Source organism: Hyaena hyaena, unplaced genomic scaffold, assembly GCF_003009895.1.
Source record: "Hyaena hyaena isolate Hyena2069 unplaced genomic scaffold, ASM300989v1 scaffold_15, whole genome shotgun sequence".
NCBI lineage: Eukaryota > Metazoa > Chordata > Mammalia > Carnivora > Hyaenidae > Hyaena > Hyaena hyaena.
The window spans coordinates 6,013,238-6,085,326 of NW_024080647.1; the positions used below are offsets into that span (position 1 = coordinate 6,013,238).

General features: G+C 41.0%; 2 protein-coding genes and 1 long non-coding RNA gene across 4 annotated transcripts; 1 reads left to right on the forward strand and 2 right to left on the reverse strand.

Moving 5' to 3' along the window:
- Positions 1-11,105: 11,105 nt before the first annotated feature.
- Positions 11,106-25,814, reverse strand: LOC120222113. The gene is made up of 4 exons (XR_005525967.1): positions 25,443-25,814; positions 21,183-21,347; positions 11,722-11,854; positions 11,106-11,392 (listed from the first exon to the last, which is right to left on the reverse strand). It is a non-coding gene; the product is annotated as an uncharacterized LOC120222113 (long non-coding RNA).
- A 136-nt stretch (positions 25,815-25,950) lies between these two features.
- On the forward strand, positions 25,951-29,521 carry RPS27L (ribosomal protein S27 like). The gene is made up of 4 exons (XM_039218621.1): positions 25,951-26,058; positions 26,927-27,035; positions 27,953-28,063; positions 29,304-29,521. The coding sequence occupies exons 1-4, from the start codon at positions 26,053-26,055 to the stop codon at positions 29,330-29,332; spliced, it is 255 nt and encodes an 84-aa protein (XP_039074552.1). The 5' UTR covers positions 25,951-26,052; the 3' UTR covers positions 29,333-29,521.
- An 11,109-nt stretch (positions 29,522-40,630) lies between these two features.
- Positions 40,631-56,232, reverse strand: LACTB (lactamase beta). Of its 2 annotated transcripts, XM_039218586.1 has the most exons (6): positions 55,830-56,232; positions 55,318-55,384; positions 52,903-53,093; positions 52,262-52,613; positions 50,638-50,803; positions 40,631-41,417 (listed from the first exon to the last, which is right to left on the reverse strand). In XM_039218586.1, the coding sequence occupies exons 1-6, from the start codon at positions 56,190-56,192 to the stop codon at positions 40,886-40,888; spliced, it is 1,671 nt and encodes a 556-aa protein (XP_039074517.1). In that variant the 5' UTR covers positions 56,193-56,232; the 3' UTR covers positions 40,631-40,885. The 2 variants fall into 2 exon arrangements, with proteins under 2 accessions (XP_039074517.1, XP_039074528.1); XM_039218597.1 differs by lacking the exon at positions 40,631-41,417 and having other exon boundaries at positions 50,658-50,799.
- Positions 56,233-72,089: the final 15,857 nt, after the last annotated feature.

Consider the following 72,089-nt stretch of genomic DNA (forward strand, 5'->3'; position numbering starts at 1 on the left):
TTTTCTGTATGAATAAGAACATACTGATGTAGTATAGAAGTTAAGTTCAGAAAAGAAGTTGGGTCCCTGGGTGGCTCAGTTAGGAAAGCATCTGACTCTTGATTCTGGCTCAGGTCATGATCTCACATTGGTGAGATCAAGTTCTGTGCTAGGCATGGAACCTGCTTAAGATTCTCTGTCTCTGTCCTCCTTTGCCCCTCTCCTGCCTGCTCTCTAGGTCTCTAAAGAAAAAAAGAAGGAAAAAAAAGTTAGAGTTAGGAATTTTAAAGTCCCTAAATTTCCTTAGGGGAATTTTGTTAATTGATGGGAATTAAAAAAAAAATTCTGTATTATTTTCACTTCCCCGGTTTTTCTCTATGACCAAGTATATAATATTGGGACTTTCTAGGTGGTAAGTCTGTGCATCACTGTTGAACCATTCACAAATTTTGATATGTGGACTCTATTTCAAGAAGAATCCAAATTTTTCTCTTTATGAATTATTAATTTTTAAATATGTGCAACAATGTTACTTAGAGATGTGGTGGTAGGCACAGCACTATCATACCAAGGGGCACCTGGGTGGTTCAGTCAGTTAAGCATCCGACTTTGGCTCAGGTCATGATCTCACAGTTTGTGGGTTCAAGCCCCATGTCGGACTCTGTGCTGACAGCTCATAAGCCTGGAGCCTGCTTTGGATTCTGCATCTCCCTTTCTCTCTTTGCCCTTCCCCTGCTCACACTCTGACTCTCTCTCTCAAAAATAAATAAGCATTAAAAAAAATTTTTTTTAATCAAGGTACTTTGCTCAAAGGACTCGACAATAAGTGTATTTCTAGAGCTGAGAGTACCACATGTAACTGGTCACTGATTGCCACCTTGCTTGCTTTCTCCCAGTGGCACTGGTGGACCCCCTTCTAAAAACCCATGCTACTATGCTCTGAGGAAAGCACCTCAGTATTTTTTGCCAGTTGCCCAAATCCATCTTTGAAATGCTACATCACTGCAGACACTAGGAAGACCAGCATATTCAATCTGATTCTGTAAATATTTACTGAAAACTTTGATAAGGTTAACATGTACGTGGCAACTTGACTTACAGAAATCTAGATGTCCAAGGAATTTTCTCTGTGGTTTTTGTCAGGCCGACACTCTTTCTTCCTGCTTTTGGTAAGTGCTCCTCCCCCACCGATGGCCGTAAATCATGGTACTCTACTCCTCCAGCCAAAGGGGTGGACATAAGACTGAGCTGGGTCAACCTGAGTTCTTCCCTGTGAATCTTCTGATGACGTGCGGCAATGATACTGAAGGGCGATCTGAATGGTGGGCGGTCTGTGTGAGCTCCAGGCTGGTTTGGATCAGAGCTTTAGATCATTTTCCTGTATTCTCTTGTTGCTGCCCTCCTCTACGTGTTCACTTTGTCCTTGGGCTGGCTCTCCTCAGGACTGCCGTGTTGCACAATTCCAGGGGCATTATGCAAATCTCACACTCTATTCATTTGGAGGATCAAAGGCTCCTAAGAATCTACACATATTCTTGAGGGTCTGTGTGTTCTCTAGGCAAATTTTCAAATTAATTCAAGCATTCTTTAACTGTTTTGAATTGCTCTAAGCACTTGCGCGTAAGAAGAGTTACCTTTCATAACTGCCTCCATGAAACTAAATTTGGCTGAGACCCCTACTTGGCAAGGGCTGACAAAACTGGTATCTATCATTATTGGGGCTTTTCTTCCTCTTAACAATATCCTATACAAATCCAGGAGCTTGCATGGTCCTGAAACATGAGGGGCAAAGCAGCATCTGATCATCTGTGTGCACCCAGCTTGCTGACGCTTCTGTCCAAGCACTCTTGGGTTCTGGTCCTCTGCCATCTGTTGAGCACAGCTGTCCCGGTGGGCTACAAAGATGTCCTTCATGGTGATTATTTTCACTGACTGATGACTCAGCCATTGAATAAGTTCTCTCTCTGTTATCTAATAGTTTGTGTACTTCTTTGTCCTCTCCCTTACAACTTGAGCTCTCTGAGGAAAAGGACATTTCTAATTTCTCACTGTATACCCCAGTAGGTACTCAATTAAGTTGTCAAAATAAATGAATGAACATCTGATTATCATGCCAGTTTTCTAGTTTTTTTAAACAGCTGGTTCACCTTCAGTTTATTATTTGCTATAAGACTTGAGTATTTTTGGCATCACAAATACTCTTCAGGCTGTACTTTATATGTTATTCGTTCATATTATAAGTATAATGTTCATTGTTGTGTTTAAGAAATCAGTGTGATTGTATCTTACTTCTCTAGCTTGTCAAGATCATTTTGAATGATAATCTCTCAAGAATACCAATTCCTCTTACCACCTGTGTGTCATCCAAAAACATGCTATTTGTTTAGTGATATCCCAGTGGGATAATTCTATAATTATCTTCATCAGAGAGACAAACTGTACCCTTTCCACCCACTGATGTTTCCTGAGCAATCATGGGGCAAATAATGTCCATTCAAACAAATATCCATTAAGCTCACTCTATGAAACCAGCTCAGCAAGGCCACTTGGAGAATACAAAGGGTTCTATCAAGTGGTCCTTGCCCTCAGTTTGCTTCCCAACTAATTGAGGGGAGAATCCACCAGTGATTAGTTCAATAATAAATGGGAGATAGGTATTTGGCTGTATATACTTCATTTATCTTGATGGGTCAGGTGTTCATTCTGATTGGTTGGCTTTTAATTTGGATTGGTCAGGCCTCCATTTTGATTGGCTGGGTGTCCATTTTGATTATTTGGGCACACATTCTGATTGGTCAGGCTTCTAGGCTGATTGATCAAATGCTCTTGCCAGACAGATGGTTAAATATTTTGCATATCTCGACCAGATGCAAAAGTTAAATAAAAATGATATAATACAAAAAAATTGCTGCATGAAATTACAGTATCTGCTTGATTAACAAATTTCTATAAACCTAGCTTCTCAGAAAAGAGTCAGTAGGTATATAACTAAGGTGTAGAGGGATGAGAAGATATTCTGCATCTTTCAGGCCTGGGTTAATGAACATGATTCAATGGGAGGCCATCTATAGCACAGGCCCTTAGAATATGGGCAAGGACCACAGCCAACGCCCAGATGAAGGCAAAACTCCTTTCTTGGGTGTCAGGAGTGAATACCTAATCATTTAGAATGCAGAAGAAGCCACCCAAGTTGCAACAATTCTGAGTGGCTCCGTTTCTGGGCAGTGTCCAGCCCACAGAAAAGGGAGGTCAAGCTTAGCCTGCAGAGAGAGTTGGGATCAATATTTTACTCTACTAAAGGGTGGACTGGAAGGAATCCATTCCACTAACTTTTATATATGTCTTCTTCTGATAATAAAGTTTCTGACAAAATATTTTACAAAGAAAATGATAAAAGATTCTAGTAAAATTCATTCCTTTCAGTTACCTAGACATTGCTATGTAAGATTTTGTGTCAAATAAGGCATATGCACAAAATACTATGCATTTTGGGTAGGGTTTCTTGTGAGCTTGGGTGATTAAAGAAAGCCTTGTGGGAGCAACTTTAAAATGGACTTTGATCCAATGGCAAAGTCAAGGTATGCTGAAACTCACAATCAGCATCACAACAAGTATTGAGATGCTTATGGCAGTAAATAATAGAACACTAGATGGCTTGAATAAGAAAAAATATTTAATCACATACTAAAACAATCAGATATAAAACTAATGACAGGCGAGTAATCCAGCAGCTCAAATGACATGCCTGGGACCTGGCTTTACTCTCTGTCATTTTCTCAGCAATGCTTTCTCAGAGTAACACTTATTTCAACAGGCCAGCCCAGTGCGGTTGCAAAATATCTTCCTGAAACTCCTGAGACTCCTTGCTTCCAGATTCAAGAAAGCAGAATGTAGAGGGTCCTCTTCCTCAAAAGTTTAAATGAATACCCTAAAATTGGGTTCCATGGGACTGGACTGCCCTTCCATGAATCAATCCCTAGAGTCTAAGAGTTTGGCCTAGACTAACTGGGGTGGGGCTGAGTGTAGGGTAAAGCTCAACTTAAATCATGGGGTTCTGCTAGAAACAGAAAAGAGAGGGAGACAAGGCTACAGAAGCAACAAATGAATACTACCACCTGTTTCAGTGTCAAGTGCATACTGATATTTGTATTGAGTACCTCTAAGTTGGAATTTCTCCAGAAGTCATGGAGCTGAATCCAGGAAAATTCTGACTTGTTCTCTCAAACAAATGGATTGATGTTGAACTGGCAAGAAGAGGCAAGACGGAAATAACTGTTTGCTTAAGGAGGGGATGGGTGGTCCAAAGCTAGAATTAACATAGGCACTTATACACCTGGCCCCTTTCTACCCCACTTCAGCAAGCAGCTAAGGTAAAACACTTCAGCAGCCTTGAACTTTCTAAGTTCTGGGGTTTTGTGATAGAAAGAGTGGACTAAGCATCAGGTGACTGAGGTTCTGTTCCCAGCTCTGCCACTAACTAACTCTGTGACCTTAAACAAGGACAACAACGTTTCTGTGTCTCAGTTTCCTCATCTGTAAAATGAGGGGAGTTTGTTTAGATGATCCCTTTTTGTCTATAGAATCATTTGGCTCTTAAATCCAAACCCCTATAACAGGTGACCCAAGACCTGCCTTGGGGATTCTGGTTTTATAGACATTGGTCTCCCAGAGGAACCAAACACCCTATTGAATCAAGAGGATTTATCAACAGCCCAAGGCCTGGAGGGTCTCTTGGAGGCCACGCAGGGAGTGGTGCTGGGAAAGGAGCCCAAGACACCTAGTTCCTTGTTGCAAATAGCATTCAATTCACCCTATGACTCAGTTATCGTACTTCTCTCTTTCCAAGGAGTGCAAAGTTTCAGTCCTCTCTGTGATGACAACAGCAATTTATGAGGTTGCCAATCTAGAAGGTTAAGAGAAAAATGAGATTCTGCTTTGTATTTTGAGCCATATCCAGTCATATCCTGCTTCCAATTCCTATTTAATATGGATAAGCACTTCCCGAATAACCTTAAACATAGACTTCCCCCCACTAACTTAACTGCAGCAAGGCTTATAAATGGAGTTAATCAGGGTGCATGGTGAATGTTCCAGAACCTATGGTAAAACACCCTATCTTCCTTTAAACTCCTTGCCTATCACTCTCCAGACAGAACTTCAGCAGTTAGTATGAAATCAAGTAGAACTCTTTGATTACTCATTTTTAAGACTTACAATTATAAGTGACGGTGATAACATAATAGGATGCTAAAGAAAGGCTGAAGAGGTGATTCTTTGGGGCCAGAGTGAATATTCAGATTAAGAAAAACTGCTAATGAACTCCCAATCACATAGTAATTTCCCACGTATTGCTTTCTGAAACTCAAGTAGCTATATGGCCTAATTAGGCCTGTTTGGGAGATTATCACAACATCTTATTTCTGCCATGAATGGCATCATTCAGCATTTAATATTCATTGAGGCTTTTATGAAACAGAGAGGTTTCCATATGTCTCTAAAGCAAAACATTTGTGTTTGCCATCTGCTACTCAGGAGTAGTTTTTGTAGGAAAAGAATGCAAATTGCTCGGTTCTTTAATTACTTTGGGGTTAGGCTGTACTATAGCTGGGACTGTGGGACAGCCAATTCACTTCAAGGAGCATACGGTTGTTTACTTAGCCACCAAACTTACAGAGATCTTTACAAGCAAATGGCATGAAAAGAAATTGAAGCCTAAAACTATCTTTGTCCTTTAAACTCAAGGCAAAGTCCCTTGTGAAGTGATGTGTGAGACTTTTCTAAGTTGGCATGAAGGAGACACTATCTAGGGACACTGGACTTTGAGGTCAGTATAGCAAGCATCAGTTCTCTTTTCTTAATCCTGACACCAAAGGAATATATGACTCAATACTTAAAAAAAAAAAAAAATCAAAGGATCTCCATGAACTCAGTATTTTAAAAAAAGGAATTTACTCTTAGTCACACAGGAGATAATTACTTGGGCTGTGGACTCTATGCTGTTCATTTTGCCTTTCCCTCCCTCTCATTAGTTTCTTGAATTGTGGGTAATTCTCTGCTCAGTAACACCTTCCTAGCCAATGGATACGCACCATTAGTTTTCCTTAATCAGGAGTAACTTCAACTAAGAATTTACCCTGAAGCGGAAACTCTGGAGCTTAGAGAAAATCTGTAGATTTCAATTACTGATGCTCTTTGGAGCCCTCTCAGTACATTTCATTCACTGGGGTTACTGGAATATAGAATGTAAGAAACTGACAAAGTAAATGGATCTGGTTTGGCCACTGACTAGCTATGAGATCCTAACCTCACAGACCTCTGTTTTCTAAGACTATTTTCTGCTTTAAGATGCTATAGAACCAAAGAGTATAGAGATCGTTTTTCATTTCCAAAGTTTGTATCTCAGAATACTAAGTGAATCAGTGGATGAAACTAGAAGAATGGGTTTCACCGCCAAACCCTTTTGACAAATTCTGCTATCACGGTGCTCTGATGATATGGCTTCTCAGGACACTTAATATGCTGACGTGCTTTGTGACTATTCATAGTGTGGTGCTGAGTGCAGCTTTCCCCACACTTGTGCTCCGAGCCACCTTTTTGACGGAGCATCTTATGGGACCTGTATTCAGTAGATATATGTCGGGAAAGTGATTAAATCTAAACCGTTGGTTTTAGATATGAAGATTGAATTGTACAGTCCTGCTGTCATGATGAGTATCAGCATGTTTACAGGAAGCTGTTGGGAAGGGAGGCAACATCCATTTATCAGAGTTCCTGACAAACTGGACTGAGAACATCTGTCCCTATTCAGGGTTCCCCTGAGTACCGGGGCAGGGCTCCCTCATGTTGCCTCTGTCACAATCACACCCACAGAAAGATTAGCCAAGGGGCGTGGGGTGCTGTCATGGCTGCTTCCTCCTTACATGGAGCAGTTGACTTGCTCCCCAAGTCCTGGGGGAGAGACATTGTACTGAACTGAAATGAAAATCACCTTATGTGCAGAAGGAAGTTTACCCAGCATTCTGAAAGTACAAAAACCAGATTCTTAAATGAACATTCTGGAGGTTGAGTTTTTCAGGAAAAAAATAGCTAATGCCAGGGCAACTGGGTGGCTCACTCAGTTAAGCATTTGACTCTTGATTTCAGCTCAGGTCATGATCTCACGGTCTGTGAGTTCAAGCCCCAAGTCGAGCTCCATTTTGACAGCGTGGAGCCTGCTTGGGATTCTCTCTCTTTCGCTTTCTCTCTATCTCTCCATCTCTGTCCTTTACCTGCTTGGGCTCTCTATCTCTAAATAAATAAACTTCAAAAAAAATTTTTTTAAAGGCTGATTCCAAGTAATTAAGCTAACATTTGTGGTTTTTTTCTTTTCTATTATTCTGTATTTTGAGTCAGTGATAGGATATGTTAAAGGTCACATCATACCCAGGCTAATTTTCTACAGTGACATCTAAAGTTCTGTAAAATGGTCTGTATTATAAAATGTTTTTGAAGATAGATTATTTACATTTCTTGAGAGCATGAATTATATTTATATTGTGTCCCTAATGACTAACACAGGGCTTGGCATACATTAGGCACAGAGTGAGAAATATGTCTGCATTCATCAGTAAATTATAATCTGATGATTAGACTTTAATAATGGTAATAATACATTAATGGTACTAATGACATCCTATCTTTTCCAAAATGTCAAAGATAAATTCCTTGACCTGGTTAAGGTTTAAAAGCAGAAGCTAGTTAACAGTCCTTATTTATAATCTTCTATTTTCATAAACAGTTGTATTGTGATGCGGTATTTCTTCCAGGGAATAGTAAGCGGGGTCACTTCTGTGTTTGACTTTTAAACACACACACATAGACTTAGACCTGGAATGAGTCCGTAGATACTGAGTCCTATCTTCCAGTCATTGTAGGATTCCCCTGTCAGCCACGTGGCCTGTTATCCCCAGAGATAACACACATAATAATATGTATGGCTCTGAAGGGCCTACGGAGTCATCAAAGGATTAAGTCATGTGGGTAAATTACAGTTTTTCTGTCTTTTTATTCACTTAATAAAAACTTTTTTTTTTTTAAGCACCTACAATATATAAAGGAACTCACTAGGTACTGTAAAGGGAGTAAAGAAACTGAGACAGACCATCCCACAAGAAGCCTGTGGTCTTGCAGGAGAGGTAGGACACACACATAAGTAATTACAATGCTGGGTAAAATTATAACATGCTGGTAATGTGCTGTTGTGTTAATTTAGAGTTCTTTCAAAATTAGTTTATTTTTCTTTTAAAATGGGTAAGCAGATTCCCCTGTGAATTAGAATGCCCCGTCTGCTGACTATTCTGGATAAACAGCATCTGTGACATCAGGTTTTATTAGCAGTGATCTCCATTGTCTGAGAGCCATGCTTCTTGTTAGGTAGCAGGACAGGGCCTTCCCAACAAGGTCTTATTGACCAGCACTAAGTCCCTTACTTTGGACATGTAATTCACTTGAACTGGATGGGTGAGGAGGATGAATCACGATGACAGGAAGGTGGGTACTTTGGGCAGCAACACAGTAACACATTGGTCAAGCTGTCAAGTGACATCCAGAAATGGGGTCAACAAAGGCACACAAATTATCCTTGGCTTGCAGAATGGCTCCATCTGATAGAGAGTGGATCTGTAGGGGCAGAAGTGACCACTACCTGATGGTGTGAATTGACTCTTTGTTTTTTTCTGATTTGAGCTGTATTTTTATCTCCATTTTGAGAGAGAAAAAAAAAGTAAGGAATTTATTTATATCCCCAACATTCCAAGATCATTATGGAAACAGGTCTTTCATACATTAGGAATGATGTTGTCAGAGAAAGTTGGTCTAAAGCCTTTGTCTGAGCCAAGAATCCAGAATTCAATACTATAATCATTTATTTTAGTTTTAAGTTTTATTTATATATTTTGAGAGAGAGAACACACACATGAGTGGGAGAGATGCAAGAGAGAGAGAGAGAGGGAGAGAGAGAGAATCCCAAGCAGGCTCCATGCTGTCAGTGCAGAGCCCAAAGTGGGGCTCAACCTCACAAACTATGAGATCGTGAACGTGAGCCGAGATGGAGAGTGGGACACTTAACCAACTGAGCCACTGAGGAGTCCCAATACTGCCATCTTTTAAATATACACAACAACAAAATAACATCAAAGTACACACCTTATGGGGCGCCTGGGTGGCTTAGTCGGTTAAGCATCCGACTTTCGCTTAGGTCATAATCTCGTGGTTCGTGGGTTCGAGCCCTCCGTCGGGCTCTGTGCTGACTGCCAGCTCAGAGCCTGGAGCCTGTTTCAAAGTCTGTGACTCACTCTCTCTCTGACCCTCCCCTGCTCATGCTGTCTCTCTGTCTCTCTCCTAGAAATAAATAAAAAACATTAAAAAATTTTTAAAAAAAAGTACACACCTTGTACATTTCCTTATTTACATCTTTTGCCTTGAAAATTGATGATTAAAAATACTTTTCATGTATGGACATGATTTTTTTAAAAAATTAAATGTTGTAAATCATTAAATGAAATGGAGAGATGAGTTAACAAGGAAGCTCATAATTTTAACTTTTTTGTATGTCAGACCAGGACTGGGATCATGATTCTGATTCAGAGGGGCATTATGAGGACAGAGGGATTGGTTTCGTCCCCTAGCTCCTTGCAAGTCTGGCTGATGAAAGAGCAGGGAAGCACATCACCAGGGTCCCAGGGAGTCATGCATCTCTTCCTCCCTCCACTTGGTCCATTTTGCAGAGGTAACAAAAGGGTCATCTATGCTAGGATCACCACCTAGAGCTTTGGTATTAGCTTTTTATGGGAGCTCAACCTCTCCAGTAAAATATTTAATTATGGAGTCTATTCATTTGATTTCTGGCCCTTATATCTACCAGAGACCATGCCCACTTCCCAGAGTAAGTTATCTGTGGGATGCAAACAGTCAAAACACTTGAAGCAGCTCATGCCTTTGTGTTTTATAGTTGAGGTAGCAATTACTTATAGGATCAAGATTTGGGCAGACTCCAGTATTAACTCACATTTTTGACTTATTATTTGGCCAGATAGCATTTGCTCTTAAGTCTTAGCAAGCAGGCCCCCTTCCCAGGGGCCCACTCTTTAGACAACCCTACCCTTGCCCTCATCTGGTTACTATTCCAAATAGGGCAGGGAATCCATAGGCCAGGGGTGTATTCACTCAGAGCCATGCTCCCCTTTTAGAATACACTTCAGGTACCCACACCCCAGAATTCTCTATTGAAGAGTGGTATGGACCTGCTTGCAGGAATGATATGGAGCTCTTCCCCTGATCTATCCTCCTGAGGGCATACTGTTTCATTGGTGCAGTGCCACAGGCATAAGCAATGGCCAAAAGGGGGTGCTAACATGGCCAGAGCTTGAACACAGGGTCTGGGATCCCTCATTGCATGTGTATGATGCCTTTCATGATACTACAGGCCCTGTCTGGAGGGGTGGGAGGGGGGTAGAGGGCATCGATCTAGGCCAGGACTGCTCTCCCTGAACCACCACATTCTGGTGTGGAGCTCTGTGGAGCCAAAATATTCTAAATTTCATACCAAATTTTTTAGGTCATTATAAATGTTTATTTGTTAAGGTAGGAAACTTGTTATCTTCACCTATAGTTGTTAAATATTTAGCCACAAGATATGTGAGCCTCTGTTTGCACTCTTTTCTGTTTTTGTTGTTTGTTGTAGCTATCGTTTGTTTTCACTTTTTTGCACACCAAGCCCCACAAATTACAGGACTAGGCCCATTCTTGGAATAGGCTTGATTTTGAGTTTGTTTAAAATCTTAATATATGGGTGCCTGGGTGGCTCAGTCGATTGAGCGTCTGATTTCAGCTCAGGTCATGATCTCATAGTTGGTGAGTTCGAGTCCCACGTTTGGCTCTGGGCTGACAGCTTGGAACCCGGACCCTGCTTCAGATTCTGTGTCTCCCTCTCTCTTCCCTCCCCTGCTCGTACTCTGTCTCTGTCTCTCAAAATTACAAAAACAATAAAAAAATTTTTTAATAAAAAATAAAAATACTTAAAATCTGAATACAAAGGATCTGGTAACAGAGGGCTGAAATGTGGGTGGTGGGTGGGTAGCTTTGTCACAGGTCAGAGGCAGCATGCTCATAAGCAATGTTCCAACTATGTCCCAATGTCCTGGCTCTGCTCCCTGGCCTGATAGGGGAAATCATGTGTGTGTGCACGTTTAACATCCACTGAGAATCAGAAGAATATGACTTGGCTGTTTTCAAATAACTCAAGCCCCACACTGCTGCTCTGCTCTAGATTGCTGCCGTTTCCCTGCCAAGCCGCTCTTCCCAGTTGACTTCCTTAAGCTGCTTGGAGTTAAGAGCTGGGCACCGTGAAGGCCTCTTCCAGGCGAAAAAGAATGAGCTAGAAAAAAAGAATTGGGCCAAGCTTCCTTGATTCAATCACTTCACTTTGGCAAATCCCTAAGCCTTTCTATCTGTTTTGTCGGAGGTCAAATGAGTAGACTAATTCGGTCCTACCTCTGAGGGCACTGAGTAGCAGGGTTACTTAATGATGACCATGATGGGCTTTGCAATGTAAAGTCATACATAAAAGAAAGGGGCACTACAGCTATTTTTTCCCAAGTCTGGAGTGCATCCTGCTATCCAATGACACAGTTAAGCTTCTAAGTACTGATCACAGACTGCTGCAGACTTCAGGAGTGTGGAAAAGCACAGCTGGACTCACATTACCTGAAGCAGAAAGCAGGGTTGGTAATGGGGGTAGAGCTCTGGGGCAAGTAATCAGTGCCCATCACAGATTCTTGGATGGCAGGCAGCACTAATGTCCGCTGGGTCCAGCCGGTGGCAGATGATGGACTGGTCTCTGCAAGCAAAGTACAAAAAACAGGTGTATCCATTTATTCCTGGGACCATTCTGGAAAGGTTGTATTTTTTTTGTTTTTTTTTTCATTCTGGAAAGATTCTTGAGCTATCAAGCATCACATTGAGTAGAGAGCTCTTCCCAAAGATCTCCTTTGCACTTCATCCTATTGTCCCTGGCTCAGTTTGCTGGCTGACAACTCAGAGTAGAGGTGTTTTCTTTCTTTCTTTCTTTCTTTTTTAAATGTTTTATTTATTTCTGAGAGAGAGAAAGACAGCGCGAGCAGGGGAGGGTCAGAGAGAGAGGGAGATACAGAATCCGAAACAGGCTCCAGGCTCTGAGCTAGCTGTCAGCACAGAGCCTGATGTGGGGCTTGAACCCATGAACCATGAGATCATGACCTGAGCCGAAGTCGGACGCTTAACCAACTGAGCCACCCAGGCGCCCCTAGAGGTGTTTTCTTCAGGGACACAGTTTACTGAAAATATGCAACAAGGATCAAGCCTGTTGAGGATGTATTTCTTCCTTTAAGGTCATATGTCTTATTTACAGGGGTCATATTCCATGGTTCACTTAAACACACGGCTACATGATGGACCAGAAGTCATACTGGCCTTGCTAAGCACTGCACTTTGGAACGGTTGATTACTTTGGCTAACACGGGATTTCTGTGTCTCTTACACTATTCACCTAACAACATTCATATGCAACAAATCCTAACTTTTACATAGTGAGTGAACATGATTGTCCTTCTCTTAATGTCTACAAGACTATATGTTTCTAGGATGGCATATCATATGTTGTAATTATGTTTATACAGTCTCTTCCTTATTATTAGATAACCTGAAGCTCCTTGAAAACCCCAAAAGGGTCTTAATCATTATTACATTGCCCATTACATCAGTAAAGGAGGCACAAAAATACGCTTAATCAAATACATTGAAAATTAAAAGACCTAACGAGTGATGAAATTATAGAAAGGCCTAATGTTCATAAGGAACTTTCTTTCTTTCTAGGGAGCTTCATTTTCAAATAATTTTTAAAAATATCTTGTTGGAATCTCTAAGTATATTATATTGGTTAAGATCAAAATTCTGCTTCAGCCAGACCTAGGCTTATATCTTAGTTCTGCAAATTACCATTTATGAGTTCTTGGGAATGGTACTTAACAAGCTCTGTGCCTTAGTTTCCTCATCTGTGACATGGGGATAACAACTCATAGAGATGGTGTAAAGATTAAATGAGCTTAGCACCAGGCCTGACACAAAAGAAGCAAGAAATAAGCACTCAGATGGTATCACTGTCATCACCATTAGGGATTGTAGGGGAATAGTCTTGGTTGCTCTCAGAGCCTCAGAGTACAGCCTCCAGATTTAACAGCCTACCCCACCGTTCCCTTAATACTGACTTTTATAAATGTGAAACAGGAAACCACTTAGGTTAGAAATTCCAAGTTCTCTGCCTCTGGCCCCTGATTTCAGATTTTGCTCTTTAGATACTTGAAGTATGAGTAAGATAGTTCTCATTCAGACATAATGTAAGGGCTGTTTAAAAGGCACTTTGTAGGATGTAAAACATGTTGCTAGGCAATGTGGACCCTCGGAAGTGGGTTCGGTTCCAATGTACTTGGTAAGTGTCTAGTTTAAGATGGCGTCTCTCCTCAACATGTGGTCCCTAGATTTGATTCTTCTACATGAACCAAAAAAGTTGTTGTATACATTCATCGTCAGCATGCTGAAGACTGTGGAGAAGGTATTTTCAGTTAACAAGTATGTCTAGTGAACACTCGATCTTTCAGGGAAAAGACAGAACAACATTGAGGCAGCCAGAGGGGAGGATTTAGACCATCAGCTGCCTTGCCAAAGGCAGTAGTGACAATGTTTGGGGGGCTCAGTCACCTTACGGGGTCTCTGTCCAGCCCATGCCTCCTTTTCTGAGCTTCCCCGACTTTCTTTTACAGGCATGGGCCCCAGGAGTCACTATCACTGCAAGTGCTCACAGGCTGTTGGGAGTACACGCTCCTGACTCAAGTGGAGACAACCGGGGCATCTGCAATTGGGACACAGGCCTTCTGGTCAGTCACTATTGGCCCCAGAACTAGGACAGCATAAAACAAGGGGCTGGCATGGCCATTGTCATGACGTGCCCTGAGAGGCAGAAAAGAGGAATGGAGGGAGAGGAGGCTGAAAGGGTATCAGGGAGAAGTAGAGATGAGAAACCAGGTCACTCCTGAGAGAAAAGGGGAGGTGGCAAGAGAAGAGCTGTCTCCACTCCCAGGGCCTCTCAGGGCTTTGTTCTGACCCCCCTGAGGCCCAGCTGCCCTTCCTGCCCTGGCCCATGTCCAACACACTCTCCGTTTGAGCTCAGGCAACCTTAAGATGTATCTGTTACGTGAAACCCAAGGAGTCTTGGCTGAGGGAGTGGTCGGGCAGACGGAGAGAGTAGATCAGCCAGGGACTGGGGCTGCACAGGCAGGGCCTGCCTGGTGATGCCCACCCAGGTGATCCCATCACACCGGCCTGCCCAAATCAGACATGCACACAAATCATTTTTGCTGATGGTAAAACTGAATGGAACAGATTCACAGTTATTCTTGAAACAACGTTCTTAGTCATTTCCTGATATCCTTTCCTGTGTAATAGGGAAGAAAGTGGCATTATGGATGGCACACCCCAAATTTTGTCTAGCCCCAAATACTTCTACAGGAGTATATGTAACTGTAGCTGTCATTGATCATGAATGTTGCAGGGGAAAAATAAAAACCGGCTAGGCACTGGTCACTTTAATGATCTGTCAGCCCCCATTCTGGGCCACTTGACACTCAGCTTTGGCTCTGCCCCAGATACAGGAGCAAGTCCTATCTCTAGCTGAAGGTTTCAAGGAGCCTTGCTTCAGGAGTTCAGGGGACACTGTTAGGTTACCCTGTGACTTGTTCTTCTTTCATCAAACCCTCTGGTTCTGGCCACCAGGCTTCAGCTTTCATCCTGGGATTGAGTTGGTTACATTCCTTGTTACAGGACCTGGCTTCTTGATTCCTCAGGCTTCAGCCCCTGCCTCTACAACCCAGCCAGGACCCTGATCTCTTCAAACGCAGGACTGCAATGTGCATACCTCTATTCTTTGTAGGTAGCACACCTGAAACACAGACCAAGCTGGGGACCTTGCAATCTGCCTTTCGTCATGTGTGATCCCCGCCCTGCCCCCCCCCCCACCCCCCGCCACTCTGGGTCATTCACACAATTATTCCCAACATCTTCCCCTCCACAATACCACCTCCACTTTCACCACTGCCAAAGTCATATTTGCTTTACTTATGGGACACCTTCTTTTGGTACCTGAATCTCTCTAAATCACCATATCATTTGTTCCTGCTCTGAGGGTCCATGGTCCTGCAGCTCTGCTGGCCTGGAAGACCTCCTCCCTGTCACCTTAACTGGGCACCAATCACGATGCCTGGCACTTAGCAGGGTGACAGGGAAGCAGTTGTGGTGGAATAAGCATGGGCATCTTGAGCAGACTTAGGTTCGAATCCCTGCTCCTCCACTTATACAAGGTTCTTAATTCCTCTAGAACAGAAAAGGACTGTTGAAAGGATTATATGAGTTAACGTACCTGGCAAGATTTTGAAATTATTTGATAAAATACATATGGCTTTTTTTCCTGAACTTATATTTTTTAACGGCTTTATTGATACTCACCTATCATACAACCTACTGACAAAGAGTACAGTCCAATGGTTTTTAGTATATTCACTAGATTTAGGGTTCTTTTTCTTCTTCTTCTTTTTGTGAGGGGAGGGCAGAGAGGGAGAGAGGAAGAAGAAGAGGAAGAGAGAGAGGGAGAGAGAGGGAGAGGGAGAGGGGGAGAGAGAGAGAGAGAGAAAGGGAGTAAGAATTGTAAGCAGGCTCCATGGCCAGTGTGGACCCCAAAGTATGGGGCTCGATCTCACAACCATGAGATCATGACCTGAGCTGAAATCAAGAGTCGAATGCTTAACCGAAAAAGCCACCCAGGTGTCCCTAGACTTAGATTTCTTAAAATGCAATTAAAGCATGAGAAATATGAGGCTTAATAACACTTAAGAAGACTTCGGATGTTAGTCAGCTACAAGGTTACATAAATAAATGGTACGATGCTAGTATGCTGCCAAAAGGGCTTATGTGATATTGGACTGTGCTGGACACATGTGATGATCAGAACAAGACGAGTAATAGTTCCCTGTGATTTAAGAGCTGGCAGTGTGTTCAGTCATTGGGCTCATTTTAAGAGAGATGTGGGCAAATTGGAGAATGTCCAAAGAAACATGAAAAGGGTGATGAGAAACTGCAAATACTCTGCTATTCATTCTGGAGAAGTAAATTAAATTCTAAGAGGGAGGCTGTCCTCAGTTAGCTCAGGGCATTCGGTTGGAAAATGAATGACATGTGTTTTCTATGTTCCTTTCCTAGGCCTGAAAGCCAATAGGTGAATTTATTTTACTATTTTTTATGTTTGTTTATTTGAGAGAGAGAGAGAGAGAAAGTGTGAGTGCGTGCGCACGTGAGTAGGGAGGGGTAGAGAGAGAGGGAGACACAGAATCCAAAGCAGGCTCCAGGCTTTGAGCTGTCAGAGACCCACGGACCACGAGATCATGACCTGAGCTGAAGTCACACTTAACCGACTGAGCCACCCAGGTGTCCCATCAATAGGTGAATTTAAAAGCAAGTAAACTTCGACAGGATACAAGGATTTCCTCTTGAAAATAGGAAAGAGTTGTCCCTTCCTAACCTGAAATTCCATATTTAATATATTGCTACCTTATTAGCAAGTCTGAGAGCAACGGCTGACAGAGCTCTTGTTCTGTGTACTATGTTGAGCTCAGGTGGATAAAATGATCCAGCAGGTCAACCCTTCTTCACTTAAGGTCAACCATTCAGTTTGTGGGTTAGTAAAGTGGTTCATTCTTTCTCCTATTTTTTATTCCTGTTTTTGGTATAAAAGAAAAGAATGCCTCAAAGGGTCCATATGGATATTTTATTAGCAGTTTTGATGACGGTGGAAATACTCCTAAAATAAGACTCTGGCATAACCTGTTCAGGAGGACTATGCTCCTCTCGTCCCCGCTCTATGTGAAGTGACTTCTTTTTAGTTCTTAAAATTGACCACTCTGGAAACATTTAGGGAAATTAGCAAACACTGTCTCCCAGGGTTCCCTTACTTTCGAGTCTATGCCACACAGTGACTGCAGAGCTGACACAATTCACAATGATGACAGACCTTCCACTACATTTTTGGACTATGTGTCTCTATGAAAAATACACTTAGAGCCAACGGCATTTAACTTTCACCTATGGGAGATTTGGAATTTAAGCAGTTTAACAGAGTTAACTAGTTTCAGATGAGTGGACTATTTAGGGGAAAGTATTTGGGGGAGATTAGACTCACTCTCAACTGTCTTCTAGGTCACATCTATTTCTCCTTTAGGAAAACTCATAATAACCAAGGTCTATATATTTAAATCCCAGTCTATTGTGCACAGCTGTTTATGCAGTGACCAGGTAACAGAGTAGGGAGACAGAGCCAGGGTTAAGGTAAAGCTCTGGGACTCAGGGAAGGTAAAGCTCTCTGCTGGCCAGTGCTTGTCCTGCATGACAAGTGGCTCCTTATGCCACCTATTGGATTTTGAAAGAACGATCTCTAGGTTTTTGATTCAAAAGTAAGACTCCAGTAAGTATTTTCTGCAGATAGAACAAATTCATGGTCTTCCCTAAGTCAGAACTATTCTAAAAACTTTGCATTTTACAAGTCACTAAGAGGGAAAACATCAACAGCCCAAGGTTCCCAGAGCCAACTGATTCCTTTATAATCAACAAGCTCTAGGAATTAGTCAGCATTGACTGAGCACTTACAGCATACTGTGCACTTTACAAGCATTATCACCTCATTCTACCTTCATACAACCTTATAAAGCATACATAAATATTTTCATTTTACAGATAGGGAAACAAGACGGGTAAGTAGCTATTAGGCTTAAAAACTTTCTGCATTGCCTGCCTGTTCTGTATATAGCTATTCTGCAAATAGTTGAATAAGTTGTTAAATGTGAATAAACAGAGCACCATTCTTCTTAATTCTCTGAGCCTGCTGACCCACTATCCTTTTAATCAGCTTTTATATAATGGGAAAACAGAATAATTTTCATTTATTTTTGCTCGAACATGCCTTCCAAGGGAAGAGCTCACTATACTATCTCAGTAACCCTATAATGACTTACACTCACTTTTTCAGTTCCAGAAAACAAGTTAACTTGGGCTTGGCCAAAATTCCATGGTCCTTCAGTCTTTTCATCACACCGAGTTGAGGCACAGGAAATACCAAAGGCATGCATCAAGAAGGACCTATAAAGTTACGACAGAAAAAGGAGAGTTCTGGATAAACCAGAGGGAGAAGAGTGAGTCCTCAAAGAAAGACCATCAAGCCAGTTACGTGGAGTAGATGCCACTCAGGACATATTCCTGTGCCTATTATGCTACTAGGCAAGCGGGGGAATGACAGCACATCCTGCTCTTAAGAAGCCGATGGACTTCTAAGGAAGACAACACACAGACACATGGACATGAGGAGCACGAATCTGCAGTACAAGAACGTGAAAAGAAAAACCACATCAGACAGCAGTGGTTATTGAGAAAGGATTAATGTAGGCAGTAAGGGCTGCAGAAAAGGGGAGGTTACTTTGGCATACACTGTATGCCAATACTGACCTCAGCATCTTCATAAAATATCTTCACTGCGAGCTGGGAGAAGACAATGAAATTTGAGAGAGCACCTGGGCTCTCAGCAGCTCACCTCTCCCCTGAAGACTCAGGCAGGGGACAAGATGGTTTGCAGGAGGCAACAGCTGGACAGATGTGGAGACCAGGCACCTGACCATCACGACAAGCAAGATGGTGCTGGGAGGTCTCACCTGGATCCCCAGTCTGGATGTACTGGATAATAATGATTTTTTTTCCCCTCTGTATTTTTCCTTCTTTCTATCTTTCAGCAGGAGTAGCCTGTAGTTCTTCTGGGCTTTGCTTTTGAAAATTTTGAGCCCTCCATGGAAACGAGAGTAGCAGTTCTCAACCTTGGCTCCTCATGGAATCACCTGGGGAGTTATAAAAAATACTGCTACTTGGGTCCCACCCCCAAATGCTCTTCAACTGACCTAGGATGCTCTCTGATGATTCTAACATGCAACCAAGTTTGAGGATCACAGACTTAAAGGTTCCCTGGACATAGTAAGGGACAATAAGATCTGCTGAAATGGACAACATCTTGGAGAAGGAGGGGAAAAGGGAAACTTCTCTGTTCCAATCTAGAGAAAAGCCCTGATTTGTTATCTGGAGTCATGGGACTCTGGGTTCTGGCTTCCGTACAGTCTCACAGAGAAGGTGGGAGCACTGCAGAGAGAATGCCAGTTTGGTAAACACTAGGGCAGTGTTTCTCCTCATGGGATCTGCATGCAAATTGCCAGGCGATCTTGTTAAAATGCAGATTCTGACTCAGGAGGTCTGGGGTGGGGCATTTCTGCATTTCCAGAAAGTTCCTAGGTGATCCCTATACTGCCCATAATGCGTCAAAGATCTTCATGGCTAGGACTCTAGGCTGTTTCTGTTAAGATTCCCATTTCCATCTCAAGCCACAACCTGTTAAACGTGAAGGGTTCCATAGTTAGGGGCAAAGGACATCCCTGCGGTGACCTGGTCTGAGTGATAGCTGAAGGGCAGACGGACCCCATCCACAGATCTACAAAGCCTTGCAGGCTAAAGAGGGGCATATCCTGGCAAGGGATCCCCATGCCGAGGTCCTAGCAGAGTACAAATGGCCCACTCAGAAGAGATGATTGAAGATAGTTTCATGTAGGTATTATTTACAAGGCTGAGGCAGGGTTAACAGAAATGAACAAAAGATGGTGAGACACCATCCTTCAGGCAGAAGAACCAAAAGGGGAGGATGTATTGACTGGAGTCCCATAAGAGCTGTAGGAAAGGGATGCCTGAAGCAACTGTTTATTTTTATTTATTTATTTATTTGTTTGTTTGTTTATTTGGGGAGGGGCAGAGAGAGAGAGAGAGAGAGAGAGAGAGAGAATCTCAAGCAGGCTCCACGTTGTCAGCACAGAGCCGGACATAGGCTCCTTCTCACAAACTGTGAGGTCATGACTTGAGCTGAAATCAAGAGTTGGATGCTTAACCAACTGAGCCACCCAGGTGTCCCTTTAATTTTTTAAGTAGCCCTCACACCCAGCACAAAGCCTAATGTGGCACTTGAATTCAGGGCCATGAGATCAAGACCTGAGCTGAGAGACACCTGGGTGGCTCAGTTGGTTAAGTGTCTGCCTTCAGCTCAGGTCATGATCTCACGGTTCATGAATTTAAGCCCTGCACTGAAAGCGCTGAAAGTGGAAAGCCCACTTCAAATCCTCTGTCTCTCTCTCTGCCCCTCTCCCAGACACACACTCTCTCTCCCTTTCCCTCAAAAATAAATTAACATTAAAAAAAAAAAAAAAGACCTGAGCTGAGATCAAGAGTCAAGTGCTTAACCCACTGAGCCACCTAGGTGCCCCACAACTATTTCTTTTAGAGAAAAATAGCCATGTGGAAGAAAATGGTCCATCAAGGATAGATCCAGGGGAGTGAATACCCCAATATTTCTCTTCACCCACCCTGTGATTTCCTACTGATACCTCCCATTTGCCCAACTCAACTAGAAACCAGAGGAGAGGAGAACTCAGCAGATGCAGCCCATCAAAGTCGGCTTCCTGGGCACAGAGAAGGGTGAAGAAAGGAGAGCAGATCAGGTCTGAGAAAACCTAGCGCAATCTCCAAGAATGAGGTGAAATGTTCTGGCAGGCCAGATTGCTTAGCCTGTTTAGACTGCTATTACAATAAACTCTAGAGTGGGTGGCTTAAAGGACAGACATTTATTTCTCACAATTCTGGAGGCTGGCAAGTCCAAGATCAATGGTGTGGGTAGATTTGGAGCCTAGTTCATAGATGACAGTCTTATCACTGTGTCTTTACATGGTAGGAACGAGGGGGTTTTCTCAGGCTTCTCTTATAATGGCATGAACTCCATTCATGAAGGCTCCACCATGATGACCTAACCCCCTCTCATAGTCCTCACCTCTGAATACCCTCACACTGGGGAGTTAGGATTCAGCCTCTGAAGTTCAGGGGGACACACACATTCAGCCTATAGTACAGCCCAGTGGGGCCCAGCTTCTGCCAGAAATTCAGTTGGTGTGGAAAAGAAAGAAAATGACAACAGAGTTCGCCCCTGAGACTCTTAACCCTTCTAGATGGGAGCTTACCTGAGAATGTCTAACATCTCCATGAGTTTCAACCTCTACAATGGAGCTTTTGGGACAGTGGTTGTGATCCTGTTAGAGAACCGGTGAGCAGGGAAGAGGCGGGCTTTCAGAAGTTGCTGTTGATTTCAGGAATGTGTTGACAGTAAGCCACACATGCTTTGACTCCTAACAGCAGGTGGAGCGGAGAGGAAGAGAAAAAGAACACGACCTGGTTAGAGTTTGCTGATGACACAGATTTCTCTGAGTGTCTCTGAAAAATACTTAGGAAGGCAGGAGTGTGAAAAGTTATCTTTAGGGCCCCACCTCATACCCTTACCCTGAATTTCTTAAGACAGAATGAATTTCCCACCATCTTTTTGGCAACAGGGCAGGAGCCAGAGGTGCACCCCCGCCCAGGGCATGTAGGGATCTGACCTATTTAGAACCGGTCTTGGCTAGCCTGAAATTCAGCACCGGGTAAATTCCCAGCTTAACTGGAACACCTGTGAGCTCTCCCAGAGTCTGAAGTTGACAAGGGGGAAGGGAGTGGAAATGGCTGCGCACTTGTGAGGTGAGGGAGGCTGGTGCTGAACAGGAGATAACTGAAGCACTGTCTTGGGCGCTGCTGCCAGATGGAACCGTCAGGGAGTTGTCAGCAGTACAGGAACTCCAACCGGCACTTCATGGTCCCTTGGAAAGCCTGGCGGGAGCTCCTGCCACTGGATCCCTGAGAGCGAGCTGCCAAGGCAAAGGGGCTCTGGGTCCCTTCATCTGCCAGCAGTGCAAAGATAATGGGACATTTAAGGAGACACTAAGTTTTTGAGGAGGCAGAGTTACAGGGTCTTTCTGACCTTGAGTTTTATTTCCCATGCGATTACAGTGTCTCAGAAGTTGAGGGTTTTGACACTGTACTGGGCATTAGTAAGGAACTGAAGCAATAACTAGGAGTAATCATCAGAAAGTGTTCTGGTGGGGGGGAGGGCGCCAGCGTGGCTCAATCGGTTAAGTGTCTGACTTTGGCTCAGGTCATGATCTCATGGTTCGGAAGCCCCACATCGGGCTCCATGCTGTCATAAAAGAGCCCAATTCGATCCTCTGTTCCTCTATTTCTGCCCCTCCCGTATTGATTCTCTCTCTCTCCCTCCCTCTCTCTCTCTCACAAAATAAAAAAATAAACTTAAAAAAAGTGTTCTGAGGCCTACTGCATATCAAGTGCCAGAATAAATTCGACGTTAATTAAAAAGTTAAAGAATAAATATAACAAAAGAATTGGAAGAAAATTTAGCTGATTCTAATGTGGCCAAGGCCTGTCAAAACACAATAGCAAAACAAGGAAAAACCAATGGGTTTGAAATAAACATACACACACAAAATTAAAAATTTCTGTATAGTTTTAAAATCAGGGGTGCCTGGGTGGCTCAGTTGGTTAAGCGTCCAACTTCAGCTCAGGTCATGATCTCAGGGTTCATGGGTTCGAGCCCCACATCGGGCTTTGTGCTGACAGCTCAGAGCCTGGAGCCTGCTTTGGATTCTGTGTGTGTGTCTCTCTCTCTGCCCTTCCCCCACTCATGCTGTTTCTCTCTGTCTCAATAATAAAACAAAATAAAAAATAAATAAAAATCACCAAAAAAATCAATAAAGTTAACAGTAAGTAATGAGTTGGGAAAATATTTGCAGCGTATGTAATTACTGGTTAATGTCATTAATATAGAAAGATACATAAGGGAAAAACAGACGATCATCTCAATGGAAATATGCGAACTGCCAATAAGCACTGAAAGATATTAACTAAAATAACACTGAAATATGATAAAATACCATACAGTTCTTCAGGATTGACTGAAATAGGGAAAAACATAGTATCTAGCATTGTTAAGGGTAAAAGAAAGGGGCATCTCAAACATTTACAACTGGAATATAAATTGGTTTGATTTTTCTGGAGGGTAAATAGTAGCTCATATTATTATTTTTAATTGTTGACTTATTTTTAAGAGAGACACATACATATAGAATACAAAGCAGGCTCCAGGCTCTGAGCTGTCAGCACAGAGCCTGATGCAGGGCTCCAACTCATAAACTGCGAGTTCATGACCTGAGCCAAAGTCAGACACTCAACCAAGTTAGCCACCCAGGTGCCCCAAAATGGGTATCACTTTTGACTCAGTAATTTGTCCTCTAGGAATGTATCTTAAGGAAGTAATCAAGGATGTGTACAGAGACTTATCTACAAGAATGTTTACCACAGTGTTATTTTAACAATGACAAATTCTGGGGAGTATTGAATGTTAAGATTGGACAGAACTGGGGAGTGGCTACATGGGTCTTCATCATTGTATTTTCTACAGTAACAAAAACCCCCATAAATTTAGTGGCTTAAAACAACATAAATTTTTTAAGTCACGGTTCTGTGGTTCAAAGTCTGACCTGGGTCTCACTGGGTTAAAATTGAGGTGTTAAAATTGAGGTTCCTCTTGGAGACCCCAGGGCAGAGTCCATTTCTAGCTTCTAGAAGCTGCCCACATGCCTTGGCTCTGGCTCCCTCTTCCATCTTCACACCGAGGAACATAGCATCCCTCAGACCTTTCTTTCATCACCGCATCGCTTTCTCAGACTCTCTTTTTCTGTCTTCCTCTTCCACTTTTAAGGGCTCTTGTGATCACACTGGGTCTACACAGATAGTGCTCCTAGTTAGCTAATTAGCAACCTTAATTGCAGCTGTCATGTTACCATAGGCCCTGGGGATTAGTGTACTGAAGTCTTGGGGCGGGGGGTCATTATTCTGCCTACACTGTTGTATTAGACCATTAGACCATATACTTATCTTTATAAAATGGTGAATATCTTGTAATATTTAAAATGTTCAGTATTTAAAAACCTAAATCCAATGTCCACTTTAGTGTATGGATGAAAGGAGGGTACGTATTCATAGTATGAATGCTGTGTGCACATTAAAAGTCATAATGTAGGAAAACATGTAACATGGAGCAATGTTCAGTATATAATGAATGGGGGAAAATTAAATCTACAAAAGAACATGCACAAGATGATACTACTTATGTAAAACTCAAACCCCAAACAAACCTCTATGCAAGTAAATAAAAAATGTTTGGAAGGTTACAGGTCAAAATGTCAATAACGTTTAGCTTTGGATGGTGATTTTAATTTTCTTCAATTTTTCTGCATTTGCCAAAATGTGTGAAGTAAAAGCTGATTGAGAATGTTATCTAGGACATTTTTCTGATCAAGTGTCTCCTGATATCCTTTTAATTACACTTGCTCACATCCATCCCTCAAGTTCATCCTCATCAAAAATATTTCAGTTTGAAGAGGCACATGCACCCCAACGTTTATAGGAGCACTATCTACAACAGCCAAATTATGGAAAAAACTCTAAAGTCCACGACTGATGAATGCATAAAGAAGATGTGGTATATACATGTATACACAATGGAATACCACTCAGCAATGAAAAAGAATGAAATCTTGCCACTTGCAATAAGTGGATGGAACCAGAGGGTATTATGCCAAGTGAGGCAAGTCAGTCAGAGAAAGAGAGATACATGATTTCATTCATATGTGGACTTTGAAAAACTCAACAGATGAACATGGGGGAAGGGAAAGAAAAGTAAGATAAAAACAGAGAGGGAGGCAAACCATAAGAGACTCTTAAATACAGAGAACAAACTGAGGGTTGCTAGAAGGGTGGTTAAACGGGTGATGGGCATTAAGGAAAGCACTTTGCCGGGGGGGGGGGGGGGGTTGGCGGCAGGCACCTGGGTGGCTCAGCCACTTAAGAATCCGGACCCTTGGTCTTGGCTCTGATCATGGTTTCCTGAGTTCAAGCCCCATGTTGGGCTCCATGGACAGTGCAAAGCCTGCTTGGTAGTTCTCTTGTCTCCTCTCTCTGCCCCTCCCCCACTATCTCTGTCTCTCTCAAAATAAATAAACTTAAATAAATTTTAAGAAAAGGAGGGCACATTTCTGGATGCGCAGAGTGTCAGGGATGAATCACTGTATGTAAGAAATGAATCACTGGGTTCTACTCCTGAAGCCAAGACTATACTGTATAGTAGCTGACTTAAATGTAAATTTAAAAAAATAAATCAAGTCTGGCTCTCGGCGACACCGTTTTTTCAGGCCCCAGTTATCCGCTCTGAAAAGTAAAATCCTGAGAGGCAGGAAGGAACGTTGCGGTGAACTAAGCCTGGCAGCGAATCCCGCTCAGGGCGAAGCAAACCCAAGCCCACAGCCCATCCCACAAAGAACTTAACCGATCGATACCTTGGAAGTTGGAAGCTCAAGTATAGGAACCTTTGATAGTTTCGCTGACACGGGTTAATAGTTTAGATTGATGCTACTGTTTAAAAACAAAAAACAAACAACAAACGAACAGAGAACGCCGGCGAGAGCTGGGGGCCTGGCGGCCGGGACGGTGGTGGGGACGACTCACCGCGCCCCCCTCCCCCTCTCTCCCCGTTTCCCTACGCCGCGCGGCTCAGGCGGCCGGGTCCCCGGTCCCTCTTCGCGGCCTAAGCCCCACGCGGCTTCCCAGCCGGACCACAGCGCCTGAGCCTCATTCCAGGCACCGCTAGCCCGACGCGGAGCCCTACAGCCGGCGGCCCTCGTTCAGGAGCCGGCTGGGCTGGTGCGCTTCGTGCCTTCGCGGCGAGGGGAACCTCAGCCTCACCCGCAGACCCGGATTGGCCGACCCGGCCAAAGCCGACCCCACCACCGAGAGGAGCGCCTAGAGCGGACCGGCCCGTCGGTGCCGACGCTCCGCTCCACCCAGCCGCCTCTATCCCGGAAGTTGATGCAGCTCACCCGATCGCGTGCAGCTCGCTAGGGGAGTCGCGTTAGAGATCGGACTGGCTGGGATTGCGAAAGGATCAACATGCCTGTGAGTTGTTTACTTTCTGGCTTTGCGCTTATTTCGGATTTCTCTGTCAAGGGGTCCAAGGGGAGGGTTAGCCCGATGCCTCCGCGGGCTCGGGGGCCGCAGCGAACGCGGTTCGGAGGTGCTGATTGCGCAGCTCCTCCGCGCGTGGCGGACTTGTTGGGACTTGCCTGGACGGCGCCGAGCGTCGGGCCCTGTATGGGCGTGGAGCGGGGAGGACCCGGGGCCGCCCTGGGCTTAGGTCTGGAGTCCCTGGCCTGGAGGGACTCATTGGCAACGTTCGGTAACGCTCAGCCTTCCTGGGCTTGGGTGGGCGCCCGCGAGACTTGTAGTCTGTGGAGTCTTTTTGCTTTCCTTGCGCTTGGTGGTTCTCCCCCCTCTCGGTAGCGATTTTCTGCTGGTTTCCTTTTTCAAAACTGTCTTCGCAGTTACCTTGTTAACTCCATCAAGGACAGTCAGGCTTCAGCCGCTCAGAGTTCCTGTCAGATCAGAAATTCCCCAAGGCTTGGCACTCTCCTGTCTACCTCAGCGATTTCTACTCTCAGCGGGTGCAATGGTTGGGGTCAAGTTCTTACTTAGCACCACAGTTTTGTTTATATTGGAGACTTAGTGGACTAAAGAAAAACGGGATTAACTTTACCATATGCTTGTTGGTCGTCACAGAGTTCTTTTACCGGGACTTGGAGAACACAAGCATTACAAAAAACATTGAGGTTAACAGGCTAAAAAAATAACCGATATCTGGCGTGTTGCGTTTGCCGAGTATGACTTACTCCCTTTTTTGCATGTGTCTTTTACGTCTGGTTAAATCTGCCAGCATTGTGGATTCATTCTGGGAATAATAATACGCTTTTTTTTTTTTTTTATCCAGTTGGCTAGAGATTTACTCCACCCGTCCTTGGAGGAGGAAAAGAAAAAACATAAAAAGAAACGGCTAGTTCAAAGCCCCAATTCCTATTTTATGGATGTAAAATGTCCAGGTAGATTTTCAGATCTTAATTCCTTTCTCAAGGAAAATTTCTGGGATTTCAAGGAAAATTCAAGGGATTGCTAGTATGGTGTGTTTGTTTAGATCCGTTAGGACCCTTTGTTGAGTAGAAGTGGGATTACAGAATTGGAAATGTCAAAAGGGGCATTTTCCTAATAAACGATTCAAACAGTTGGATAAAGATTTGGGGGAGGGGGTGGTGAAGAGGAGACCTTAAAGGGGATATGACATTTGACTTACTAAGTGTGTAAGCTGTTCAGATGATTAGTTTTCTTTTTCATGAACAGTATGTTGATTCTTTAGTGTAAAGCTGTGGTGGCCATTAGCCATATGTAGCTCCTGAGTACTTGAAATGTGGCCAAAATGGAAAGTACTCCTTAAGTGTAAAATGTATACCTGCTTTTTTAAGGTGGAGCACATACACAAAAACTATATTGATTACATGTTGCAGTGGTAATCTATTGGAAATACTGAGTTCAAGAAAATATATTACTAATTTCACCGTTGGCTTTTAAAAACTTTTCTTATGTGACTGCATTAAATGTGTAACTTGCTATTGCAAGCACTAAAGTTCTTAATCTTTTTTAATGTTTTTATTTATTTCTGAGAGAGAGAGAGAGTGCGAGCGAGCAGGGGAGGGCCAGAGAGAGAGGGAGACACAAAATGTGAAGCAGGCTCCAGGCTCTGCACTAGCTGTCAGCACAGCTGAGCACAGTTTGAGCCCTGACGTGGGGCTAAAACCCACAAATCATGAGATCATGACATGAGCCGAAGTTGGGCACTTAACCAACTGAGGCCCCCAGGTACCCCTAAAGTTCTTCATCTTTTACAGGGTCTTTGCTAGAAACATGTTGAACTGTATGCTTTATTTTCTTCTGCTTTTCACTTTGAACATTGCCCTTTCTCTAGGTTGCTACAAGATTACCACGGTTTTCAGCCATGCTCAGACGGTGGTTCTTTGTGTAGGCTGTTCAACAGTGTTGTGCCAGCCTACGGGAGGAAAGGCCAGACTCACAGAAGGTACATCATTTGGCATCTTCTAACCCAGTGATGAGATTTTATGATTATCAATATCTACCTTTACCAGAAACCAGTTTAAAAGAAATCTTAAATTCATTATTGCCAAAATAATTTTATCTTTCATTGTATGCTCTTTCAGTAAAGAGTACCATGCTCAGATGGCTAAGTTTATATTCTTGACTTTGTAAAGAACTCATTTAACTATTATTTTTCTTTGTTTGGAACACCTAATTCTGTTGTAGTTAGTCATTTAGTTTGCTTAACTTGGAATATTAAATGTAAGTCAAAGTGGAGCAAAACAATAATTACATACAATAGGACATACGGATTTTTAAAACCATAGAATTTAAAAAATTCTGTTGTAAATGTTTTATATGTATTTGACACATTAAAGATTTTATTATTGAGTAATCTCTACCCCCAGTGTGAGGCTCGAACTTACAGCCCTGAGATCAGGAGTTGCATGCTCTACTGACTGAGGCAGCCAGGTGCCCCTCAAAATCCCATTTTCACTTTCACTTTTGTGCAGTAAGAAAAAAATAGTAATTATGTATATTGTTTTCCATAGTAGTACTTGTAGATTTATAATTCCATAATGATATTTGAAATTTGCTTGTGATATTTTGGGGAGTTGTGAATTCCATGTTGTTCTCACCAGAAGAGCTATAGTTTGGCAACTAATCTATTTTGTATGAGCTGGTGAGATCTAAGTACGAGGTCAGTGTATGATATTTAAGTGCAGTATTGCTCTCAAAAGTATACTTATAAATGAGGTTTTAAACCTTTATATATCATGCCATGATCTTAGAGTTTTGTGCCCATGTGCTGATGGCTGATTAATAGGGTATTAGAGTTTTCCTAGCAGATTTGAAGAGAATCCTAATCAAAATTAGTTTCTTAGGAAAGTGATTCAGAATAATTCCTAAAAACTATGATTGCATTTTCTGATAGCTTGCATTAAAATTTTAACTATTGAATTTAGGCGCGTGGTCTTCTATAGACTCCAATATAGCATTTGAGAAACAGGAATAACAGTTAAAGTCACGTCAGAATAAATTCAAATATATACGACTTATTATAACAAAGTTCTAGTATAAAAGAAATATAACCTATATATGAAAATCTAATATTCCTAAAGCTTTGGGTTTTTTTTTTTTAACTTAAAAAGTACTTTTTGTCATTAAAACTATACTAGAGATAGAGTACACTTGTGTAACATGCTCTTGTGGTTCCTTTTCAGGGTGTTCATTTAGAAGAAAGCAACACTAATGATCCACACAATCTCTTGAATTTGTGTTACATCGCAGAAAGCCTTATCAGTTCAATAATTCCAGTTAATCTACCAAGATAATGTAATTATGTTTAATTTTGTAAGGTATACAACAGTCATCTCCTATTTTGGTGTCAGTTTTTCAATAAAGTTTTGATTATGGGCAAATTTCCCTTTTTCTTATTAAAGTATGTGTGAATTTACTATATGTTTACATATACTGTGTGTGTGAATTTGGTATAAATATTTTAGGAAGTGTATTCTGATCAGTTTATCTCATTTCAGCAGTAGAAATCCTAAACATTTGATTTTCAGTCCTTTTCCAACTGCTATGAGTAGGCTAAATAAATAAAAAAAATGGAAAGAGGTCCATTATTTGTTACTTCTAAAAATAGTTTGCTGTTGTAACTATGGAAACATTTATAGAAGTATATATTTAATGCTGTAACAATCAGTATAATTACACAGTAATTATAATGTAATGCTTTGGATTTATGTGGCCCTAACATGCTGCGTAATTTAGAAGAATAACTGGGGTCTGAGTTACAGGAAACTCTTTTTGGGGTAGGAAATTGGAGAGGAGGCATCAGGAGTAGCATGATTTACCCCAGGATATCCTGTCTGGGAATGGTAGATGGCATGGAATTCTCTGGTCCAGATACATGAGCACACCTGACTACAGGTGTATGTTGAGTAGCTCTGGTGTCTCCTTATCATTTTGATAGTTTATGGAGTGATCCTAGGGCACTAGGAAGTGGAGTGTATCTCCCTCTAGCCACATTGGACTGGGAAGATAACTGCTTGTATTTGACTGGTTACCTTTAAAGTAGGCCCTTAAGATGGTCCTTTCCTCTCAAGAGATGTTTCTGCGTATTCACCCCCAATCTGGAAGGCTGATCCTTAAACATACCGATTCATGTACAAGAGGATCGCAGCACAAGAAGTGAAAACTGAGAAACTCGGAGCCCCTGGGTGGCTCAGGTCACGATCTCAGGGTCTTGGGACTGAGCACTGCATTGACCTCTGCACTGGGCTGCATGCTGAGTGTGGAGCCTGCTTGAGATTCTCTCTCCCTCTGCTTGCTCACACCCACTTTCTCTCTCTCTCAAAAAACCAAAACACCCAAACTGAAGAACTATCCAAAGTTTGGAGTGTATTTAATATATGAAGTAAATAACCCAAATGTTTACAAACTTGCTCGGTTTGTGGCATCTATAGAGTCTCAGTAATTTTTTTCAGAGTTCCTTCACTCACACACACACACACACCAACAGTTTAGGTAGTTAGGTTCTAATACATGTAAATTAAAAACAAAAGTGGTATTTTGTATCTCATTCTTAAATGACCACAGTTAGTAATGGGATGGGTGTCCCTTTTGGGCAATGCACAGTTTCTCAAAATTGGAATCAGATTGGACAGTGCCATCTCCTTTCTTCCACATTCATTTTTGCATAGTACAGCAACAGACCAAAACCCAGCTTCACAAAGATATGACATCATCAGGGGTGCCTGAGTAGCTCAGTTGGTTAAGCATCCGCCTTGATTTTGGCTCAGGTCATGATCTCATGATTCTTGAGATCTAGCCCTGCACTGGGTGTTGGGTTCTGCACTGACAGTGTGGAGCCTGCTTGGGATTCTCTCTCTACCTGTCCCTGCCCCTCCCCTGCTCAGCTTTCTCAAAATAAACATGAGGGAAAAAAAAGGAATGTGGTGTCACATATTAACTACCTGGAACTATAAGTTGGCATGGTATCCAAAATGTATCCAGTATTAGTGCTTTTCTTGTGCTTCAACTCACCTCCGGAACCTGGGCCCCAAGGAGAGCCAGTGGGGATGGCAGGCTATTGAAATGGAAAGGAGCAAAACCTATGATATCTAATTTAAAGGGCAAATCCCCGAAAATTTCCTTGGAAATAGTACTGAAACAAAGGGTTGTACCTCAAAGAACATATCCAAGGATTAAGTAATGGAGATGCTTGGCACAGAGAAGTGAATGGTGTGCTGACTTTTACTTCATTCTTAATCCAGGCAATATTCCTGGGCTTGAACACTAGTACTTTTACAAGTGTCAGAGTCTGCCAATATACCTTGTTATTTACTGAATGTTTTTCTTTAATACTCTTATGTTGACTTCATTTTTAAAAAATGTAAACATTTTTTAAAGATTTTATTTTTAACTAATCTACACCCAACATAGGGCTCAAATTTACAATCCTGAGATCAAGGGTCACACGCTCTAACGCCTGAGCCAGCCAGGTGCCCCAGATGTAAACATATTTTTAAAGGAAAACATCTCTTCTGTAAGCAGAAAATCCAGTTACATAAAGATAACTAAAACTAAAATGGATTCTTGGCTCTGACTTGATCAGATAGATGATAAATATTTCTTACCTGGTGGCACCTGCAAATCTAAAAAAGTTCTTGTCCTTGTCCTTGTCCTTCTTCATATAATGTATGTAGAATTCAACATTCAACATCAAACATTTCATTCAACATGGAATGCAGTGTTTTTTGTTTTTTTTTTACTATGTCCACAAGGTTGTGCAGCCATCACCTTGGTCTAATCCCAGACTGTTTCATTAGTTCATAAAGAAAAAGAAACTCCATATTCATTAGCATTCACTCCCCATTCGTTCCTCCTCCCAGCTCCCGGCAACCACTTGTATACTTTCTATCTCCATGGATTTGCCTATTTTGGACACTTTATGTACATTGGGTCATATAATATGTGACCTTTTGTGACTGGCTTCTTTGGCTTAGCATAGAGTTTAAGATGGTCATCCATGCTGAAGCATATATCAGTACATCATTCCTTTTTATGACTGAATAATATTGTAAGAATATACCTTTTGCTTATCCATTCAGCAGTTGATGGACAGTGGGTTGTTTTCACTTTTTGGCTACCATGAATAATGGTACTGTGAACATGTGAGGACAAGTTTTTGGGTAGACATAAGTTAGATTCTCTTGGGTAATATAACTAGGAGTATAATTGCTAGCTTATAGTAATTGTGTTTAACTTTTTGAGGAAATGCCTATTTTGCAAAGAGGTTGAACCATCTTACATTCTGACTAGTTACAATTTCTCTACATCCTTGCTAACACTTGATTTTATCAGTCTTTTTGATCATGGCCATCTTAGTATGTGTGAAGCGTTATCTTACTGTGGTTTTGATTTGCATTTCCCAAATGGTTAATTATGTTGACCATCTTTTCATGTGCCTGTTGGCTGTCTGTTTTTCTTTTTTGGAGAAGTATCTATTCAGATCCTTTACCCCTGTGTTTTATTGTTGAATTGTAAGAATTCTGGTTTATTCTAGATATAACACATATATACAATTTTCTCCCATTCTGTGGGTTATCTTCACCTTTGTCCTTAGAAATACAAACATCTTTAACTTTTATGAAGCCTAATTTATCTCTTTTTGTTGTTTCTTCTGCTTTTGGTGTTATATCTAAGAAATAATTGCTTAATTCAAAGTTATGGAGATTCATGCCTGTTTTCTTCTAAGAACTTTGTAGTTTGAGTTCTTATATTTGGATTTAATCCATTTTGAACTACCTTGAATTAATCGTTACATATGGTGTGAGACAGGGGTTTAACTTTATTCTTTAATTCTTTTTAATGGTTGCATACCATTCTATGGTATGGAAGTGCTAAAATTTATTAAGTATTATCCTGTTGATGGAGACTTTGTTTCTAGTCTGATCCACTATAGTCAAATGCCATAAATGTATTTAAATATGTCCTTAGTAAAGGTGCTTTTATTTCTGTGGGTTAGATTTTTGGGAGTGGGATCACTGGTTGGAAAGATAAACGTATTTTTCATTTTAATAGGTAATACCGATTGCTTTCCACCTGCAATATATGAAAACATTCTCCTTCTCCATCTCTTCCATTAATAAATGGAATCTAAATTTTTTGACATTTTCATGACTATAAGGTTACGTATACATCATTGTTACTCTAATTTGTATATCTGCTTACTAAGGAGTGTGGGAATGTAAAAAAGACAGAATAAGCTGCTATCTTCCTAAAATTCTTTCTCATTTGCCTTTTCTTAACAACAACAACAAATTCTCCATATTAGAAATATGTCTAAAAAGAGAATGTAGTTTCCTGTTGCTGCTATAACAAATTAGCACAAATTTAGTGGCTTAAAACAGCATCAGCTTAAATGGATCATCAAACTTAGTAAATGGTCCTCCATCTCTCCAAGAACAAAACAACACACACACACACACACACACACACACACACACACACACACAAAGAGAAACGAGGAAAACATAAACTTATTATCTTACAGCTCTGGAGGTCAGAATTCCAAAATGGCAAAAATCAAGGTGTCAGTGGGGCCGTGTTTCTTCTGGAGGCTCTGGGGGGAGATGTTTCCTTGTCTGTTCCAGTTTCCAGAGGCTGCCTACATTCCTGAGTCCCTGACCCCACATTTTCTACCTCTACTTAGGTCATCACGTCGCCTCTGGTCCTTACTTTCTACCTTCCTCTTATAACGACATTTGTGATTACATTGGGCCCACCCAGATAATCCACAACAATCTCCCTGTCCAGGATCCTTGATTTAATTATATCTGCAATGTCCCTTTTGCTGTGTAAGGTAAATTATTCATAGGTTCTGGGGATTAGGGCATCTGTATTCTGCCTATCACAGAATACAAAGCTTTAAAATTCTATCCTAGAATTGAAAACTGAGATTCTGGAAATATGTCTTTGCAATTCTCAGTGGAAAAATCTTAAATCTGGGTCTCAGTCAGTTAAGCATACAACTCCTGGTTTTGGCCCAGGTTATGATCTCAATTTGTGGGACAGAGACCCAGATCAGGCTCTGAGCTGACAGCGTGGAACATGGTTGGGATTCTCCATCCCTCTCTGCCCATCCCCTGCTCAGGTGCCTGTGTGCATGCACACGCATGTGCTCTCTCAAAATAAACAAATAAACATTAAAAAAAAAAAACCTATATATAAACTTTGAAATCTTTGTCTGAAAGGGTTAGATTTTATAACTGCATTTTATAGAGAAAAACAATTACTTTTAAAGACTAATGTACCTTATACTTTCTTAGGATTTTAATCCTACATTTTCATAACTATAGGCATAAAAAATTATATCAAGCTACACCCAGGCTTGATATTGATAGCCTTTGAATTTGGTTTCTAAGGAAATGCCAGAATAATGTTCTCAGTTTATCCCTTCTACCTATCCTAGCTCAGTTCCCTCATTGCTATACTAAGTCTACTGTTATTTTCTTGCCTAGCAAAACCTCGCTAGGTTTTTAATTAAAAAAAAAAATTTTTTTTTTAATTTTTAAATTAAAAAAAAAAATTAGAAAGAATAGTCCTGTCAGATTTAGTTAAAAGCCTACCTTTAAATCTTTCCTTATGGAAGCAGTTTTAGTTTTGATTATTCCACAGGAAGAGAAATTTAAGCTGTTACTGCCTTCTGGACCCAGAGCTCACCAGGCGTTGGCTTTAGCCCTGCTCAGTGTTTTGGGTTTGTGTTCTTCAGTCTGTGAATGTCTTTTTCATTTTCCCACTTCCCATTTATATGTCATGCTCTGTACTCAGGAGATGGAATGTAAAAACATTACTCTACTATGCCACCTTTGTCTTGTCTTTATACTCATTTGTGTGCTTCCTAACGGCAAAAGTTGTGTACTCTTCATTTGCAGCCAGATTTACTGATTACAATCCAAATATATATTTATTTTTATTCATTTTATGTACCTTAAGAACTTACTATTTATTCTTTATAAACTATAAATACATAAAATAATAGTTTTTACTAACCTATTTTTACTATCTATAAAATTGCATGCCAGTAAGTGTGACTTTTATTGGATCTGTTAATTTTTAGACTTTTTTTTTTAATGGGGAGGCAAGATAACGTCTAGAACAGGCTTTACAGCCAGATATACCTGGGTTTGAAATGAATTCCAACGGCTAATGGCTGTGTGACCTTAGGCAAAATAAGAATAATTTCCACTTAATAGGGTTGTTTTGAAGATCAAATGAGGTAACATAAACAAAGTGCTTAGCATGATGCCTGACACATAATAAGCACTTTATTAATAGTATTTTTTTAGGTAAAAAAGATCCTATTCAAGTTTTTTCTCTAAATTATTTATCCACCTAATTACCATATACTATAGTTATGTTAATTATTTTTTTAAGATATTAAAATAAAGTTTATTTATTTTTGAGAGATAGTGTGTGCACACATGTGTGTAAGCACAGGGAAGGGGCAGAGAAAGGAGGAGGGAGAGAATCCCAAGCAGGCTCCACGCTGTCAGCTTACAGCTGGACACCAGGCTCGATCCCATGAACTGTGAGATCATGACCTGAGCCAAAATCAAGAGTTGGCACTTAACTAACTGAGCTACCCAGGCACCCCCACAATAAATTCTTAAAGAAATACTTCATTCATTTCTCTTATTCTGGATGAGCACAGAATGTAAGTGGGAAATTTACATTAGAGGAAATCTAAATGGCTAATGGTTAATCATAAAAAACTCCCTATTCGAATATTTTTGACCTATAAACCCAGCAATTTCATATGGTTCAACCAAGGTAAAGATGTTCCTTACAGCATGGCCCATTTAAAAAAAATTGCCAATAAGAAAACATTATGTGATATAGTCATACAATGTAGTATTTTATAGCAGTTAAAATAAACCGACCAGATCATGAAACAATGTTAAGTTTAAAAAGGGAATGTAGAAAACATGTATACAATTATGCTATTTGTATAAATGTAAATAATACAAGTTAATACTGTTATTAGATATGGATACATACATGGCTGTGAAAATTAAACAAGGAACTGGAAGTTTATACGTCAATTCCTGGTAACCAATGCCTGTAGGGCAAAGGGGCTGGAACTTTCGGTGGCCATAAAGGGGGTCTTCAGCTTTATCTCCTAGGTTTTAGTTCCTATTTTTTAATGAAGAAAATTTAACAAAACGTTAACATTTTGAATTCTGGGGATTGGGACTATACTGACTGTTTGCCATATGACTCTTATGTGCTTTTTGTTTTTTTCCCCCAATTTCACAAAATAACAGTTTAATAAAAATAAAATAAAAGATCAGTTTAATACAGAAAGGGAAAGCAAATCATTTGTAGCTAATGATCACCTTGACAGCTTGTAAACTGCAGGGAAAAAAATATCAAAACACAAGAAACTTGTGTCAAGTTCTCCTGAGTTCTTTTCCCTAATATTAAGGATCCACCACACCAGACATAGCACTCTGGGAGATGTGTCCATTTATCAAGACTGTTTCTAACAATATTAAGTGAGAAGAGAAGTTACCATGGCAAAAATATCTAAAACAGAATTCTTCATTTAGGATCTGTGAAGCCCTGACATTTGCATAACAGCTCACTATCTGAGCAAGTTCACAGCTCTTCTCAGAGCTTCAAGAATCCTAAACAAGATGAAAAAGCAAGTGCCTTGTTCATAGTACACACTCACTAGATTCACAGGGCTCTTCACACTTTGTGGATCTCCTGCACCTATAGTTCAGTCACAGGGCACTTCTCCCCAAACGCCCAGATAATGTTCTTTCCTCATCCTTTTCTTCTAATTCAAATGTCCCCTCTTTGGAGCCTCTGAGCAGTTCACTCTGTGGTCTGAACAAAAGTTCGAAGTATACAATATCACATGATCAAATTACAAACATATATATCTTTCAATATCAGAAACATTTATTTATTTTTATTTTTTAATGTTTATTTTTGAGAGAGAGAGAAAGAGAGGGAGAGAAAGTATGAGCACACAAGGAGGAAGGGGCAGAGAAAGTGAGGGGGACAGAGGATCCAACGTGGCCTCTTGTGCTGACAGCAGGGAGCCTGATGCAGGCAGGCCTAGAACTCACTAACCGTGAGATCATGACCTAAGCTGAAGCCCAATGCTCAACCGAATGAACCACCCAGGCACCCCAATTTTCTTAAGTTACCATAATTTGGGGATGAGTGGGTGGTTCAGTTGGTTAAGCTTCTGACTCTTGATTTTGGCTTAGGTCATGATCTGATGGTTTGTGACTTTGAGTCCCACATTAGGCTCTGCGCTGACAGTGTGGAGCCTGTTTGGGATTCTCTGTCTCTCCCTCTCTCTGCCCCTCACCCATTTGTGTTCTCTCTTTCTCTCTCTGTCTCTCAAAATTAATAAACATTAAAAATAAATAAATTACCATAACTTTATTTGCTTTTAGTCACAACATATTTTAAATTTTAAATATTAAATTTAATAAATTAAAGAAAGGCATGACCCTTTTATGTTTATCAAAAACAGCATGGATTGAAAATTTTGATAAATATGAATACAAGACATAGAGATCAGAAGACATAAAGAAACAAGGAGATCAAACTGATCTGTTTTAGGGAGCTTCTTTCTCTACACTTCATCCAACTCAGAAATATCCATCTATTTACCTTTACAGAACAAAGTGGAAAGTGAAGAAACAGACTTAGGCCTCAGAAGTATAGAAAACCCCCCTTTTATTAGAGTATAGGAAAACTTTGATTTATTTTTTAATTTTCCTGAATTGAGTATATCTCCAATATATTCATCTATGGCTATTACAGCAAAATTTCCTAGTATAGCAATACTATAACAAACCATCTGTGGAACCAGTCTCTCACACTGAATCAGGGTTGGTTTGTGTGACCAGGAGAATTTGGTGTAAATGATGGTATAGACTTCCGAGGCTAGATGATAGAAGAGATTGTGGCACTTACCTTGTTCTCTCTTCAATTACTCAACTTTGGGGATGTTATAGGACAATCAAGCAGATCTATGGATAGGTCCATGTAGTGAGAAACTGAGATCTCTTGCCTTAAGCCAGCAAGTAATGGAGGCCTCCTGTCTATAGCCACATGGGTAAACCACATTAACATAAGATCCTCCAGCCCCAGGCAAGCCTTCAGATGACTCACATCTTGTCTGCAAGCACAGAACAGACCCTGAGCTACAACCATTCAGCTTAGCCACACAAAACACAGAAATTGAGAGATGGGATCATTTGTTAATCCAACAGATAACTAATGCACAATACACTAAATGAAAGAAGCCAGACACAAAAGGCCACATATTGCATGATTCTATTGATGTGAAATGTCCATAATAGGTAAATCCAAAGAGACAGAAAGTAGGTTGGTGGTTTCCAGGGTCTTGGAGGAGAAAGGAATGGGGAGCAAATGCTAATAAGATTTCTTTTTTTGGGTGAAGATGTTCTAGAATTGAATGGGTGTGCACCTTATGAATATACTAAAAACCAATGAACTGTACACTTTGAAAAGGTGAATTTTAAGATATACGAATTGTGAATTGTATCTGAAATATGTATTTTTTCACATTATAGATTTATTACCTAGAAGTAGAGTGTGGCTATAATAGAAACCTAAAACGTGGGAGTGGATTTAGAACCGAGCAGAGGCTGAAAGTTGGATGGACTTTGAAGAAAGTATAGTGAAAGCCTCAGGAGCCTTAAGAGACTGTTCAGAAGTATGATGGACTTTGAGGGGGCTGAAGCTGTGGACTTAAAAGACAGTAAGGGAAATCTTGTTGGAAATTGGAGGAAAGGAATTCTAATTTTGCAGTGGCAGAAACACTGTTGGCCACACTGTCGGCCACCAGAACCTGGCCACCCTGTTGCCTGCAGGAACATGGAAAGTAGAAAATATGCCCAATGAACTGGGGGACCCAGCTGAGATATCTAGTGTTGAATGTGCCTCCTGGCTTCTTCCTGCTGTTTATATCAAAGGCTCGAGAGACATAAGCTAAAGGAAGGACTACTAGACAAAAAGAATCAATAATGGATGGTTTGGAAAATTCCCAGACTCTCCAGATGGCAAATGAAGCTAAAATTAAGAAATGGCTTCAAGGCAAAGATAAAATGTAGGGCACTTCATGGAAAACATGGTCTAAAGATGAAGCTGAGGGTCTGACTATAAAATCCTTGGACTGCTGGAAGCACCAAGATGGTGTCTCAGAGGGCTATATAAACAACAGGGTTTATTAGAAACAAGTGTTTCTAATGTTTACTAACATGAGTCCCCCTCCTACCCTCCCCCCCACCCCATGACATGTGTAGGAAACTTGCCAAGTTGAAACAAATTATATTGGCAGGAATACTACTAAGACTGAAAGGAAAGAGTACAAAAGAGGCCTTTGGGCCTCAAACTTATATGAGAAGAGAGCAGGCTGAGAAAACCACTCAGCTACCAAAACATGCTACCTTTCAGCGGGCAGAACCAAGGGCCTGGAGAACACAGCCAAGTGCCAAGAATCGTCCCCAGGCCTTGAGTACTAATCATGGAGCTGCCAGCCTGTGTCTGGCTGGATTTCAGAACTGCTAGAACTCATGTATGTCTTCCATATCCCCACTTTCTGAAGAGGAGGGTCTATAGCAATAACTGTATATGTGCCACTGCTTATTCCCCATGTGGGAAGCAAATCACTTCTTTAGTTCACAGGTCTCAGATAAAGAGGAATTACACTTAAGGAACTACCCCCCGAAGAACCTCATCCATACCTAGACCTGATTTACATGATCAATACTGGGTTCTGAGCTGACACTATAACGGAATGAAATTTCTGGAAAGCCTGGGAGGAGGTAAGCATATTTCGTATGTAGGAAGGACATTAATCATTGAGAGCAGAGGTCAGACTGTGGTAGATGAGCTCCCATGGTCTCCACCTCCTGACATTCATAGCTTGTGTAATCCGTCCAGGATTGTATCAGCGTTGGTCTGCGTGATCTAGAGAATACAGCAAATGTGATGGGATGTGATTTCTGAGGCAAAGTTATAAAAGACATGGACTTCTGCCTGGTTCAGGGCTTTCCCTCTTTCGCTTCCTCTTTCTCTGTCCCTCTCTCTCAATGTCTCTTGAATCATGTGCTCTGGGGAAAGCCAATTAACATGGTAACTAAGGTACTTAGGCAGACCTAAGAGAGGCCCACACGGTGGGAAACTGAGACCTGTTACCACCAGTCAAGTGAATAAGCCATTTTAGAAGAATTTCTTCCAGCTCCAGAGAAGACTTTTGATGACTACAACCTCTTGCCTGCAACCTCATTAGAGACTGGCGCCAGACTCACCCAGCCAGGCCACTGGATTCTCACGCCTCAGAAACCACGAGATAATTTTTTGTTCTTTTAAACTGTAATAGATAACATACAATTTCTCATACACTTGTTTCTGCTGTCATATTAAAATAACAGTATTTGAAGTTTCCTGTAGAATGACATTTTCTTTATATTAACATTCAAAAATATATTTTTTATCAGAACATTTTATTCAAGATTAACACTTTTTTTTTCAAAAAGTAAAAATAATAGTTACTTCCCTGAGTATAAAGAACTAATCCTACAATAAAAGACAATTACAAAAGTAAGCAATTAGAGGTGCATAATTCTCTGCGTTCAGTTATACTCTATTACAAATCTATTTTTAAAAACCTCAGGCATTTTGGGACTTTGTTTCCAAAAACAACAACAAGAATAAAACAGCTCATTTTGTACCTGGGAGGTTAAGCTATGTCAGATTTGTCTTTATCAAACTCCAGAGCAATCTTTAAAGCAGTGCTGTTGAGGCCAACAGATTGCATGTTACAGACGATAGAAACAACTATTCCTCTCGGGGGAACCTTGTGATTTACAGCGTCTGCATCCAGTTCTTCAGGAAGGACCAGCAGAACACTGCTGGCGCCCACCGCGCCTCCGGTATGGGAGGCGTAATGCCGTTGCTTCCTACAAGAACCGTACGTTTGCTTCTTTTCCACGACACCCCACGCCATTGCATATTTACCCTCTTTGTCCCAAGACATCTCGGTGTTAGGGACCGGTGTCCAAATCATAACCATTGTTTCTGGTTTGAGATATCCAGGTAAAAGATTTTCATGTGAGTTCTTAAAGAGCCCGACCTGGTAACCATACAGCATGGCATTCCCAAATTTCAGAAGGTCACCCACTGTAGACAGAAATCCACCACCAGCCCATTTATAGGAGTTATCCACGTAAGGTGTGTTAACAAGACGTCTCTTTTTATTGTAAACGTAAAATCTGAAATGAAATGAGAATGGTCATTAAAAATTTAATCTTTTAATGACTTGACTTTACATATGAAAATGATTTGGAAAATATGTACATGAGACATATTGTGTTTCAATGGAATGATCAGACATTCTCAGAAATCATTGATTTTCAGTATGATTCAGAGTCTAATAAAACACAAATAACTGAGTAATTAAAGCATAGAAAGTGGGTTTTTTTTTCCCTATTGGCATGGCTTGCCCATTCTTTTAATACCTGTAAAAATGTACTAACTATTACACATGATATATTTGCCCTGTGTATATGCAGAAACTCTTACTGCTTGGTATGTATTCCTAGTCTTCTGGCTCAGTGAATCATGTGCCACATGTGACTTTTATAACTAAAAGTGTACACACTGGGATGTTCAAGAATGAAACTAATATCTGTAAGGAGATTATATCTCCTGGGTAATAATGCCACAGGGGTACTGTGTATAGCATGTGATGTGGTACTTTCTTGGTGCAGTGAGAGAAACCAGAGTTCGCAAACTTGTTTGAATCTCAACTCACCCTTCCTAGCTAGTAAAAGCTGCTTATTTTATTTAATACTTAAACAGTTCTTTACTTTGTGCCAGGCATTGTTTTAAGAACTATATAAATACAGACTAATTATTCTTGTAATGATATTTGGAGGTAGGTGCCACTATAATTCCTACTTTACAGATAGAAAACTGAGGCACAGACAGTATAAATTAACTGGTCCCAGGTCACAAAGCTTCCAAGTGACAGAGCTGGATTCAAACCCAGGCTGTCTGTTGCCTTTCTGCTTCAGCATCCTAATCTGTGATGTGGTGACAAAAATACCTACTTTGCAGAGTTAGGACTGTGCGTGTAAATCCCTTTAAATAGTCCTGGTAGCCACCTAAGAAACATTAGCTGTTATTTACTCACACATTCCACAATTACTGATGGAGCACTTACTACCTATGTGACGCTGCTTGGATGCTGGAATGCAATGTTAAACAAAAGAGACCAAGTGCCTGACCTCATGAGCTTTATATTCTAACAGGAAGAGACTGCACCATCCATATTAGGCAAATGGAATGAAATCACATAATAATTAAACATAAAATGAAACAGGGCTCATGACAACCCTTTCTTTCAAGATGCATAATGAAATGTGCTCTCAGGTTTTCAGTGTGCTCTCCACCTGTAATGACCTTCATCTTCTTCCCACCTTGGCTATTCATAACACGGTCAGACTCATGCTTACCATTATCTTTAGCTGCTTTTTCAGCAGGATCTCAAACTCAGGAATTTCTTCCTGGGACTGTGATTTCCAGCCCTGCCACCTCTCCAACTGAACTTGCTCTCTGCCCTCATTGTGACCAGTCTATTTCCCCTGGACTCTTCCCAATCTCCCCAGGTCCCAAACTCCCCGGGTAGTTCCTCCTGATCTCACCTGCCTTTCTGTTCTAGCCTCAACTACTGTTTCAGCTGTGGTCTCACTAGCACGTTTGGGTTCCTCACTCACCAATCTGTTAATCCTGAATAAATTTAGATACCCGTTTCTTCGGATTCTTATCTGCCAACAAAGGCTGCGGATACTCACACAACAAAGCTGACTGGTCTCAATTCATACTCTTGCTAAGGGTCTTCACTGCTGTTACCAAATCTTTCCCTGATTATTCTCCGGTATGTTCTTCACAATAGCTACTCCCAATCTCTTCCACCCTTGGTCCTCTACCCCCCCTCTGGCCAGTGGGCAACTATATCCTTTGTTTTACTAAAAAGATTCCAGCCTACTTTAGATGCTTTAGATGGCTTCAAACTGCCATTTTTATCTTAAAATGTATTAACATTATCAGGCATTATTGTTTCCTTCTTTCCAGTCACTTATGAAAATGTCCTATTATTTTAAAGACTAATTCTACTACCTGCATCTCTGCCTTTTTGCCTCTACCAGCTACACTTCCTAGATCATTTTATCTCCTGGCGGTTTATTCTCCATGCAGAAGCCTGAGATTGTGTCTCCCTCCTTCCATCCATTTGAAACCTTCCAATGGCTACCACTAAGAGGACAAAACCCAAGTTTCTTATGACAGACACAACACAAGCAATGGTCCTCAACAGAGGGGTACCAAGTCCTTAAGGGAAATTTATGGAGGCATTTTTTTAGTTGTCACAATTGTTAGAGGGCTCTTATTGACAGCGGATAAGGGCTCAAGGGTCCTAAATGTCTTATGATGTATGGAAAAGTCCCACAAAGTGGTATTCTCCCATATCGTGTAAGACCTTCCACTATTCTACCAGATACTCATGTAAGTAAAAAATCTGTTTATAGTGAGCTGAGCCTAGAACGCTCTCCATTTGATACGTAAACACAAAGTACCCTTTGCATGTTTTTATTCTACAATGACTTTTTCTTGAAAGTGACCATTGTGAAAATTGAAGGACTGCACTTTATTTTGCTCAAACCTTTAGCCAGAGGTGGCCAACAAAGGCATGAACTGAAGCACCAATACAATAAACCTGTGTTGGTCTGCATTTACAGTTGTTAGTTACATTTATGAGGCTTTTATGTATTAAGATGCATCTAACTTTATCATGTCATCTAATGTTCTGAGTAAACAAACATATTGAAATATTTTCTAAATATTATAAATTATATTTCTATTATTCCTTTTTATTTTTTTAAATGTTTATTTATTTTGAGAGAGAGGGAGACTAAGTGCAAGCAGGGGAGGGACAGAGAGAGAGGGAGACAGAAAGAATCTGAAGCAGGCTCCAGGCTCTGAGCTAACAGCACAGAGCTGGATGCAGGGCTCAAACTCACAAACCTTGAGATCATGACCTGAGCTGAAGTCAGATGCTTAAATGGCTGAGCCACCCAGGCGCCCCTCTTTTTTTATTTTAGAGTAGTGAGTATAGATTATACGATCTACAACTTTCATTTCAGTATATTAAAGGAAGTATTATAAAAACATGTTTGAAAAATAAAGGGGCAGGGGGCTTAATGGCATTGAGACTCACCATCCAATATGATTTTGCCCCTCCTAAATTCTCTGATCTCATCACTTAGAACATCTTGCCTTACTTCTTTTGTGCCAGACTTATTTCTGTATTTGCAACAAGGCAATTTAGCCTTCCTTATCAGTCATGTCTAAAACTGATGTATTTTAAATAGATCCCTCTCTCCACGTTACTCTTTATCCCACCGTTCTTTTATTTTCTTCGTATCAGTTTCTGAAATTCTTAGTCTACCTGTTTGTCTTTTCCCCATAAAATCAGAAACCTTACCTATCTTGCTCCTTGACGATTCCCCCGCCAAGAACAGTACTTGACATTCACTGAGTGTGCATTAAACATGTTCAATACAGGGACACCTTGGTGGCTCAGTCAGTTAAGCATCCGACTTTGGCTCAAGTCATAATCTCATGGTCTGTGAGTTTGAGCCCTGCGTCGGGCTCTGTGCTGATGGCTCAGAGCCTGGGGCCTGCTTCAGATTCTGTGTCTCCCTCTCTCTGCCCTTCACTGCTCATGCCTCTGTATGTCTCTCTCAAAAAATAGTAAATAAACCTAAAAAAATTTTAAGAAGTGTTCAATACATGAAAGCATCATTTGTTGGCCAAATATTTAATGGAGACACCTTGGAAGGCATTGTAAACACAGGTTAAGCCCCACATTGTGGCTGCTTTGAAGGTGCTAACAGTTTTGTTGGACAGTTCTTAAATTTCAAAGCAGTATGTGAATCACTTGGGGGTTTTGTCAAAATGCAGATTCTTCAGTAGGTCTGGGGAGGGGGCGAAACTCTGCAATTCTAACAAGCTCTCAGGTGATGCCAATATTGCTCGACTGTGGACCAGTCTCTGAGGAACAGGTTGTGGGGTGACCAGCAAGATGAATGTGAGAAATCCCAAGCACTAGTGAGAGTGGGCCTTTTTGAAGTGGCTGATTACAGAGGCCAGGCTGGGGAGCAAAGTAGATCTTTTGGCTGAGGCAGAGCGCTTGAGGGGATAAGTGACAGAAGGTATTGCTGGAAGAGTACACATGGGCCAGGGGACAGGTCACAAAAGACTTTCTATGCCATGCTAGGAGCTTTGTGAACCTTAGTTCACAAAATGCTCTAGTTTTCTGTATTCTAAGGACAAAAAAAAGACTTTTATCTTTTTATCCTAGTTACAGCTCCCAGTTGCCATTCCTTTCTCTCTCCTCATTTACTTTCCAACTACACAGAGGAGCCCACACCTTCTGTTTCCATGCACTCACCCTCTCTAGTCATCCAACTCCTTAAAATCTGGCTTCTGGTCTTCAGTCACTCAACAGCTCTCTTGTGAGTTTTCAAGACTCTCCTAACTCCCTGTCCAGTCTGCATCCTATTTGCCCCTGCAGCACTCCATACTCTCCCTGGGGCAGTCTGCTCTCTCTTCTAGATCTCCATCCCGATTCCCTACATCTCCCAATCACCATGGCCCCGCCTTCCCGGGACTTCTCTTCTACAGAGAGAACTATAAATCTGCACCAGTTCCATGGCCCCTGTTCCAAATTACAGTCAGATTCTCTACTAGCATTAATAATTCTGAGATCTGGTTTTGGGGAAGGGCAGGAAAGCTGTTTATCAGAATCACCCGTGGGCCTCCTCTCTCTCAAAATGGTACCCTTCCCTCCAAATTCATAACTTTGGAGGATCCACAGGCATATAAAATTTGAAAAATTACTCCTTTCTTCCTTCAAGAATCGTATATGTCCCCTAAAAGTCCAAGTCATAATATTGGGTTAAACGGGGGGTGGGGTGGGGTGGGAGGGAAATGTATGTACTTTCAAGATCGAAAAAAAAGCCTACCGAGAATCTTAATATGCTCTCTTGAGAACCAGTCACGTGATATGTATGTGGTCTCACTGCTCATACTGAACAAGTCCAAAATTTAATTAGTCTCTTCCAAACCTTCTTCTCATATTTCCCCTCTCCATTAAAATGCTGGTTGACTCTCTGGCCCTTCAACTCTCACATCCATCAAGATGCTAAATCCTATTATTCAGTTTCTGCTTTGTGACTCACCCTCTTCCCTTCCTGTGTTCCCATGGCCTCTCCCATCCTTTAGGACCTCCTTACTTTCTGCCTACACTTTGATTACACTTCTACTTCCACCCAGTCAAATCTAAGTGAAACCACATAATAGAAATACATTTTTCTCAGTGGGAAATGTATTTCTTACAGTGAACTCCAAGTTTGTAAACAAGGGAGAACTACCAGTATATTTTGGCTGATAATCAGCTGTGTGTAATTTTCTTTTAACAGTAAAGCATTCCAAACTGCTTCTATCAAAGCTGGAAATTAGGACTCCTCAATCATTCCTCCTTTAAAATGTAAAAATATGGAGGCTTCCAGACTTCAATCAAGAATTCTAAACTTAAATAAACAAATTCTAGGCTTTAATCTTTTGATTGCTTTTCACAGAGGACAAGTTAATGGCTTTTCATGAATATAATTTTTGTTCAGCTAAAGGATACATTTACCATTTCAAATTCTTAAGGAATTTCTGCTCTAAAAAGAATGGAATATAGACACAAGTTCTTGAGTAAGTTACTGAGACATCTTTGTAACTGAGTAGCTGATGGAATGATGCCAGATGACAAATAGCCTCTTCCTACTTATTTAAGAATCTCTAGATTCTGCACAAGAGCATTATATAACTATAGAAATCTTTATCTACCAACTGAGAAATTCAAAATACTTTTATTTTTACAACGCTTCTTAAATCCCTTTAGAAATCATTATGAACCGGTTTGTGCTTTATTGTTATGAGAAGTTTAAAAACCCACAGAATTTGGGGCGCCTGGGTGGCTCAGTCAGTTAAGCGTCTGACTTGGGCTCAGGTCACGGTCTCACGGTTTGTGGGTTCCAGCCCCGTGCTGGGCTCTGTGCTGACAGCTAGCTCAGAGCCCGGAGCCTGTTTCAGATTCTGTGTCTCCCTCTCTCTCTGACCTTCCCCTGCTCGCGCTCACTCGCTCTTGCTCTCTCTCTCTCTCTCAGAAAACAAAAACAAAAACAAAAACAAAAACAAAAAAAAAACCTCCACAGAATTTAAAATGCATATGATAAAAACCAATCCTACACTTTAACATTTAGCATTAACATTGGGTTGAACCTACTACTTGAGAGCCTAACAGCTAATGGTACAGAAAAGAGCTACATAAGTAACTATGCTTAACTATAGGGGATACTGTAGCAAACAAAGCCAATAAGTAATAATCATAAAGATAATAACAGGAGGTAAAGACCATATCTGTACTGTCAAAATGTAGCAAACACTTTGTAAAGCATCCACTGTATTAGCTTTTGGTCCCATCCAACTATAAAAGAGATTTTTGATCCAAGTATTGTGCAAAACACAGAAAATATGAACAGAATCTAAACATAAGCTAATGGAAAAAAAAATTTTAAGAAAAGGGGGGGCCTAGGTGGCTCAGTCAGTTAAGCTTCTGACTTTGGCTCAGGTCATGATCTTGCAGTCTGTGAGTTTGATCCCCATGTAGGGCTCTGTGCTGACAGGTCAAAGCTCAGAGCCTGAAGCCTGCTTCAGGTTGTCTGTCTGTCTGTCTCTTTCAAAAATAAATAAAAATTTAAGAATGTTTTAAATTCTTTAAAAAAAAAATGAGCTAGTCATTGACTAGGGATTCTCCTATCAACAAACTGAGTGTCTTTCAATACAAGAACATCAGTCTAGTCCCCCACGGGTGTTTGCTTAAAGGGTTATTTAGTTTACTTGCCTATACAGAATATACTTGTTATACAGATTTAATATACCTATTTGTGTATACTAAGTCAATGTTCCTCATCTTTCATTTAAGAAAATCCCAGTTTTATTCAAGACAACAATGTATCCAGCTAAAATCTAATTTCTCTGCATCTCTTACAGCTAAATGTGGCCTGTTGCTAAAATTCTGGCCAAAGAAATGTTAAGTAGTATTTTGGGATGGGATTCCAGGGAAATATATTAAACAGGTGACAGACACTAGGAGGTATCATTTTAAAAACACAGATATACACACAGAGAAGTGATAAAGATGATACGTATTTATAATAACTCTAATAAGCCCATGTTATGATAATATAAATATATTTAAACTTATGATTATTATCAAGGAGTCAGGAGACTAAGTAATAAAGCTGTGAACTTGTTTAACATAAAGAATAGAAACATATGCACTTACTAAGTTTTATTTTAAGGTTTTTTGTTTTTAAAAAACCATATCTGTGATATTTTCTTATACTCCCTGAACTACCTTAAAAAGCTAGTGCTTTTAAGCTCTTTTAAAATAATTATTATGAAAAAAAGAATCAGAGTTGAGTTTTAGAGGCCCAAATAGATATTGCATCAAGTAAAATAAAAGGAAAGCAAACGGATGGACCATTTTCATAGGTAACAATATTTCCTTCTTCTTTTAGTGCCCTTTTTCAGCAGCCCATATAATATAACTAAAATAAATCAACTGCCCCTTTAATACCACTTGGTACTATCAAAATCTAACAAACTCTGAGCCGACAGGAACCTTTAACAGAAGAAATGGAAACTCATAGTCTTTTTTTTAAGGGGAGATAAAATGAAATTAAGTCACCATCACATGCCATATCTAGATTTTTACGTAAGTCATAAATTAATTACTCATGAAGAAAACAGCAAATAACTGCCTTGCAGTCTGTACATTCATAGAGTCTTAATTTTTAGTTTAGAAAAACAGCTCAGTGATTGCACCCAGTGTTCTCTCCCGCTGATGTGTAAGTGTAGGGCCATCAATGCCTCAATCTAAATCAAAACAAGGTCATGCATCTATGCCATCTTTATTGGAGAATCATTTTTAGATTCAATTGACAGACTCTGGCATTTGTCAATTTTTCTTACGCTTTCCAGGAGAACGTAATGGTGGATCTAAAAATAATAAACACTAACTGTTTGAAGAGGCTGAGGACTATAGGCCATTTTAAAATTAAAATTCATTGCTTGCTACTAACCTAATTTCTTCTAGGTCCAAAAAACCTCTTTCAGGCTGATTTGGAATGCACATTTAATCTTTTTAAATAAATTGGTAATTTAAAAATGATAATTTAACTAAACATAACAGAAGATTGAACAAAATCAATAAAGGGATAAGAAGATAAAGCTAAAATAATTTCACCATTTCATCTATTTGAAATACCACTGAGCCATTTGCAAAGCATGTACTAAGAAAAATATACAAAGTAAAAGTAATGGTTGATTTGTTAAATGTGTTACCTTTCCAACAAAACAAATAATAATGAGTGAAATGCAAAAGAAAACACAACCATAAAACTCGTCATAATCATTAGTCTCAAAATTCTCTCCCGATGCTCCTTACAAATCACTATTAAAAATTATGATAAAAATTTAGTTTGATACACTTCAATTAAATGACTCAAACTGTTGCAGGGGACAAACCTAGCAGTGCCACCTCAAAAAGCAGTTAAGTCACCATCACCAATAATGGGACAAAATGACCTCATGTGACTTCTGAGAGACATGACAACTACATGTAATGTATGAACGTAGACTAGATCCTGAACCGGAAAATAATTTTTTTTCCTTTTCTTTTGCTATAACAGACATTACTGGAAGAGCTGGCAAAATCTGAGTAAGGTAAGTAGATTTGATATAAGCATTGTGTTGATATTTGTTCCCTGAATGTCCTTATATTTAGAAAAATATATTTAAGTATTTATGGGTAAAGGAGCACCATGTCCACAGCTTATTTCCAAATGTTTGAGACAAAAAGAACAGATAAAGCAAATGTGGTAAAAAGACAACATTTGGGGAATCTAGGTGAAGGGTATATGGGAATTCTTTGTACTTCAACTTGTAACTTTTCTATTAAGTATTAAATCATTTCAAAATTTAAAAACAAATAATAAAAGGTAAACAAAGTATTAGCTACAGCATAAGAAAAGGGATGATGGAAGAGCATATTACAGATGCCCAGGAGAGGTGCAATTTTGGTTCAGTTAATAATGAGTTGAAATTATTATTGCTGTCTTTCATCTAAGGAACTTGGGGTACTCTGCAAATACATTCACCTTTTCTTACTTTAGAGATGGAAAAACAGATATGTGGAAAAGCTCTCAAAATGTAGCACGTTTGATTCTGGAACAGAGACAAGGAAAGTCTGACTTTTAATGAACAACACAGTGTTAAGACGTGATACAGCTAGACACACCAGAAGGCATCATTTACCTTGCTCTATTGTAAATCACTGGCTCATTTTCTTCCTGCACAGTTGTCAGCATATCCAAGTCATGGAATATTTTCTGCATATAGTCCAAATATTTATATCCTGAAGCTCTTTCTACTATGGCTGCCAGTAGGGTATAGCCAAAAGTTGAATACAAAAACTGACTACCTTGAGACATCATTGCAAGGGGGGAGGGAAGAAAAGAAAATGCTTCATTATTATTTAAAAAAACGTAAAATGTTTCCCACTGAAAACTGCCATACCTTTATATGTGGAATATTTTACTTCAGCATTTAGAAAAAGATCATGGATGATACGTTAATAAATTTCATCAACTTTGCAATGGCCCTGCTTACTCCATGATTCAATGAAGATTGGAATACTGAAAATTTCACATGAATCTATTCCTGCAATAATGAATAAACAAATTCATCCTACCTCAAAACTAAATTAAAGTCTCTCAATCTGGTAACAAAACAGGGAAGAGAAAGAAAAGCAAATTTGGTTTCTTGAGTTAATGGTCTTGTTCTTAGTATATCTAATACTTAGTATATCTAAACTAATTGTTTAAGGTGTAAATTAGTTGTGCACACTCTTATTTTAATAAAGCATATGTAGGCATAAAGACTTTGTTTCAAATATACATTAAAATACAAATACATGTTCAAGTAGAGATATATTTCAAAAACACACCTTTATTGCATTTGGGATTCTGGAAACACAGATTATATGATAGGTACTAATAATTGTAACCTTATTTTTTAAGACAAAAATCCAGAATCTATTTCTTTGACCTTATTAATTATACCTATATAATATCTCTTCATGGTAAAAAAAAAAAAACTTTTAAAATAAAAATGGAATAAAAGTACATAAGCTTATGGTAAACTGAAAGATACTAAGTGGTTTTGGTAGGCATCATACCAAAAAATATGCTTACAAAATTTTTAACCATCAGCTTTTTGGGAAATAAAATTAAGTTGGTGAAAACTATTTGCTTTAAGGAATGAAGGCAGAAAACAAGTGGAGCAATTTAAACACTAAATTAAACACTAAATACTGACATATTAGCAATATTTTATCATGCCCTCTGGTCTAGATTTTATTTGGAGGACATTACAACATCTTCCCATAATTTTCCACAAATCTCTTGATACAGAAAATCCACTAAAGGACTGACAAGGCTCAATGTAAACAACTCACTACCTGGATGCTAGGCTTCATCAAAAACTACAGACAAAACAGCGGGGCGCCTGGGTGGCTTAGTCGGTTAAGCGTCCGACTTTCACTTAGGTCATGATCTCGCGGTTTGTGGGTTCGAGCCCCGCGACGGGCTCTGTGCTGACTGCCAGCTCAGAGCCTGGAGCTTGTTTCAGTCTGTGACTCCCTCTCTCTCTGACCCTCCCCTGCTCACGCTGTCTCTCTCTCTCCTGGAAATAAATAAAAAATAAAAATAAAAAAAAAATAGATTAAAAAAGAAAAAAAACGGCACCCAGGGGTCTAACTGTGAAACCCATGCCGCCACCATCTACCACATCCAGTGCTCAGGGTGTGATCATTTTGGATTTTCTGAAAATTAATACTTCAATAATGATGACTTTGTTAAGAGAAGGAATTAACACTCACCAGGTTTAAAGAACAAAGGATCATTTTTAAATAATCTTAGTGATTCAATTGAATTTTCAAACTTTTCTTTCAAATATAATTCGCCTTGATCAAAATCATTCTTTTTCTTGCCAGGTTTTAAATTCCGGCCTTTGGCATCATTTTCTTGCTCTACCTTAGCTTTAGCAAAGTCACTCTTTTCATTACTTTTGCTTCCTTTTTCTTTGAACTCTTTTTCTTGGTCAGATTCCATTGTCCCTTTTATCATCTTCGAGGCTTTGTAAGCTTTCTCTTCTTTCACCTTTTTCATGTCCTTTTCATAATGGCGAATTCCACTTAAATGGGAAATCAATAGTCTTGTTGTGACAGAAACCTAATTGTAAAAACATGGACATTCAATTATAATATTAAACTGTGCAACAAAAAGTTAGTAGCCTTGGAATAATGCCTCCGTAATATTTTCCATTTTAAACTGCTGCTGGAAAAACAGGTCATGTGCACATCTTCAGCCTTAAGTTTCAGAAAAATACACAATCACTTGTCATCTGATAAAAAAACACCTTTAATCCATTAACAATAATTAAAAACAAACTGAAGAATCTTGTGAAACCTTTGAAACCACTTAACAAGCCGTCAGTAAAAGGAACTGTGAGTTTCATTACCTTTTCACCTTCATATTCTTTTTCGGGGAATTCAGGAACATAATGTTGTACTGGAATGTCAAGATCCAGTTTCCCAGCTTCCCACAATTTGGCAAGAGCAACCATGGTGAGGCTTTTGCTGATACTGGCAATTCTCATAACAGTCTCTGGCTTGCATGGTACGCGGTTCTCAACATCAGCATAACCTAAACCTTTAGAAAAAGAAAAGCAAAAAATCACTATTAACAGGAAGAGTCTTCAGAAACTGAAATAATACTACCTTAAAACATCCATATATTTATCTAAAGGAAAAGATATTCCACTTAAAAACAATTTTTTTAATGTTTATTTATTTTTCAAGAGAGAGAGAGAGAGACGGATCAGGGAAGGGGCAGAGAGAGAGGGAGACACAGAATCTAAAGCAGGCTTCAGGCTCTGAACTAGCTGTCAGCACAGAGCCTGACGCAGGGCTCAAACTCATGGACTGCGAGATCATGACCTGAGCAGAAGTCGATGCTTAATCGATTGAGCCACCCAGGTGGCCCAATACTCCACTTTTATAAAAAAAGTGAACACATAAGGGATGAGAATCTCAGTAACACTGCCAAGAGTAAGGCCAAGAATCTTCTAATTAAGCCAAAATTGCACACTGTACACAATAGTAATTTTGATTACTTCAGATCCTAACTTTTCTTAGTTTATCTCAACAGTTTAGTTATTCCACATTTTACATAACTTATTCTATATTCTTTAAAGAAAATATCTTTGTTCTCAGATTGTATTTATTTTTGATTCTTGAGTTTCCACTAAATTCCTTAAAATAAACACCCAGGAAATGTAAATGTGAGGGGCTCCTGGGTGGCTCAGTGGGTTAACCGACAAACTCTTGATTTCTGCTCAGATCATGATCTCATAGCTTCATGAGCTTCCCCACACTGGCAGCCCAGAGCCTGCTTGAGATTCTCTCTTTCTCTCTCTCTCTGTTTTTCTCTCTCTCTGCCCTTCCTCTCCTTGCACTCTGTTTCTCTCTCTCAAAAAAAAGTAAATGTGAAAAGGTGTCCTGCAAACCCAATCTAGGTAACCATCAGTTAACTTAAGCTGCACACCAGAAAAAAAAAGCACTACTAATTTAAAGCTCCTAGTGAATTTTTTAAGTTTGATTTCATCTTCTGGAGGCTAAAAGTGTGAAAATCTAACCAGTAAGAACTGAGATCTGAGAAGAACAGGATACAATGACTGTTTGTAAATTGTAAATATAGATTATGTTGAAAAATACTTACATAAAAATAAAGCCCTCACCCATAAAGCTGACATTTACATAATTTTTGATTATAATATTTTTCATAAATTGGGTATTCTGATTAGGTTATAATTATACTTGGAGGAAGAATCATTTTTCTTTAAATGCAAAACCTTACTGTTCCCATCAACTTCTCTTAAAAGTACTCATTCCTTTAAGGGTACCTGGGTGGCAAAGTAGATTATGTATCAGACTTTTTATTTTAGCTCAAGTCATGATCTCACAGTTCCTGAGTTTAAGCCCCACATCAGGCTCTGCCCTGAAGCGTGAAGCCTGCTTGGGATTCTCTCTCTCTCTCCCTCTCTCTCTCTCTCTCTTCCCCTCCCCAAATCAATCTCTCAAAAATAAACAAACATTTACAAAGTACTCATCCCTTTATTTTTCTTTTTAAAATGTTGATTTATTTATTTTGAGAGAGAGGGAGAAAGGAAGGCAGGGACAGAGAGGAAGAGGGTGACAGAATCCTATGCAGGCTCTGCACTGCCAGCATGGAGCCCAGTACAGGGCTGGAACCCATGAACCACGAGATCATGACCTGAGCCAAAATCAAGGGTCTGACACTCAACTGACTGAGCCATTCAGTTGCCCCCCAAGTACTCATTCCATTAAATGGTATCTGACACATTTTCTAAAACTAGGCTTCCTAAAAACCTGGCATGGACGAGTTTGTGTGCAACGGGTAAGTAAATCAAATTGTAAAATATGCTTTGATAAAAGTATCCTAAAATGATTACATATCTCTTTCTCAAAACTTCTAGATTTTGTTTGAAAAAACAAAGTAATAAAGTAGATTGTAAACTCACTAAGGAAAAGGAATCATATATAGCTCTAGTTCTTAGTGCATTTTACAGAACAGGGGACTCAATAAATTGTTAATTGAAATTTATCTAGCAGTCAGGGTCATTAAATCCAGTCCTTAGACACAAGCCATCTTTATGACTCCAAGACTCACGTTTAAATCTTGCTGTTTACAGAGAGCCCGATTCTTTATTCTGTTAGAATTGTTTTCTCTACAACACGTATGGTCTTAGGAAAACTGAACATTTCATGGGATTCACTCCAAGCAGTAAAACGTCAAACCTTCAGTCATCAACCAGCACAAAACAAACTACTAAACAACACTTTTCTGGGCCCACCTTCTGACCAGACTTCTTTTCCATCTACAGAGACTCCAACCACTATGCCAGGGGCGCCCACCTCATCCTAAGAGCGAAGGGGAAAGAACAGACAGTTCAAAGACGGGCGGAAACACCTAGCACAGCAACCAGCGCCCACCTCTGGGGCCTTCTCGAGGCCCCGCCCCTCCGCCTGGCCCCGCCCCTCCGCCTGGGCCCCGCCCACCCCGGCTCGGCCCGGCCCGGCGCTAACGGTGAGGGGCGTGCCTGGTCCGCACTGAGGGCTAAGGGGCGGTCCCCGAGGCGGGCGAGGTGACCTCCGCCCCAACTTGGGCAACCCCCAAGAGCTCCTGACCGTGGCCGGGCGGTCGGGGAACGGGAAGTCCTTCTCGGAAGCCGACCGCGAGCATCCCACCGCCAGGGGTGGGGTCCGCTCCGACCCAGGAGATGACCACCAAGGCGCCCCATTCCGAGGTGACGCCGGTGGTGAAGGGCCGGGTTCTCGGCGGCAGCGTACGCCCCTGTCTCCGCACCTTTATCCGGTGCAGCAGGTCGCGGCTGCTGTCGATGGCTCTGGCGAAGCGCCGGGTGGGGGACGGCATCGGGATCTGTGGAGACCACTGAGCGAGGGGCTGCTCCTGCGACGGCAGCGACTCGGCCTGGGGCAACGCCTCGGGGTCGGGGGCCCCTGGGGACTGCGCGGGGGGCGCGCCCCTTAGCCCGCCTGCCAGCTTCACCCCGAGAGCCAGCCCTAGCCCCAGTCCCAGGCCCCCGACCCAACCGGGGCCGAGGGGCGGCAGCCCAGCACGATGGTGGGCCGTGCGCTGCCCGCGGCCACAGGCCCAGCTTCCGGGGGTCGCGGCCCGGGCCGTCACGGTTGACAGGAGCCGGTACATGGCGTCTGCTGCGAGCCCGCAGCCTCTGAGCTCGCGCAGGCCGGGCGGGCGGCAGAAGCGCGGGGAGGGGCGGGGACTGGATGGAAATAAGGGGGCGGTGACCGTGCGCAGACCTTAGCAGTCGACGCCGGATGCCGGAGCGCCGATAGCATCGGGCCTTTACTCTTTTCCCTTTCCTTCTCTGCCTGGTCTCTTTTCTTTTTTTTTAATTTTACTCATTTTTGAGAGAGAGCGAGAGAGTGAGCACACAAGCAGGGGAGGGGCAGAGAGAGAAGGAGACACAGAATCCGAAGCAGGCTCCAGGCTCTGTGCTGACAGCTCAGAGCCCGATGTGGGGCTCGAACCCACGAACCGCGGTCGAGTTCATGACCTGAGCCAAAGTCAGATGCTTAACCGACCGACCCACTCAGGTGCCCCGCCCGGTCTCTTTCTTGATGTCTCTTCATTTTACCCGACACCAATGTTCTCTTCTCTGCCTCGCCTCAGATCAAGTGTCACCTCCTCAGAGAAGCCTTCCCAATTGCCATCCCAAAGGGAGTACTTGCCACACTTTTTGGACCCTCCCCGCCTCCCCTCCCCCCCCCCTCCAGTGCTCACACCTCCTTAGTAACACTTAATACTTTCGTTGAACTTATCTGATTCCTTACCTGACAGACTAGAACTTCTTTGGAGAGTTGTGACTTACTTTTGGATCCTCAGCTCTTGGCACCGCAGCACGTACACATCAGCCACTCGGCAGGCATCTCCTTCTATAGCCCGGCACCCCAACTCTCTCTTGCCATCTCCGTTCTTTATGCCTCATTTTGGCTCCTTCCATTTCCTTGAGACCTTTTAAAAATCTACTTCTGGAGGTCCGGCGTTACACCACATTGAGCATTAAGTTATATGCAGGCCTATATTAAAAACAAAAAAAAAAATTTTTTTTTTGCTGTATACATTTAAACGTTTTTTTGCACTTGAAAAATTTTAATACAAGAATAATTTATAATTAGCTATCATTTCTGACATCTGTAGATGATCAGAGATTCCTATGAAATAAATCTAACCTCAAATTGCAACAAAAAGGGGCACCTCGGTGGCTCAGTTGGTTAAGCGACCAACTTCCGCTCAGGTCATGATCTCATGGCCTGTGAGTTCCACCCTCCCCCACCCCATGTGGCTCTGTGCTGACAGCTCAGAGCTTGAAGCCTGCTTCTGATTCTGTGTCCCCCTATCTCTCTGCCCCTCCCCTGCTCACACTCTGTCTCTCTCTCTCAATAATTAAAAAAAAATTTTAAAAATTTTAATTGCTACAAAATGTAAAAGGTATAATTCTAACTGAACAAGTAATGGCAATGTGAATTTTGAAGATGAACATTTATCCCTTCCAATTTTACAGTTATACATAATTTACTTTTCACTGTATACACACACACACACACACATTAGGGAGGTACTGAGGCTAAATAATTATAAAGTGTTGGGGCTAACAAAGCCACTACGAGCAAGAGATCAGGGTACCCTAGGACTCAGGTCTGGCATTGGAACTCACAGAAGTCTCTGAAGCACTGCCTGCACTTAGAATGGACGGGTGCGTTCTATCAAGATGGTATTGGAGGTTCCCATCCTGGGAGTCCCGCTACTCCAAGCACGTGACAGCAAGACAAGAAAATATAAAGACAAAAATGTAAAAGACATCGCTAGTGGTGGTCATAGTGAGTGCTCATTTCATTATTTTTAAATTTGTGCATATATATTTTATGTACTCTTCTGTACCTCTCTTTGGATCAAAAATAGAATAGAAGCACAGAACCATGCAGAGAGCAAAAGGCAAGTTCCTGGTGGACTTCCAGCAGTTTAGAAGCAAGTAGAGGCCACCCATAGTATAGCTTCTGTGAAGAGAACAGAGACTAAATGTCCTCCATGCAAGCCAAGTACCTAGGAGGCAACCTAACCAAACAGCTGGCAGATGTGTTGCCTGGCTCTTTACCATCACCATGGGACAAGAGCCCAGAACTCCAATATTTTAGCTTGCTCTGGGCCAGGAGCCACAGAAACCATATAGAAGAAAAGTAAACTATTAGACAGGCAGAGGAGGGGGAAGACAGGAAGAGAGAAAAAGGAAAGAAAGGAAAAGGAAGAAGGAAAGAAATTTTCCAATAAATATAAACCTGCAAACCAAACTTCCAAAACATATGAAGGAAAATATTTCTAAGAAATACTTGCCACAAAATCGATAATCAAAAAGTGAAACATCTCAAACAAAGGAAACCAGTAGAACAATCTATAGGAAAAGAGAGAAAAGAAGCCATTCCCTGATTTTAAAAAAAATTCATAGAAGACAAAGTATGTTTTTTTCCCAAAGAATCCTCAAAGAGAGAAGTGAATGCATAATCTTCACAAAACAAATAAGGAATTATGAAAAAATAGGAATAAGTGAAACAACAAAGATATGAAAAAGAATTTATCAGAAATTGTGGAAATAAAAAATCATGAGAGATTTAAGAAGAACATCTTTTCTGAAGTTGGAGGTAGGAATTTGGTGGGCTACCTTTATGTGAGGTTAGTTTTTGTTTTCCCTTAATGTTCAATTTTACAGGCTAACCTTCTCCAGTTGCTCTAATCATTCTTCATATCTCAAGGTGTCCAGGCCCTAAAGTGACTATAAGAACTAGCAGACACAGTGCTGAAAGGGTCCACAATAAAGTGAGTCCATCACCTCCCCTATTCTGGACAGGTAGCATTTTTACCAGTTGAATTGCAACACTCGTTCATAATGAATACGTGGTCATCAATCAAGTCTTTTTTTTCTTGAGAACATAAACAATATAGTCAAACCCAGCTTCCCTTCCTCTGCATGTACTTGCAAGATTGATTAACCTTCATCTTATCTCTTTTGGCTTAGTATTTCCACTGGTATTATTTTTAACCTAAATTCTGTCATTGTCAACATTATAATAACCTTTTGACTTTCATATCATCAGCAAACAAGATAGTCAAGCCTTTCTTATTCAAATATTGAATATGACTGGACCTCATATAGAACCCACTAGTACACGAACAGAAACTTTTCTCCAGGAGATCAGAGATCCAGTAGCCAGTACACTTGACATGGCTGTTCAAGCAGCTGAGAGCCCATCATTGCTATTTGTGACTTGCTAGTATGTGATGTCCTGAAAGTACTTCTGTTTCCTCTCCTATTTTCCTCTTCAGAATGTATCCCATTGCACTTTAAAAATATTTTTTTTAACATTTATTTTTTGAGAGATAGAGGGTGAGCAGGAAGGGGCAGAGAGAGAGGGAGACACAGAATCAAAGCAGGCTCCAGGCTCTGAGCTGTCAGCACAGAGACCCACGAAAGGCTCAGACTCACAAACCATGAGATCATGACCTGAGCCAAAGTCCGATGCTTAACTGAATGAGCCACCCAAGCCCCCCACCCCCACCCCCCACATTGCACTTTTGATCTAAGGTTCATTGAAGGCTTTCACAGAACCTTACTCTTAATCATCTAACACATATTTATGGGTAGCTACTCTTTACCAGACAAAGTTGGTGCTGAGGTTACAGTGGTTACTCAAAACAGACACATGCCCAGCCCCCGGTGGGAGGGTAAGATATTCATGAATCATATAAACACACAAATAAATGTAAAATTCCAACTCTAACAAGTGCTGTGAAGGAGGGGTGCACAGAGTATTGAGAGGTTGTAATGGGGAGATTCGATCTAGTACTGGAAGATTAGGGGGGGCTTTTCTAATGATGTAAAATGAGATCTAAGCTCTTAAGGATAAATGGGAATTAACTTGGTCCAATTATGGAGAGAAAGAGGAGGAAGTGTTCCATGCAGAGGAATCAGCAAGAGCAAAGACCCTGTGGTGGGAGGGAGGAGGTTTCATTCAAGGAATTAAAACAGGCCATGGTGGCTGTCATGGAGAACAAAGGAGAAAGAAGTGAGAAATGAGGCTGAACACTGATCTTCAAGATCTTATCTCCCTCTCTGATTCTTTGGAAGAAAGAATACTCTTCTAGAGCTGCTTCTTGCCACAAGTCTTATTCTACTGGATCTTGGTGGAGTATAAGCTCTACTATAGTATCTAGTTTTATGCAATACTATTTGTTTTCTTGGGAGCATTTAAAAATTACTTCATCACTTGTACTCTGTGCTTTGGTGTAGATATCAGAGGTCATAAATATTAGTTAATCAGCTTCCTGCCCAACCTTCCAACCACAGGAAGAGCAGAGCACTTCCTCTTTCATGCTACTGTTTCCTTTGTTACACTTGTTCCCCATACTGTCTGGTTTTAATGTGTTCTTTGGGTAGTTTATTCTTTCGTCCCTTAAAATTTAGTTGAGGGTACACTGACTTTGGATGGCAGCTTGGGTGTGTCTATTAACTGTTAAAAAAAATGCTTACACCTCATGACCCAGCAGCACCATTTTTAGGTTATACACTCTAGAGCTATGATTTTCTTTTCTTTTTTTTCTAAATGTTTATTTATTTTTGAAAGAGAGAGAGAGAGTCAGAGAGACAGAGCATGAGTGGGGAAGGAGCGGAAAGAAAGGAAGACACAGAATCTGAAGCAGGCTCCAGGCTCTGAGTTGTCAGCACAGAGCCCGATGCAGGGTTCGAACTTATGAATCACAAGATCATGACCTGAGCTAAAGGCAGATGCTCAACCGACTGATCCACCCAGGCGCCCCTAGAGCTATGATTTTCAAAGTATGGCACTTGGCCCACCATCATTAGCATGACTTGAGTGCTTGTCAGAAACGCACATGTTCAGGTTTCACCCAGATCTACTTACTAAATCAGACACTAACAGGGGGGCCCAGCTATCTGTGATTTTAAAAGCCCACCAGCTGATTCTGATACATGCTACAGTCTGAAAACTACTCTAAAGAAATATGTGCACACGTTGTACCAGATAGCTTTTGCTGTTAGAACAATGACTTGGCTCACAGTTCTTCAGACTGGCAGGTGGGCTGGACTCACATAGGCAGTTTTGATTTCCACTGGCCCAGCCGTTGTCAGCAGTTTGTGCTGGATAGCTGGGTCTGGCTGGTGTAGGATGCCTGTAGATAGCACAGCTCAACTCTTTTCGGTGTGGTCTCTCTTTCTCCAACCAACAGGTTGGCCTCAGCTTGTTGACGTGGTGGCTGAATAAAGACCCAAGAGAGAAAAGAAGAAGACATCAAGGCCTCATGAGGCCTAGGTTTGGAACTGGCATACTGTCTTGCCTGCTTCGTTCTCTTAGCCAAATAAGCCCAAGGTCATCCTAGATTCAAAGGGAGGAGAAACAGACATTACCTGAGGATGGGAAGAGGCTCAAAATCATATTGCAGTGGTTTCAAGGAAGGTGAAAAATTACAATGGATACCAGGAAGGTGGCCCTTTTATGGTAACCTTTCATCCATGTGCATACAGAAACAATGCAAAGGTGATTACTGTAGTGTTTTTAGTAATAACAAAGCATTGGAAGCAACCTAAATATCCTTCAATAAAGGATGGCTAAATTGTGGCATATACATACCATGTGGATACTCTGTATCCATTGAAAGGAATGAGCTAGGTCTCTCTCTAGATCAATTAGAAGAAATGTAAAACAAACACCCCTTTTTTAATGAAAAAAGAAAACTGAGGAGCGTATTGTATATAATAATATCAGGTATATATTTTTAAAACCTATACAAACAATATTATATATTTTTGATGGGTACACATCTATGTTTATAAAAGTTTTTTAGGTCTAAAAGTATATACAATTGATCCTTAAACAACACAGGCTTGAATTGCATGGGTCCACTTATATGTGGATTTGTTTCTATTTTTTAATTTTTTTAAATATTTATTTTTGAAGGAGAGAGAGACAGAGCATGAGCTGGGGAGGGGCAGGGAGAGAGAGAAACACAGAATGTGAAGCAGGCTCCAGGCTCTGAGCTGTCAGCACAGAGCCCAACGCGGCACTTGAAATCACAAGGTGTGAGATCATGACCTGAGCTGAAGTCCGACGCTTAACCAACTGAGCCACCCAGGCGCCCCTAGGTGGATTTGTTTTGATAAATAGAGTTCAATACTGTAAATGTATTTTCCTTATAATTTTCTTTTTTTAAAAATTTTTAAATGTTTTATTTATTTCTGAGATAGAGAGAGAGGCAGTGTGAGCAGGGGAGGGTCAGAGAGAGAGGGAGACACAGAATCTGAAGCAGGCTCCAGGCTCTGAGCTGTCAACACAGAGCCTGATGTGGGGCTCGAATCTAAGAAACGTGGTGAGATCATGACCTGAGCTGAAGTAGACGTCAACTGACCGGGCCACCCAGGTGCCCCTATAATTTTCTTTTTAATGTTTATTTCTTTTGAGAGAGAGAAAGAGAGTGTGCACATGCATGTGAGTGGAGGAGGGGCAGACAGAGAAGGGGAGAGAGAATCCCAGGCAGGCTCCGTGTTGTCAGCACAGCTCAAACCCATAACTGAGGGCTCAAAACCATGAACCATGAGATCATGACCTGAGCCAAAATCAAGAGTAAGACCCTTAACTGACTGAGCCACCTAGGTGCTCCTTCCTCATGATTTTAACATTTTGTCTTCTCTAGCTTACTTTATTGTGAGAATACAGTATATATAATACTTATATATCTGTATACATCTGTACATATATGTATATATCTACATACATATCTATGTACATGTCTTACATATATACATATCTGTATGATTCCATTTATATAACATTCTTTTTTTTTAATGTTTTATTTATTTCTGAGAGAGAGAGAGAGACAAGGTGAGCAGGGGAGGGTAGGAGAGAGAGGGAGACACAGAATCTGAAGCAGGCTCCAGGCTCTGAGCTGGCTGTCAGCACAGGGCCCGACATGGGGCTCGAACCCATGAACCATGAGATCATGACCTGAGCTGAAGTCGGACACTTTAACCAACTGAGCCACCCAGGCACCCCTATATAACATTCTTTTTTTTTTTTTTTCTAGGAGAGAGAGAGAGACAGCGTGAGCAGGGGAGGGTCAGAGAGAGAAGAAGATACAGATTCTGAAATAGGCTACAGGCTCTGAGCTGGCAGTCAGCACAGAGGCCGACACGGGGCTCGAACCCACGAACTGCAAGATCATGACCTAAGCGAAAGTCGGATGCTTAACCAACTAAGCCACCCAGGTGCCCCATAACATTCTTTTTTTTTTTTTTAAATGTTTTATTTATTTCTAGGAGAGAGAGAGAGACAGCGTGAACAGGGGAGGGTCAGAGAGAGGGAGTCACAGACTGAAACAGGCTCCAGGCTCCGAGCTGGCAGTCAGCACAGAGCCCGACGCGGGGCTCGAACCCACGAACCGCGAGATCATGACCTAAGCGAAAGTCGGACGCCTAACCGACTAAGCCACCCAGGCACCCCACCCCATAACATTCTTAAACTGAAAAAATTGCAGAAATAAAGAACAGATTAGTATTGCCAGGGGTTAACGAGGGAGTTGGGGTGAGAGGCAAGTGGATGTTGCTTTAAAGGGCAATATGAGAGATCCTTGTGGTGATGGGACTTTTTTCTATCTTGACTGTATCAGCTGTTAGTATCCTGGGTGGGATACTGCCCTATAGCTTTGCAAGATGTTACCACGGGGAAACTGGGAAAAGAGTGTGCAAGATTAGGCTTATTTCTTAGAACTGCATGTGAATCTACAGTTATCATAAATTTTTAAAAAGCTTACTGAAAAATAAAAGATGTAGTGTGAACCAGGATGAATATTCTGAAACTGAAATGCAATCATGTGGATCCCTTACTTTAACGCTTTAAAGCTCCCTTTCTCAACAGCAGAAGATCCAGGCTCCTGTGGTCCGTCATGTGGTAGGATAACCTATTGAGAAATTTATTTTTTTTCTTTTCAGAATTGGACTCATCACAAAGGAATGAACCACATTCCCTCCCCTGCCAAGAGGGTAGCCAGGCCTCTGCAACCTGAAGGTCTGGCTTTCCCTTACCCCCCAGGGGGTAGTTAACAACTGCAACTGGTTATTTGAGAGATCTCAACCCACCAAAATATAAACAGAGAAAGTTTTGTCTTTCCCAGCTATCTACTTAGCTTGGCTAAATCCCTTTCCAACTGGGTAGAAAGGAACTTTAGTGGCATCTCTGTCTGGTCCAAAACGTTTCCACTCACATCTAGCTCTCAAAGTAGTGTAATTTCAAGGGAATATTCAGTTGCTCTAGGCACTATTTCCCTTGCCAAGTGCAGTTCAACACCCTCTCTCCAGGAGCTGGACAGGCTGCCTCTTGCATGGAGGCCCCTGGCACAGGTTGAATGGGGGCTTTCGCTTGCTTGCTTTCATCGCCCTCTCCTCTCCTTCCAGTCCCTCACACCTACACTCACCACCAGGAGCAGCTGAGGGGTCAGGCCATGGGTCTGGGCCACGCAGTTGGCAGACTTAGAGAGCCTGCCCCTAGAGGGCACGGTTGCCTGTGGACATTGAGCAGGAGCCTCTCAAACCCATTGCTTTGCAAAGCTCAGTGAAGGCCTCCCAGGACGAAGTTGGATGCTGACAGGGTTAAGTGTCCAGAGAATAATCCCACCTACAACAGCCTCCACAGATCTGGGAACCCCTCCCCCCACCCCTGCCTCGCCACGCCACCGTGCACTGCAGCAGCAACAACCATAGACAGAAGGCCAGCAACACAAGCCCACAACTTGCTGGAGCTCTTGTTTAACACTAAGGTAATATAAGTGGTCCCTCCCCGACAAAGAAGATCCAACTAGTGCTTTTTATCAACCTCCATGAGTGGAGTTTTTGCTACATTTGATTTGATTTATGCAAATGAAAAGGCCTTATTTGTACCCTCCGCCCCATGGACATCTCATTTTTATTGAATGAATAAATGAATGGAATAATTAATTTTTGTTACAATCTCCCGCGCTGAATGAAGGCATAGTGGATATGTGTCATTCCTTTGGGACCCTGCAAAATACTTTTCCTTTCCTTTATATTTTTTAAAAAAATTTTAGTGTTTATTTTTGAGAGCGAGACAGAGCATGAGTGGGGAAGGAACAGAGAGAGAGAGAGAGGGAGACAGAGTCCAAAGCAGGCTCCAGGCTCGGAGCTATCAGCACAAAGCCCAATGTGGGGCTCAAACTCACAAACTGTGAGATCATGACCTAAGCCGAAGTCGGACACTTAACGGACTGAGCCACCCAGGTGCCCCTCACTTTTCCTTTCTTTGAGAGAATTTCTTATCTTCTGAATTCTGCCTCCTTGAGGAATAACGATAATCACAGCAAATGCTTACATAGTGCTATTCTGTGCCAGGTACAGGTCTAAGCTCTTGACACATATCATTTCATTTTAGCAGCATGCCAATTCTAAAGGCAGCTTGTGTTATTATCCTTGCTATTTTCTACATGAGGAAATAGAGATACAGGGAAGTGAAGTAATTGGCCCAAAGCCTCACAGTCGGTAGGTGGTGGTGTATGGAATTTATTTTCTCAGTCTCCCTTCACCTGGTAACAGGTGTGTGAAGTAGGCTCCACCAATCAGAGGTGCCCGTTTTTGGAAGCTGGTAATGCCATCAAGGGTGCTTCCCTGGGAGGCAGTGACAGGAATTTTTGTCCAGTGTCCAGTACCCATCTGGGCGGGAGGGCTGCCCCACTGCAGGCCTGGGTGGTGTTCCAGGCTGCACACTGCTGTCAATTCCCTAGCTTTGGAGAGTGCCCTAATATTAACAACTCCATGTGTGTCTCCTATATATCTGCTGTCAGGCATAATTAAAACTAGTGCCCTTTCCCTCTCACATGTGGCGAGAAAATATATGGTCATCCCATCCAAAATGTTTCAATAAATTCCTTTTCTACTTGAACTGGCTATAGTGGTCTTTGTAGTCTGCAGCAAACAGTATGCTCCCAACTTTCCTGACTCCATCATCTACTACTCATCAGGGCTCTTATCTTGAGTCCTCAGAAAGTAAGCTGCTAGAGGCCTCCAGCCACTTGCATAAGCTTTTGCTTCTTCCAGGAATGTTCTCATCAACATCCCGGTTCGCCCAGGGAGCCTCACCCTAGAGGGTGGCAGACGCTCCCCTCCTGCCTCCATCTTGCCCTACATTCCTCTATTGTGGCACTTAGCCCTGTGGTACAATTTGATCTAACTTTAGGGATTTGCCAGTGATTTGTGAATTCCTTCAGAGCAGAGACTGTTTCATCTGGGGTTAGCCCTAGTGCTTGGCACATGGAGAGTTTTCAACAAGTATATATTGAAGACTTTATGTGAATGAGTGTACAATTGTACTTTTTATAGAAAAATAGCTGTGGTCTCCTAATAAAATTTCATCTTCTGAAGGTTTTCATTTGCCCATCTTGATTTTTAGCTTGCGAGAATCCTACTGGAGGACTGGGACATGGCATTCACGTGGGGAGAAGACCTTACCGGCCCTGGGCCATCTCACCCCCTTTGGGAGGAGAGCTCACCATTAACAGACTTTATTATGTGCTGGCTACTTGACGCACATTTGTTCATTTACCAGTGGGCATTGTCTCCCTGACAAGTAAGAGAACAGAGGCTAAGATGCTCATAGAAATAAAGTCAACTAGAAGAACTGGAATTAGAATTAGGGTTTGCTCCAGGGTCTGTCCATTTCCTCACCCTGCTGCCTGGGGATTTGTACAAAATGATTCATGCAAGGGACTATGCATTTGATGTGTAGATTTACAGATGAGGAAGGGCTACAACCTCTTACAATCTCAATTCCCTGTCCGACACTTCTGCACACTGTCATCTCTGCCTGTTTCTTTGACTCTAACATCAAATGGAGACAAAAGAGCTAGTGGTATCACTGTAGGATTGCAAAGCTGGAAGGCATATTAGACATTATCTAGTGTGGTGGGTTTAGTGGGATGGGGCATTTAGGAAGGCATTGAGCTATTTTGTCTTTTTCTTTTTTGGCTTACCATAATTGGAAGAGGGAGGAGGAGTCCCCAACATTTAGTGGAAAGGGGCCCAGGATGATTTTGAAAGCCCTTCAATTTGTGGGAGAGTTGTGCTGGCAAAGATTTGCTCTCTGACCAAACTCTGGCCAGACTCCTTTGAGTCCTCCTCTCAACTAGGCCTCAACCTCGGCTATAAAAAATCATGAACCAACACTAACAGTTTTTAACAGCTCAAGGCTGCATCCCTAGGCTGACCGCCACCCTCCCCCCCCAAGGTGCCTGCCTGACAAAACTCAAGGCTGCCAAAAGCATTTACTGTTTGTGTCAATCAACACCTGAAGATAGGTCATCTATCTCCCAGTTTCTGTGGGTGCTATAGGAACCTAACCTCAATAACTAGCAGGTTATTAACAGGTTAACTAGCAGGTTATTTGAGGTGGCTTTCACATGGTGAAAGCTTTTTATAATTTCTTACTTCTCTGATTCTGTTCATTCTGCCCCCCTCCCTGTTCCCTCACTTTTCCTTTAAAATACCCCAGCACCTTTGCACAAACCCAAATGGTTCCTAAAGGAAATCTGTTTTCACCACTTTAACTAATGCCCTGCTGTGTTTATCTTTGACGGTGCACCGTGAGTTGTTCAACCATAAATACTATCCTTCTACAAATACAAAAACAGAGATCCTTGTTTTTGAAAAAAATTTTTTAAAGTTTTAATATTTATTTTTGACAGAGACAGACCATAAGCAAGAGAGGGGCAGAGAGACTGGGAGTAAGAGGACCTGAAGCGGGCTCTGTGCTGGCAGTAGAGAGCTTGATGCTAGGTTCAAACTCATAAACAGCAAGATCATGACCTGAGCTGAAGTTGGATGCTTAACCGACTGAGCCACCCAGGCACCCCTGTATTTTATATTTTAATGTAAAAGTTCATGTATAACAAAATAAGAACTTGAAAAAATGAGGAGCGCCTGGATGGCTCAGTTGGTTAAGCATGTGACTACCACTCAGGTCATGATCCTGCGGTTCATGAGTTCAAGCTCCGCGTCAGGCTCTATGTTGACAGCTCAGAGCCTGGAGCCTGCTTCAGATTCTGTGTCTCCCTCTCTCTGCCCTTCCCCTGCTCATGCTCTGTCTCTCTCTCTCAAAAATAAACATTAAAAATTTTAAGAAAAAAATATCTTGAAAAAATGATAATAAAGGATAATTTAAGAAATAATCACTGAAATGGTGTTAAGTGGAAAAAGTAAGATTCTGCTTTGCAAGGGCAAAAACACAAACAAGTATAAAGACATGAGAAAATAGAGGAAGAGGAATTTGTATGATTATGTGTGTTTTTTAGAAGTATGTTATTTAATGGTATACTTAAAACAAACTTTATTGAGACATAATTAAAATACAATAAGCTATATATGTGTAAAGTGTACAATTTGATAAGTGTGAAACTATCATCACAATCAAGAAAATGAACATATCCATCACCCTCTTTTTAAAATTTTTTGTGAATTTTTAAAAAGTGTTTATTTATTTTTGAGAAAGAGAGAGAGAGTGTGAACAGAGGAGGGGCAGAGAGACCCAGAATCTGAAGCAGGCTCCTGGCTCCAAGCTGTCAGCACAGAGCCCAAGGTGGGGCCTGAATCCATCAACTGTGGGATCATGACCTGAGCTGAAGATGCTTAACAGACTGAGCCACCCAGGCATCCCTCCATCATCACCTTTACAATCCTTTCCTTCCTCCCTACTTATTCCCCTATCCATTCCGCAAACAACAGTTGATCTATTTTTTTGTCACTATAGATTAGTTTGCATTTTTTAGAATTTTATATATCTGAAAAAATACAGCATGTATATGCTCTTTTTTTTTGTATATCTTCTTTTACTCAGCATAATTATTTTAAAATTAATACATGTTAATTTATGTATTAACAGTTAATTCCCTTTTACCAGTGGGTGGCATTGCATTGTTTGGATATACCACAATTTGTTTACATACTTATCAGTTGATGGACATTAGTGCTATTTCCAATTTGTGATTACTGCCAGTAAGGATGCAACGAAGCTGCATATACAAGTTTTGTGAGAATGTAGGTTTTCATTGCTCTTGGGCATATACCTAGGACGAGAATTGCTAGGTCACATGATAACTTTATGTTTAATCTTTTGAGAATCTGCCAGATTGTTTTTCAAAGCACCTGTACTGTTTTACTTCCCTCCCCTGCCCCCCAGCACTGGTTAGAGTCCCAGTTTCTCCATATCTCTGTCAATACTGTATATTTTTTTAAATACTGTATTTTTGATAATAGCCATTCTTGCAGATGTGAAGTGCTATCTGATGTGGCTTGGCTTTGCATTTCTCTGCTAATGATGTTGAACTTATCCATCATTTGTACATCGTCTTTGGAGAAACGTCTATTTGGATCCTTTGCCCATTTATATAACATTCTTGAAATGACAAAATTATGGAAATGGAGAACAGAGTAGTGGTTATGAGAGGTTAGGGACTGGGGCAGGGGGAGGAGAAAAGGGAGGTGGGAGCGTTTATAAAAAGCAACTTGAAGCATATTGGTGGTGATGGAACTGTTCTTTATCTTGACAGTGGTGGACACATGAACCTACACAAGTGATTAAGTTTCACGGTACTAAATACACACATACGCACAAGTGAGTACAAGTAAAATGGGGAAACCTGATTTGTATTGATGGATTGAAGTTATATCACTATCCTGGTTGTGATATTATACTACAGTTTTCCAAGATGTTACCATTGGGGGAAACTGGGTGCAGGGCACAGGGATTTCTCTGTCATATTTATCAGTGCATGTGAATCCACAATTATCTCAGAAAATAAACGTTTAATTTAAAAAATGCAATTAAAAAGAATCCTCATGATTCATTTTTCAACAAAACATAACAACTCTTAATGTGTCACCTAGGCAACCCTCCCTCAACAAATTTAAAAGAATAAAAATAATACATCTGTTCTCAGACTCCAATAGAATTAAAATAGAAATTAGTAACAGAACAAAAAATTTAAAAATTAAAAAAAATTTTTTTAAAGAAATCAATAATAGAGAATAGCTAGAAAAATCTCAAAATACCTGAAGACTAAACAACACACTTCTTTAAAAAAAATTTTTTTTAATGTTTATTCATTTTTGAGAGACAGAGAGAGATAGAGCATGAGTTGGGGAGGGGCAGAGAGAGAGGGAGACAGAATTTGAAGCAGCTCCAGGCTCTGACCTGTCAGCACAGAGCCTGACGTGGGACTCGAACCCACAAACTGAGATCATGACCTGAGCCAAAGTTGGATGCTTAACCGACTGAGCCATCCAACCCTAAACAACACACTTCTACATAACACATAGAACAAAGAAGAAACCTCAGGGAAATTAATTGAAAACTATTAAACTTGGGGTGCCTGCGTGGCTCAGTAAGTTAAGTGACTAACTCTTGATTTAGGCTCAGGTCATGTTCTCACAGTTTATGAAGACTGAGCCCTCCCCTCTCTGTTGGGCTCTATGCTGGCAGCATGGAGGTGGCCTGGGATTCTCTCTCTCCCTTTCTCTCTGCCCCTCTCCTGCTTGTGCTCTCTCTCTCTCAATATAAATAAATAAACTTAAAAAGACCCTATTAAATTAAATGACACAATGAAAACATAACTTCTCAGAGTTTGTAGGATGCAGCAAAAGCTGAAGTAGAGAAACTTATACCACTGACTGCATATATTAAATAAAAAAGATCTAAAATCAGTCATTTCAACTTCAATCTTAGGAAATTAGAAAAAGTAGAGCAAATTAAATAGACAAAGTAAGCAGAATAAAGGAAACAAAAATCAGAGCAGAAATCAATAAAATTGAAAACAGAAAATCATTAAGGAAAATCAATGAAACCAAAAGCTAGTTCTTTGATTGAAAAGATGAATAAAATTGTTGAGCCTCTACCTAGGAAGAGACGAGACGAGACGAGACAAGACGAGACGAGACGAGAAGAGAAGAGAAGAGAAGAGAAGAGGGAAGATACAAATTACTAATATTAGAAATGAAAGGAGAACTTCACCACAAACCTCACAGACATTAAAAGAATGACCACGGAGTACTATGAACAATTCTATGCCTACAAATTTGATAACCTAGAAAGAATGGACCAAATGCTTGAAAGACAATCTGCCAAAATGCACACAAGATATAGACAATCTGAGTAGGCCTATATATATATTAAAGAAATTGAATCAATAATTAATAACTTTCTTTTTTTATTTTATTATTATTATTTTTTAATGTTTATTTTTTTTGAGAGAGAGAGACAGCGTAAGCAGGGGAGGGTCAGAGAGAGGGAGACACAGAACCCGAAGCAGGCTCCAGGCTCTGAGCTAGCTGTCAGCACAGAGCCCGATGTGGGGCTCAAACCCACAAACCATGAGATCACGACCTGAGCCAAAGTCGGACACTTAACCGCCATCCAGATGCCCCAATAATTAATAACTTTCTAAAAGAGAAAGCACCCAGGCTCAGTTGGGCTCACTGGTGGATTCTTTTTTTTTTTTTTTTTTTTTATATTTTTATTTATTTCTAGGAGAGAGAGAGACAGAGAGAGAGAGAGAGACAGTGTGAGCAGGGGAGGGTCAGAGAGAGAGGGAGACACAGAATCTGAAACAGGCTCCAGGCTCCGAGCTGGCAGTCAGCACAGAGCCCGACGCAGGGCTCGAACCCACTACCGCGAGATCATGACCTAAGCGAAAGTTGGACGCTCAACCGACTAAGCCACCCAGGCGCCCCTCACTGGTGGATTCTAATAAACATTTAAGGAAGATATTAAACCAATTCTCTACAATCTCTTTCAGAGATTAGAAGCAGAGCAGTGGGAATACTTGCAAACTCATTCTATTAGGCCAGCATCACCTTAATACCAAAACCATACAAAGATATTACAAGAAGAAACTATAGACCAATACCTCTCATGAACAAAGGTACAAAAATCTTCAACAAAATATTAGCAAATTGAATCCAAC

What these genes read in the sequence shown, in the direction of transcription:
- RPS27L (XM_039218621.1), top strand. An exon ending in TATGGATGTAAAATGTCCAG is followed by an intron (nt 27,036 to 27,952) that starts GTAGATTTTCAG and finishes CCCTTTCTCTAG; the next exon opens with GTTGCTACAAGATTACCACG. An exon ending in AAAGGCCAGACTCACAGAAG is followed by an intron (nt 28,064 to 29,303) that starts GTACATCATTTG and finishes GTTCCTTTTCAG; the next exon opens with GGTGTTCATTTAGAAGAAAG.
- LACTB (XM_039218586.1), bottom strand. Translation starts at nt 56,192, where the DNA reads ATGTACCGGCTCCTGTCAACCGTGACGGCCCGGGCCGCGACCCCCGGA. An exon ending in ACCTGCTGCACCGGATAAAG is followed by an intron (nt 55,385 to 55,829) that starts GTGCGGAGACAG and finishes CTTCGCTCTTAG; the next exon opens with GATGAGGTGGGCGCCCCTGG. An exon ending in AAAAGAAGTCTGGTCAGAAG is followed by an intron (nt 53,094 to 55,317) that starts GTGGGCCCAGAA and finishes CTTTTTCTAAAG; the next exon opens with GTTTAGGTTATGCTGATGTT.